Genomic DNA, 56,620 nt, shown 5'->3' with positions numbered 1-56,620 from the left:
CACAGGCCCCTGGGCCCAGAGTGTTCCAGGGGCCCCATTCCACAACATAACCTGGAAAAATTGTGAATCTACGATGTGAAATGACATTTCGAGCATCTCTCAGCCAGTGGTACCAGTAGCAATACACTAGACACTGTGGTGTAACTATCTGGCTTTGATGTAGATTTTATTTCATGTCCAAACTGTTGGTGTTTTCCCTACATGGGCCCCACATGGGTCCCCAAGGGGTGTGGGCCCATGCCCATAATGCCTATTGGATAATCCAGCCTTGTTCCACAGGCCTGAGAGGAGAGTGGGGAAAGTGGGACTGAGCATCATACAGCATAACATGCAGAAGATGTGATAACCAGCCTGCCAATCCAGTACAGGGAGCCAGATTCAGATAACAGCTTTGTTTTGGGTCAGGCTGAGTGTCATTTGGCTCAGCCTTAAGTCCGTAGAGGTCTCAGTCGGACTCCAAAACAGCCGGATCGGAGGTCAGTTTCCACCAAGCAGAGCACCAGCTTCTCCGTGATGTTTCCCACCTTCGGATAAGCTCCAGAACTGCATCCACCCTACCAATTCGGACCAGACTGGCATCCAGTTCACAGTCCAGCTCGATCACAGCATGAGTTCGAGTGCTGCTAGTTGGTCGGCAAAGTCCATTACAGATCTTCCAAAATTTGTGACATACCAGGAAACCGCACTCACCAAACAGCAGAAACCCAGTTATCATAAATTCAATTGTGTAGAAATCCTCCACAGATAGAAGTGACAGACACATGACCATCACGTATCCAGCAGCATGCATTCTGTCAGGACCTGCAGGCTCCACTTTGCCTGTTTCTCAGGAAGAAAAAGATTTGGTTAACTGAATTGAGAGACCAGCTGAGCAGATCCATGATTTAAATTCGGATGGAAATGGAGAAAGAGGATTGGATTACATCAATGTCATATGTAAAAGTAATAAAATCACCACATGGGATAACAATGTGAAATTAAATGATCCCTCATGATAAACATGTAAAAAGTATATTGTGATATTGGTTATTTAATTATGAGATAATTGGCACAATAAATATTTCTCAGTTTTCTACTCATTTTTAACACATGCACGTTTATCACATGTACTTAGCTATTTTACATCTTTGCATGTGCAAAAATTTTTTAAAGGGAATGAAAAGTGAAGAAGACACAATGTGAATAGACATTAGATGTTTGCTATTTGTTTATTTTATTTTTATTTCAGTCACAACTGTCCGTATAAAGGATAAAAACAAGACCAACCATTGTTTTCTGTTTATGGAGTATGAACAAAGGACAGCAGCAACAGCAGCAGAAATACAGCCTATTTTGCAGACCTATTAGCTTCCCCATGACGACAGCATTTCCAGCAATGGACAGTTTAATTATCACACCCTGGACAACTCTCTAGTCCAGAGGTGTCCAGCTCCGGTCCTCGAGGGCCAGAATCCTGCAGGTTTTCTATGTATCCCTGCTCAGACACACCTGATTCAAATTAATTAGTAGTAGAGCTTAATCAGTTGTGCACATTATTGGCTGTTCCATTTAGTGGAAGCTAGATGTGTTGGAACAGGAATACATGGGAAACCTGCAGGACAGCGGCCCTCGAGGACCGACTTTTGACACCCCTGCTCTAGTCCATCACAGGGCCACACAGAGACAAACAACCCCTCACACCATAGACTGTATATAAAGAGAGATTAAGACTCACATTCACTCCTAGGGGCAATTTAGAGTACCCAATCAACCTAACATGCGTGTCTTTGGACAGTGTGAGGAAGCCAGAGTACCTGCAGAACCCATGCATACATGGGGAGAACATGCAAACCTTGCCCCAGCCAAGGATTGAACCACCAACTTTCTTGCTATGAGGCCACAGTGCTAAACACCATCCCACCGTGCAGCCCTATTTTCCCAAATTCACCCTTGAAAATGAAAAGAAAACAAAACAAAAAAGAAAACAACAACAACAACAAAACAAACAAACAAAACCAATAAATAGAAAAATAAATAAGTAAATAAACAAATCAATACAAACAAACAACATTTTTATGTAAGAACAACTGTGCCATTTTTCCTTTTTAAGTAGAAAGTATATATATATATATATATATATATATATATATATATATATATATATATATATATATATATATAAACATGGCTAGCACCTTTATTCTCATAGGTAAACCGGAAGTGCTGTGTGTAATTAGTGTATGAGGTTTCCTGAGGCTTTTCAGACACAGCGGTCAGTCCGCCTCATCTCTCCGCTATCAGACATCTTAAAGACGCTCTGTTTTAACACAGAACTCTTCCCGACATTATGTCAGATTTCGAGGAGTTTGAGAAGCAGCTGAGCGAGAACCGACAAGGTGGGTGTCCGCTGTCTGTCTGTCTGTCTGTCTGTGTCCCGGTTTGGACCGCAAGCTAGCAGCGTAACGGCGCTCTTAGCTCGTTAGTGGGATTTTTATGAATGAATCACGAGACGTGACGGCAACTTTAGCGTGCGTTTTCCCCCGCTATGATTCAGCTGCGTCTGCCTGTTTGTGTTGACATAATCTGTAGTTGCAGTTCAGTACATCCAAAACGAGGCAGCAGTCTGGAAGCAGGTGTGTAAATTTACCTGGAGGACATGTCTGGAGAAATTTCTCCAGAACCGTCCCAGCCTTTCATGATGCTGTCCTGCTTTATCAATCATAGATCAAAATGATATTATTCATCTTCTCATCAGCATCATGCCCTTTGCAGCAGCAAAGAAAACAGTAATTAACACCACTTATGGTTAACAATCATAATTCAGTGGAAAAACTCTTCAATCAACCATTTTTATCTATTTATTTTAAATTATTTAGCTTCCAAGGACCAAAATTTCTGAATGGACTTCCGTTTCTTTTAATGCATCTCTAGAAGATACCACAGTTTGCCATAAAATAGTATTTCTGGCTGATAAGTTGATGTCAGGGCATAAACAGGATCTGCAGGTGATGCTGTGATAAAACAGGGACAGATCCAGCAAAGACCTGAACCAGGACCTGAGAGATGCATCTGGACCTTCGCTTGATCCATCAAAGCCTCATCAGAAAAATCTGACTCAAAACGGTGGCTGTCAAGAAGCCATTCTTTATATTTTCATTAGTTTTTTTCCAAATAACAAACATAGAAAACCGAATAAAATCCATTTAAAGGAGAGAATAAATCAACTGAACACGAAAACAACACAGCTCAGGCAAAGCATGGGTTAAAGACACAAATAAAGGAGTTAAACAAGCAAAATGATAACGTGTCCCATCGGCAACCAAAAGAAAAAGTCAAGCTGAGACAACAAACAAGAGCAGATGAGTCAGGTTTGGGAAACTTGCAGAGAGGAGAGTAGGCCCAGGAGTTGAGCATGCATGTTGTGTTTCCCCATTGTAACGTTTCACCAGGATTTTTTTTTTTTTTAAGTTGGGACTGCTGGCCGGCTCCAGGACATCAGAATATACCTCCTAGCAGCAAAACACAGCAGTTGCAACGTCTTGTGTTTGCTTTTACTTGCGTCACTGTCCATCAATGTAAGACACACAGGCCCTCGGTTACCAAACGAGCTGATCAGATCTGAAACTGGATCCACGTGTGATTCATAAAACATTCGTATCTGACCAATCTCAGACGACCGTAAATATCCAGCAGGTCCATTTGTCAGGTCTGATGGAGGGATGGATCCCAGATCCAGGACTTTGAATCATCTGGACAGTCAGAGGATGGAACAAAAGGCAGAAACAACCAAAGGAAAGTCCTTTAGGAAGCGCAGAGAAGTATTCTTCAGGACTGAAGATGTTTTAGGTCTTAAAGTTTCCTCAGAGCTGACGAAGCCTTTCGGATTAGAGCTTTTATTTCAGGATTATTTCTCTGTATTTTTGCCAATTTTTTAATAAATCTTTCATTTTTCTGACTGAATATGAAGGGATAATTAGTGAAAACCAGTTCTGGGATGAAAGCCAGATGTTTGGATCCTAAAACACAACAACAGCATCTTTTAATCCCATACAAAGGTTTTTATTGTTATCTTATCATTTAAGAGTCAAGTTGCTTTTTATGGGCCGACTTTTAGAACATGATTTAATGAAATAATAACTGATTGGAGTCTTTTGTTGAACGTTCTACTGATTTTCATCATCATCAGCTGATTATTTGTGAAACTCTCCTCTTCCTCACCTGTTTGGCTTTAATAGCTTCCAGTCTTTCATTTGCTCTTCATCTTCTCTCTTCCACCTGTTCTCCTCCTCCTCTCCAGTTCACAACCAGAATTAGACAAATCATTGTGCGGATCTGATGATTAAATAAAGTAAAACATATTGTTTATAATAACAAATTGTATTTATAAAATGCTTTTTGTGGACTCAAAGACGCTTTACAAGATCAAAGATATGCAACAAGTTAAAAACGCAAAGTTTAAATAGAAAGTTGTTTCTGTGATAAAACAGGTGGGATTTTAGCTGAGAATTGAAATGATTGCTGGGTCTGTGGCTTCTCCAAATAGCAACTTCCTGCAGAAGAAAACCTGCAGTTCCCCCTTCACCCACTAGGGGCTCCAAAACAGAGCAAATCCCCATAGACTAGCTGTAATTGATGCTCAAGGGCACATGACGAGATATTGAGACGTTCAAATTTTTTGTTGTGGTGTAACTACCATTGTTGTTACCTTTTGTGTTGAATGAATTTTTTGAGATGAGGAAATCAGTAGTGCATCCTTCTACTTAAATGTCTTACTTTTATGATATTATATCACTGTAGCATGAACATATTGCATTTTCCATAAATTTCACCTGAAAGCCAAATATCCCTAACTTTTTGTGAGTAGTGTGTGTGTGTATATATATATATATATATATATATATATATATATATATATATATATATATATATATACATGGCTACAAACACATAATGAGCCTTAACGATAAAATATATAATAATAATGACAATAATGATCATGATAATAATAATTTGTCTCTATTAAAAAAACAACAATTACTTTATTTATTTTATTTTATTTTAAGGCTTTAGTGTGAAACAGCTAAGTAGTCCAGTATTGAATTATTGAATTCAAATAATAATACAAAATAATGTTTTAATGTAATTTTCTTTCTTCACTCATCTCTTGTGATTAATAAAACCCTTTCATTTAGAAAATGATAAATAAAAAGGAAGAATGACGACTTCCGGACTGATCTGGAAATGCTCCATTACACCCATCCAGTTGCATCAGTCTCCCAGTAGAAATGTGAAAAGTCCAGTTTACATTTGCTGCTGCTTGGTTCTGCCTTTACAGAGCGAGAAAGAGAGAGGCATAAAAAGCGGAGTCGCAGCGGATCTCCAGGCCGAGGCGACAAACATCGCAGCTGGAGCAAAGACCGGGGCAGTCGCAGCCGAGAGAAGAGGAGCCGGAGCCGAGACAGGAAGAGCCGGGACCGCCGGAGCTCCTCACGGGACCACAAGAAGCACAGGTCAGCTGCACCCGGCAGGACCGGCATCTCAGTGGGGGTCTGACCATGGACATGCAGTCCGCTCACCGTGTGCTACATTTAAAGTAAAATAAACAAGATAGTAACGTCTCCTCAGCAGTTTATGACAGTGCAAGCTGGATAAATATGGCATTTGTAAAGCAGCTCCACATCAGTCTGATGATTTAACCAGGATAAGATCTGAAACGCAGGGCCTTAAAGTTTCCTGAGTGATGCCCGCTGCTTGCGTCTACACATCTGAAAGTTCCCTTCACAGTTTACTGATTTCAGTTCATTAAAAATCACCAAAACAGCTCATGTAGGAGTGCAGCTGACTGTTTCATGTCGGTCCAGGTTTAAGCTTGTTGATCGTACTCCTGTTGTTAAATGAACAAATTTTCCCTTTGTGGTGACACCTGCAGCTAATTCCTGGAGACGGTAATTACATGTTACTGACACGTTAGTAACATGTAGTCTTATTCTGGAGCTAAATGAAAAAAAATACAAGTTTTTTTATTGTTTTGGGTTCATTTTAGTTTCTGGTAATGTGTCTTGTTGGTCTAACATTTCATTCATAATGATCTTTAAAGGTCTTAAATTTGACGTAGGGTTACCTGTAAGATCCCAGGTATTGGCGTTTGTGTTGCAGAAGAGCTTTTCGTACACATGTGCTCCCAAAAAGGTGCCTGGTCTGCTTGAACATCCTAGAAAACTGTGGGAAGAAAAAAAAAAAAAAGTCCTAGCTTGTCTGCTTTTTCACTCACTTTGCTTCATAAATGAGCGAAGAGGTGTTCATCTTCCTCATTTTTAGCATCTCAGACAGCCATGTGTCTAGATACAGACACATGTACCATTACACCATTAACCGATATCCAATGTTACAGTATCGCTAAGCTTGTTATAGCTCACGCATGAATGCGGCACATTCAGGTGCCACCAGAGCAATGGAGAACTCTGTGATTGTATTAATTATGGTCAGACCAGACTGTATATAAAAGAAGGGCGGAGCCTCTGTGACGTCACCCTGATGAGCTGAATTGAAGCTCATTGGGCGGTTCCTGCCGTTGCCATCTTGGCAGCGTCACGCGTGTAGTCTCTCCTGTAAAATACAAAAATGGGCAAAGAGGTGGAGCTGAGAGAGGGGGCTGTGAGCGTGGGACAAGATGATTGACGTCTATCAAATGCTGACCTGTCTGTAGCTAAGAGGTCACCAAGCTAACAGGAGCTAACCAGCTAATGAAGGTAAGTGGGCTAAAGCTAAGTCAAGCTGTTAACCGGCTTAAAACTGTGGTGGTTCTACATTCATCCTTCTGTAAGCGGGAGATCGGGTACCTGTCAATCAAAAGGACACGCCCCTAAATATGCCAAATTTTGATATAACATTACTACTAAATGGAGGAGTTACAAAAAAATTCACTCCCCACACAGTTGTCATGAAGGTAAACCTGACCTATTAAAGCGAAAATTGATTTTTTAACCAGGCTGTAAACATGTTTATTTCTGCTGTGAAGTTGGTCTTTTTAATATGGTAGTCAGTAGAGATTTACTCTGTTTTGGAGCGCCTAGTGCAGGGGTCGGCAACCCGCAGCTCTAGAGCCGCATGCGGCTCTTTAGCGTTGCCCTAGTGGTTCCCTGGAGCTTTTTCAAAAATGTTTTTTTAAAAAAAAATGGAAAAAGATCTATATTTTTGTTTTGATCTGGTTCTGTAGGAGGACAAACATGACACAAACATTCTTAACGTTTTCCAATGCTGTAAAAATGTGTAAATAAATATTAAATTTCAACATTTCTGTCAAGGAAGATTTGCGTCATAGCCTGCGATACACGTAGCCTATCAGCAGGGCGGGATGCCAGGCAGGTGGCGTTGTAAACAAACCGGGGCTGTGTGATGCACCATGGATCCCAGAGGGAAAAAGAGAAAAATAACCGAGGAGAACAGAGGATTCAACGTTTCTTGGACCGAATCATTTGCATTCATTGCCAATGCGGAAGGATTGCCTGAATGTTTGCTCTGTAGCGAGAAGTTGTCAAATAACAAAAAGAGTAATGTGGAAAGACATTTCCAGGAAAAGCATGCTACATTTGCCAGTTGGGAGTGACACAAAAAGTGCGATTGCATTACTTCTGGAGAAATTAGAGAAGCGCAAAAATAGATTTAAGTGGATTGCATCCCCAAACTCCACTACTGCTGCAAGTTTAGTTCCAACCCGGGAGATAATAAAGCGTAGAAAACCGTTCACAGATGGTGACTACATGAAGGAGTCAGTCATATCAGGACACGTATTTGCTAATTTCAAAAACAAAACCGAGATCATACAGAAAATCAAAGACATGCCCCTCTCCGCTAAGACAGTGAAGGAAAGGACCATTAAAATGGCGGCAACATCACCGATCAGCAAATCAAGGACATTAATTCAGCACAAGTTACATCTTACATGTTGAGAAGCTGACCAGTGATGTCCAACAACAGAAGTCACATTAAACAGGTAAGAACATAATCCTTCATAGACACATATTGAGTAACAAAGTGGATGTTTTTATAAAATTATTTCTGATTTTTGTCAGGATATATTTGGAATGACACTTGGTAATGGTGGTCGGAGGATAGCTGCGTTGGTTGCGTGTCTGAAGAGAAGAGGATGTTGCTGCGTTTTACCCTTGCACCAACTTGCTTGGCATTTGCACAGTAATCAAACTGTATTAATTTGATTTATTGGTTTATTTTTTGTAAATGCAGGCTGCATTTTATTGCGCTTTGTTTGTTGATAAGGGGCGCGTTATGCACATTCCATTTTGTTGTTTTTTTTCGAATCCTCAAAATAAAAATGACATACAAAAATCGGATTTCTATTGCATTTTTTTAAATTTCATCAAAGCAACGAAACATAACTCATCAATATAGTAATGAAGTTAAACATGAGACGGCATTGTACAACAGAGTAGTCACGTGGTGCGTCATTCTCTACAGGATGCGCAGCGGGGGAAATAAACATTTTATCGTTAAGGCTCATTATGTGTTTGTAGCCAACTTAGTCATTTTGATAGTAGGCTAATATAGCTAATATAGATACATAAAGCATGTGTTGCCTTCATGATAAGGCTCATATTAGGCTTTTATTTGTTTGCGGCTCCAGACATATTTGTTTTTTGTTTTTTTTGGTCCAATATGGCTCTTTCAACATTTTGGGTTGCCGACCCCTGGCCTAGTGGTTTCTCAACTTAATAAACAGATGTTGCCCACAAAGTAGCTTGACAGAAAAAAATGACTTGAGAAAAGAAAACACGATTGTCATCGCTGATAAATCTTCTGATATTGATTTTGATATAAATAATATTTGATTAATTTAATCAATCTCAGAGAGTCCAAAATGTTTTGTACAAAAACACTGAAATCTTGACAAAGAGAAATGTCAAACTTGTTGGTGTTTTCACGCATCTTCAATATCTTGCAATTCCAGATGGGTTCATATCATCATGTAGTCATGGCAACATTAAAAGGTTGGAGGAAGGATGTGTCTCTGAACCTTTATTGCTCTTTTTCTTGCATCCAGCCACTCTCCAAGGAGGACAAGGAAGAAAAGGACTTGTAAATACTGGGATGTGCCGCCTCCTGGCTTTGAACACATCACTCCAATGCAGTATAAAGCTATGCAAGGTACCTCACACGTCTCTTTCAAGCTGTGTTGCACATTTTCCCAAACTTTGCAGTTAAATTTGCTTCACTTTTTCTTTTAGATAAACTAAAATATGTCTCCTCTACTTTTTCTTTTATCCTTAATGTCCCCCCAGCGGCCGGACAGATCCCCACAATAGCTCTGCTGGCGACATCCACCACCACCGGAGTGGCGGCAGCACCGACACAAGTGCCCATAGTCGGCAGTCAGATGACGAGACAAGCCAGACGGCTCTATGTTGGAAACATCCCCTTTGGAGTAACAGAGGTAAAGGCTTCTCCAGCCAGCAGGCCGGGCTCTATCGGCGCAGCGTTCCAGCTCACGTGTTCTGATTTCCATCTTCGCAGGAGTCCATGGCTGAGTTCTTTAACGCCCAGATGCGTCTCGCAGGCCTCTCACAAGCCCCGAGTAATCCGGTTCTTGCTGTGCAAATTAATCAGGACAAAAACTTTGCTTTTCTGGAGGTGGGTGTTGAGAAATTTCCCACTGGGTTACAGTTGAAACCGGGAAGATATGATGGGGGACAGAGTTCTTTATGCTTTCTGCTGCTAATTTTCGTCAAATAAAATTGTTCTTGTTTTGGCAAATAGCTTTAATATTTAATGGAGAAAAACGTGAAAAATGTATTCAGATACAACAAAAGCAGCTGAAACTCAGTGAAAAACAGCAAATAAATAAACAAGAACAAAGATTATTTATGAATAACTACATCAAGCGTGATAAAGTCCAAAAAAGGAGCAGGATGAAGTCATCTGTAGTAATTCTAGCCAAACCTTTTGGTTCACTCAATCAGTGATGTTGTGTCTGATTGTTTTCATTGCGTCTCAACATAACCTTCTGTCCAGTTTCGATCTGTAGATGAGACGACACAGGCCATGGCGTTCGACGGGATCATTTTCCAGGGTCAGTCGCTGAAGATCAGACGACCTCACGACTATCGGCCTTTACCTGGAATCTCGGAGCAGCCGGCTTTCCACGTTCCAGGTTTGTTTTCCCAAAATAATCGAAGAACGAAATAATTTTTATTCTTCAGAACTTATTTCAGCGCTGAGATTTGTCCTCCGTCCGTCCATCTGTCCGTTCATCCATCCGTCCATTTATCCATCCATCTGTTCATCCATCCATTTGTCCATCAATCCCTCCATCTGTCCATCCGTCCATCAATCCCTCCATCTGTCCATCCGTCCAACCATCTGTCTGTCCATCAATTCCTCCGTCTGTCAATCCATCCATCCATCCATCTTTCCATCCATTCGTCCATCCATCTGTCCGTCCATCTGTCCATCCGTCCATCAATCCGTCCATCTGTCCATCCGTCCATCCATTCGTCCATCCATCGGTCCGTCCATCAATCCCTCCATCTGTCAATCCATCCATCCATCTGTCCATCCATTCGTCCACCCATCTGTCCGTCCATCCATTTGTCCATCCATCCGTCCGTCCATTAATTCGTCTATCCATCTGTCCGTCCGTCCATCAGTCCATCAGTCCGTCCATTTATTCATAAATTTAGAAAATGGATGGAAGCAAATGCAGCCGGGTGGTAAATGACGTTGACCCACTTCCTGCTTCCTTGGTCTGCAGTCGGCTCTCTCTTGTTTAGCTACGTTTTGTTTTACACACGTGAAGATTTTTTTTTCACGTCATGAATATGAAACATGTTTAATCCTTGCAGTTGTTGAGACAAACTCCCTCTTCTCACTCCTCAGAACTCAGGATGATCTAATGAGCCTTGGTACAAGCTGACTTTTTCTGCCATTTGTCGAGGAGACAGAAAATCAGCTCAAATTTATTTATGTGTTTACCCAGCTTAAGGACCTAAACCTGGGTCTTCCAGCCTCAATTGTGCCTCTCTAACTGCCTTTTATTTTGCCTTCTTCTCTTTTCTTGTTGATCCTCAGGTGTCGTGTCCACAGTAGTCCCTGATTCCCCCCATAAACTCTTCATCGGAGGCCTGCCGAACTACCTTAATGACGACCAGGTATTGAACTGACAGCTGACTGCAAAGCTGCACCCATGTTAATTCACCTTTCTCTCACTCTGAGGTTTTTTGACACAGTGAAACATTCCCCAAATAATGATTTAGTTCTGTTTCATGACATAAAATAATCAAACCTGCAGTAGAAGAAAGCTAAATGAAACACATGATGGACAGAAAACGGACTCCATGGTGTTTTTACACAAACAAAGCAAAATAATAACTTGGTCAAAGTTACGCTAGAATGCTTTTAAATGTTTTGATATATTGAGATTAATCGGGTAAATAAAACATTTGTTTTTAAACCACTGATGTTAAACAATCAGTGCCTCATTCAGAGTGATAATAACTTTCTCATGCTAAGCATACTGAGTAAAAAGGTAAGCAAAGTCCAGAATATTTACATGACAAGCAAATAATGTGACTCATTCTTTCTGTTTCAAAGAAAAAGTCCACTTTAAAAAGCATTTAAATCATCAAATATTTGCCTTTCTGGGATTGTTTTTTTTTTTTTTTTTTTTTTTTTGTGAATTTTTATTAGTTTTGGCAATTTGCCCTAAAAAACACATCACCTGCCACTTTAATCAATATCCACCATATTGCTCATAAACTGTCCCCAAGTTTTTAAGCAATATAGATGAAAAATTAAGCCCAAATGTTAATTATGTCCTAATTTATGGTTGGAGATTTGTTGATTTTTGTCTTTTTTTTTTCTTGACCTTTTTATGCTTCTATGAATGGAATATTTTTGTGCACTAATAATTAAACTTAAATGCTTAGACGTGGTACTGTAACCCGCTCACAAAAAGTAGTGAAAAGTGACTTTAATGAACCAAAACACTCGAAAGGTTCAGTGAAACATGATTATTTTACATGCAGATGTCCTGCTCCAGTAGATTGTGAAAAAGGGAAATTTCAGTGAGAAAAAATGTCAGCATGTTGACGCACCACTGCAAAGAATAACTAGATATAAGGAGCTCGGTCATCCGGGAGGGACTCAGAGTAGAGCCGCTGCTCCTCCACATCGAGAGGAACCAGTTGAGGTGGTTCGGGCATCTGGTCAGGATGCCTCCTGGATGTCTCTCTGGTGAGGTGTTTCAGGCACGTCCCTCTGGGAGGAGACCCCGGGGAAGACCCAGGACACGCTGGAGGGATTATATCTCTCGGCTGGCCTGGGAACGTCTTGGAATCCCATCCGCAGAGTTGGCAAATGTGGCTGGGGAGAGGGAAGTCTGCGCTTCCCTGCTTAGGCTGCTGCCCCACCGACCCGACCCCGGATAAGTGGCAGAAAATGGATGGATGTCCATCCCTTCATGAGTACAATGTAGCATCTTCTGATGGAAACTTCCAGCAGGATGATGCCACAAAGCTCACATCATTTCCACCATGACAATGTGTTCACTGTTCTCCAACGGCCTCCACTGTCACCAGATCTACATCCAGCAACCACATCAAATCAAATTTGGCACACACACGAGCTCTAATCCCTCGTTACTGACATTAATGACTGACTTTATGAAAATATCAACAGACATAAAAATCTGGCTTGATGCTGTGAGGAAACAATATCGTTGGGATCCATTCAAACCGGAAGCCAGCCCAATCATGGCCACAGAGGACGTCACAGCAGGAATATCATAGATCAGGGTATGTCGGAGTCCACACCGCCGCTGTAGTGCAGAACCCCCAGACATGCAGACATCAGCGGTCACCATGGCAACAACCCTGCAAATCAAGCAGGCAGAGCTTCTGGTGTGGAGGATCCCTCGGAGGAAAATAATAATAAAGCAGCTTTGGGATGTGGTGAAATGGGAGATTCTCATCGTGGATGTTCAGCAACTGTCATGCCAAATCTGAGGAATGTTTCCAACACTTAATGAACCCATGCCACCAAAATCTAAGGCAGCTCTGAAGTTAAAAGAAGGTCAACCCCATGACTTGCCAAGTGGATGAGATTAAAGTGGTATGTGTGTAACCTGAAGCCAAAATATCAACAAAAGTTCAGATTGAAATACCAAAAACAAAAAAACAACATCACTTAACAACTCCAGAAATGCTTTCCATGGTTGAAACGATTGGTGGACTTTATCTTTGAATGAGGTGATGAGTTTCTCCTGAGTTAGTCTCCTCTCAGGTGTGACTAAATGTTTGAATATCAGATAAGTTAATTCTAACTGTCCATTCTGTCTCAGTAGCTCTTAGTTAGCAGAGCTCATGCAGCCTGATGTCTATTATTCACTGACTCATTTTGATGAATACTTTCAGTCACTTCCACTACGTTGATACTCACAGCTCTTTCATTTTTGTCCCCCCACTTTGTCCCCAGCTAGGGGCCCATAAGATCGTTAAGTCTGCGCTCATAATTTGTTCAGTAGTACTCATCTACTGCTGCCATGCCAACATGTAAAACAAGGCAAGTAAGACATTCTGGTCCACACACGGATACACTGCAAGCCAGCAGGCTCCCTTACTGGCTACTTTCTCTCTCCCATCATGCTTTTGGAGCGCGCTTAGGACGCGGGTTTCCTGGGGTGAAGGACAGCTGATCTTTTAAGATTTGGAAATGTTTGTTAGAGGTTGAGGCTATGGGTGTGTTGCTGTTTTAATGTGACGGTAAGAATAAGATGTTGTGATGCTTTTAAATGAACCACAACTGCAGCTCAAAAGCGCCAAATATGATCAGTTTTAACATCATTTACTGATCAGCTCGATGTTTTTCTTTTCATACTTATACAGTCGTGTTAAAGAAAGTAACTTATTTTACCTTGAAGCTTGGCAGGACGCACGGAAAACCCAAGACAAAGCATATCAGTCAAAATACCTCACACCAGCTGTCAAGCACGGGGGTGGAGGGATGTTAATTTGGATAATATTCTGCTCAATACTTGAGAGTTCATGTCAGTAAACATACCCAGAAGTACATACACACCACTAACTCACACAGGACATATCTAAATGTTTGTCAAAACATTAGTAACAAGACGTAGCTTCTGTAATGAGACTAGCTCCTCGAGTTTCAGGCTATTTCCCAGCTGATTCCAAGCACATGGAGCATCTTATTTAAATCCTGGTTTTTCCTCAATTCATTTTGGACATTGATATAAACAAATGTCAGCAAACCTCAACCAGCTGAAGATATTCTCCCTCTACAACGTGCAACGTTTTTGTTCATTTGAGGTTGTATTTACTTCTATTTAAGACATTTTCTCTTAAATCTTGATGCATTAAACCTAAAAATAGAGTGAGCGTAGTTTTGTTTTTATTTTATTCACATGCATTCATTTTTTAATGTTTATGTCTCAACATCTCTTCTATTGAGAGCTGAGACTGTTCATTTATTGGCAGCAAGTCCAACAGTTGAATAATACTGTTTCAATAAAGGCAAAAATAGCTTAAAAAAAAAAAAAATCCAGATTCTAAATTTTGACTCTGTTTTTGGAAAGTTTAGTGAGTTGAATTGATTGTGTCTGGATACAGACTCACTAAGTAGTCAGGGTTTCACCCAACTTTGCAGAGTGAAATATTCGTTCAGGATGTGTTAATTCTACACATTGTGTATGGGTTCGCATGTGGATCAATGGGGTAAAGTGGTTTTTAGGGTCAAATGGACATTTAGAATTCAGTCAATAGAAAAACTCTTTGATGTTTACGGTGGTTCCCGTCTCAGATCTGGCCTTCCGGCTCTTTGTTTGCAGGTTAAGGAGCTCTTGATGTCATTCGGGCCTCTTAAAGCCTTCAATCTGGTGAAGGACAGTGCCACATCACTGTCAAAAGGTTACGCCTTTTGTGAATATGTGGACATCAGCGCCACGGATCAGGTAACAGTGCCTCAGTGTTTCCCCCGTGTGATTAAATCACGTGCATTTTGCTCTGGTGTTCGGAGGTCAGTGTTTGCTCTTCACCAGGCGGTCGCGGGGCTCAATGGGATGCAGCTGGGAGACAAGAAGCTGATCGTTCAGAGGGCGAGCGTGGGAGCAAAAAATGCCAATCCTGTGAGTGGAAGTCAAGTTAAAGAGCAAACATTCATGCGACCGGCAGCTTTCCTGTCTGTTCTGGTACTCAGACTTGAAAATAAAATTAAATTGAAATTAACATTGTTCGAGACAAAATAAGACCGAAAATAGACAAAAACAATTTCTTTTTTTTCTTTTTTTAAAAATTGAAGTTAAATTATTATTTTTCTGTGATAAATATGGGCCTCGTTCACCAGTCATGATTACAAACAACTTTGTCCTAAGTCCGACTTAGAAACGAGGGTTGAAGCCATAAGTGGGAGGAACCTTGATAATATGTTTTTTGTTTATTTCTTATTTTTCATATGAATATTTGAAAAGTTGTTTTAAAAAAAAAAAACCCAAAAAAACCCAAAAAACTCAAGTTTGAGTGTTAAGGTTTATCTCAGTCTTGGTGTGGGTGCTCCTGCTGATTGTCTGCTTGCTTAAATGCTATAATTCAGCAATAAATAAATAAGAAATAAAGAATGGTTTAGTATCAAGAGAAGCATTAGAACCAGAGAACTTTTATCTCAAAACGTGGCAGCCAGACCGTCAGTCTGCTGCTATAGAGTTCAAAACAAGTTTCAGTCCATCCACATGGCACCGACCATCCACTTTCTTTTTGATATTGATGCATAAAGTCATGTACTCCATTTCCCCTCACCTGCAGACCTCCATCATAGAGACCCCAGTCACGCTACAGGTGCCTGGGCTTCAGAGGCTGCACAACTCTGGCGTGCCCACAGAGGTGCTGTGCCTTCTCAACATGGTGATGCCAGAGGAGCTGGTGGACGACGAGGACTACGAGGAAATCCTAGAGGACATCCGAGAGGAGTGCTGCAAGTACGGCAACGTCCGCTCCATCGAGATCCCCCGACCCGTCGACGGCGTGGAGGTTCCCGGTTGTGGAAAGGTAGTTCTGCTGCCGGTTCACATTTGATCTTCCACTCAGAGATCTGTTGGTTTCCATTTGCTGGAGGAGAAAATCTGAAGCCAGTCTTTACAAAGCTGCAGCAAAAGAAATTAGACATGTTTTCTTGGCGCTGTTGAATGTGGGCGCATCCACCAGAAGGTGGAGGTTAGACCTCTTCAAATTTGATCTTTTTCATCAAACCTATGCAAACTGATATTTTTCCCATTGTCCAAGATCAAAATAACTGGTATATTTATTTAAGTTAGACCTTGGAGAATGGGGAAAAATATCAGTTTGCATAGGTTTGATGAAAAAGGTCAAATTTGAAGAGGTCTAGTGGAGGTATAGATTATGCTGTTTAAAAAAAAGCCTTAGCAAAGTTCTGTGGAATAATCTGCAAATACGAACCATTTAGGTAAAATCGGGCAGAGGTTCATTCTCCATCTCAATTTATTTAGTAAAAATCAAACAGCAGTGGTGGGGAAACTACATACTGTATCATACTGTCGTCTTGGTCTGATGATCTATTTAGATAAGTTGCTGTTGCCCTTGTGATGTGGTGTAAGGGTCATATACCAAGCGGCAACCTGCGGCAGTTAAAAGAAAAGCAGAAGTGCAAAAAAATGCAGTTCCCCCCTCATCCACTAGGGCATAAAAACACAGCAAATCCCCATAGACTCCGATGTTTAAAAGACCAACTTCACAGCAGAAATAACCATGTTTACAGCCTGGTACAAAAATCCATTTTAGGTTTAATATGTCAGGTCTACCTTCATGACAACTGTGGGGGGGGGGGATTTTTTCTAACTCACCCGTTTAGAAGTAATTTCATATCAAAATTTGGCATATTTAGGGGCGTGTCCTTTTGATTGACAGGTACCCGATCTTCCGCTTCCACTAAGAACAACGTAGAACAACCGCGGCTTTTAGCTGGTTAATTACCTGACTTATCTTTAGCCTGCTTCCCTCCGTTAGCTGGTTAGTACCTGTTAGCTCTTGGCTACAGGCAGCTCGGAGTTAACTCGATGTCAATCATCCACCATGACGCTCACAGCCCCCCTCTCAGCTCCACCTCTTTGCCCATATTTGTATTTTCCGGGTGAGACGACACCCATGCCCCTGCCAAGATAGCGATGATAGGAACTGCCCAACTAGCTTCAATTCAGCTCTTCAGACACCTGTGTGTGGCACTCCGTCCATCTTTTTATATGCAGTCTATGTATTATACATTGTATGCTCAGGCTGTGATTAAATTGTTGCTTTAAAATGGTGAAAATTGACACTTTTGTCTCAATATTTTAAAATTAGCAGTTAGCTTAGCATCCCATCAGAATCCCTCCCTGATCCTCCAACATGAATGTAAACAGAAGCCTAACTTTCTCCTCTCTGTGTGTTTTTCATGTCAGATCTTCGTGGAGTACGTTTCCGCTGCAGACTGTCAGAAAGCCATGCAGGCCCTCACAGGCCGCAAGTTTGCCAACAGAGTTGTGGTTACCAAATACTACGATCCCGACATGTATCACAGACATGAGTTCTGACTGCCTTTCCGTTTGCCAGCTGGGTCCTGGTCCGTTTCGTTCCTCCTCTGAATGTTGTCATCCTGCCATTTTAGAGACCTAGACCTGAGAAGACTGCAGTGTGTTTCTTTAGTACTGGATAGCTCAGCTTAGTCTAATCCCACTAAACGCTGAGCTTAAGACATCCTGAAGTAAAATAAAAAACAAAAAAAATCCTGTAGTATACTTTACATTCGCTGTAGAATGAATGTGACATGTATCTTACCTGAACTAATACTGCCTGACAAACGCCAGAGTAGCTGTCTATGGAGAATGCACTACGTAAAAAAAAAAAAAAAACAACAAAAAAACAAAAAACAGTCAAATGTTTAGATTTTTCTTCCTGAGCACAAACATTTATGTCTGGTTTAGATCTAGATTTCAAAAGCCATGTCGACAACATCTTGTTTGGCTGCGAGAAAAATCAGTATATTTATTTATTTATCTATTTATTTTCCTAAAGTCCTGCTGAATGCTTCACATATTCACATTTCTTAAACAAACAGTGCTGTTACCTGTACTGCTTCTTTAGACCAAATGTTGACTTGCTTTGACAGAAGTGAGGTGGGTTTTCTGGATTCGCCGTCAGACAGAACTTCCACTGTAAATATAAAAATTGTGTTTATATAAAAAAAAAAGATATTTGAATAGCTCTTAGGCTGTTTTAAATAAGCAAAGAGAAAGATTCTGGTTAAAGCAGCTAGCTGAGCTGATCGGGACGCTGACATTTGTTCAATCCCTGACATAGGGGCGTTGCTTAGCAACAGTGAGAGTTATGTATGGGTGCTTCTTCAAGTAAAGACCCATATTTTATTCTACAGTCATTTAGCAGATGGTTTCATCCAAAGCGACTTACATATGACTTCTCCGTTAGCAGCAGCTGCAGAGAATCTACTTTATGTTTACTTTATTTTTTTCATGTTGTGATATGTTTTTGTTTCTATTGGGGCCTTTTAACTTCAATATTACATAACAATGTCATACTCTCATTAAAAAAAAAAAAGAAAATTAATTTTTCCTTCACCAATTCTGAGTGAAAAGTATGTCACTAACTTATTAAAACCCTGTTAGCTGTTTTTTTTTTTTTTCTTTCTGACGGTGTGTAGCCATGACATAAAGATGCTCATTTGCAGCATCGGGTCAACATGGAGGCTAGTGGGGGAAAGGATAAAATATTTTGACAAAACTTATGTGTTACATATCAGACATAATCAAAATGATAATCTCACTTATTAATCAGATGGGACGATGAAGTTGGTGTGAAGAAGGGCAAATCTGTTTGTGCAATGTTAAATTAATGGTATAAAGTCAAAACCAGTATATAAATGATTAATTTTTTTTTATTGTGATTACTTAAATTATATGAATTTAAAATGAATTTCATGACAAAGTGCAATAAAAATGTTTGATTGTTGTTTAAAGTTCAAAATGCGGATTTTGTATTCAGTCGTGCCAATGTAGTTTTTATTTTTAGGACATGAGAGTTGAGCTTCCTGCTTTGAGAACTAACAGCCAATCAAAGTGATAGATCACTGTCAGACCCATTTACAGGATCTCTGCCTTGTTCCACATAAAAAAAAAACAAAAAAACAACCCATAAACAGGATTAATTTCATCATCTGGTGTGTAAAACCTTTTCTGGTTTTCATTCATGACATTTCAGGACGTTTCTGCATGTTTACTGGCTTGACCTGACGAGTCTTTGTAATGATGTCAGCATCAAATTTCTTTCATTTTTTTAGCTGCTGCATGTCGCAGGGTTTATTCAAAGTTGGACTGCTTTTTTGTTTATTTTCCAAACAGCAGGATACAAACTGGAAGCATCTCCAAAGTCCCTCGACTTTGAGAAGCACCTCATGACTTTACCTGTTCACAGAGTAGACCATAGCAACCACAAGCAGGGCGCTTAGCAACAAGATTATCCACTAATTCAGATGTGTTCGATCATTTTTGGTTTCTTTTCTTAGACATGTAATCTGTCTCACATATCCTTCAGTCTTCCTTTAGTGACACTGCTAATGAAAATGGAAGAGTTGCCATTAAAACATGTCAGATCTGCTTGATCGAAACCCAAAATTATCTAAGATTCTCTTCCACAGAAACTGGAAATGAAAACCGAACTTTATTTAATTCTAGCCGACAGATCTGATGGTGTGATCTGTCTACTGACTCAGCCACCTGTGGTGTTCTACATGAAATGACATAACAATGTTTGGGGCAGGGAGGGCTGCAGCTCTGTTCGTTGTGGTTGAACCAAACAAGTCTGCAGAGCCTCATTATGAGAAACACAAAGCTGATCTTGCACTTGTTGAGAAAAGCACCTGTAAGTTGCACAGAAGGCTTAGTAATATGTCTTTCCTTGAGGCTTTTTATTCACTTTGTGCTGTTTTGCATCCTTTAAAGAAAATATATGAAATGAAAGAGCTGATTTATTGTTAAATCTTTTTATTCTGCTGGAAAAGTGCAGGCATAAGAACGTGCTGTCTGAGCAAACATGTCAGAAATTGGAGATGGTTTATATCCTTTCAGAAACGTTTTGGCGTGAGCGGGTAGTATCAATTAGTAATAAACTACTGTGTTTTATACTATTTTTGGACACCCAAATATGTACAATTATTTTCAGTTTGTACAGCTTCCTGCCACTGCCATTGCCTTGAATAAATGCTTGCCTCCTCATCATGTGACTTATTTCTGTAGATGTATTTATTAAATCTGTCAAATGAGAGATAAAATATGATTGTTAAAGCATCTTTTAACATACATACATTAAGGCTGCAGGTAGATTTTACAGGATGTGATCATTACAAAAAACATGGAAAATAACTGCTTATACACAAATATGGAAAGGGAAGAACAAGAAGATCCCTGGCAGTCTTCATCTTCAAGCAACACAACAGCTTGACATCCTCCCTTACATATAAGGTTCATCTGAAGAAACGAATGAAATTTTATTTGTCTGCACCTAATCCTTTATCTAAATCCATACATAAAATACAACACTGAGAGGTATTTAAAATGTCAATTTAGTTTAAATACCACAAATTTCCCTGCAAAAGTAATGTCAGTGAATTATATACAGAAAAGGTAAACAACTTTTAATTCTATCTAAATTACAAAGTTCAGTTTATTCCATTTCAGTCACATCTCAGCCCAGTTAATTAATTATATTCATGTGTGAACAGTATAAGACAGTTTGGGGTCATATTTTGTTTCTATTGTTTATTTTTATTTATCTTGGATTATGTTTTCATTAAATTTGTCACTAAGAAAATGTATTTTGACTTGGCAGGCTGCATTTTAATCCATTTTAATCTAATCTTATTTCATACCTCTTATTACATTTAAATAATTTGATTTTTTTTAATTTCTCTGTATTTTAAACGTGTTTCCAAAGTACAAAGACAAACAAACAAAAATGAATGGAAAACTGGATTGATGGGTTTTATTTTGTAGGTTTAGAACCGGATATCGTACCCTGGCACGTTCATGTAAAAACATTTCAGACATTTATTTCGGTGTTAATTTAACTAACACTATGAAAAAAAAAACTCGTGCTTAATTTAATTTAATAATTGTATTTTTTCTTAAAAGGAAAATACTCAAAATAAAGAGCTATTAACAATATTTATTTTAAAATCATAACCGGATGTACACGTTTTCTTAGCGGTGACATGACCAAAACGATGACACTTTAAAATTCACACGCTTTATTTTTTAGTCATATCACACATATCTTTATGAATTTTCTGTCTCTGTTATGTTATGTTCTTCATTCTATTTTAAAATAAATAACGTTTATATAAAGTCTGTGGTTTTGTTTCGGAAAGTTGTTTTGTATTAAAATTTTATTGGTTTTATTCTGGTAGGTTGTAGCCGGAAATGGAGCAGCGACGTATTTGACGCAAGTCGACGCGACCATGACGACAGCCGTCAACAGATCCACATTTGACAGATGTTCGATTACTTGAAGCCCGCTTCATTCAACGCGGAGCGGCGGACGGAGCGGAGCGGGTCGTGTTTGGGGTTTTTCCCCGCGGAGGAGAACCACACCGACGGAAAACATGTCCGGAGAAAAGCCCACGAACCCTTGCAGCAAGTTCCAGGCCAACGTGTTTAATAAAAGTAAATGTCAAAACTGCTTCAAGTCGCGAGAAGTGCATCTGTTCAGCGACCACAGCGCGGAGCAGGTAAGCCTCTGAAGCCAAAGCTGTTTTAATCATCACTAATTCATTTATATAAACATGTTCAAGAAATACTTTTCCCTCTTTCATTTCATGAGACGCCGTTATCCTTTTATGATCATGAGCATCCTCTGGGATCAATTCAATGCTATTTTTATTTTATTTCTCTTTGGTTTGGTTGGAATTTATCTTTAAATTAATGTATAAAAGTATTGGAATGTAAAAACAAACCTAAAGTGTTACATTATTGCTGTGCAAATAATCTTTTTAGACACTTTTTTAAAAATTAATTTAGGGACTGTCCACAAATTATTTGCTAAAACATTTTGTTTTTATTTTTCACTTTTATAGAATTATGTATAATGTTGAATTAATATGCAGTATGTAGATTGCCTAATTTTAGTAACAAAAAAAAAAAAAAAAAAATTGTAAACAAGTATCTAATCAGTATATATTTTTAAAGGATATTTAGGTAGATTTCTTTATTTTTTTTATTTTCTTTCTTTATTTAAAAGCATGACTTTACCGGGATTGGACACTATAAACAAGTTAATACTGTTATTGACTTCCTATTTTTTCCTGTTGCGGGAGGTTTACATATTCAAATAAAATCTAACAATTTCTTAAAAGGGGATTCCTGCTTCTTTTTGTTAAATTGACATCAACGTTAACGTTTCATTGTTGTAAAAATCCTCATATTCATGGCATATTTCGAAGTGGAGTTCACCTAACATTCAAGTCATCTGATCGGAGTTACAGTTTCATCATGAAACTTTTACCAGCCAGCTATGAATATATCGATTCTGTGCCTCATTTTGTTGCTTTTCTTTGTGTGTTTAAGCTGAAAACCCAAAAAAGGGAAGTAAAACAAGTCTTCACAGTTTTTTATGTAAGAGACGGAGAAAAGAGAGCTCCCAGGAGACCGACAGCCGTGCGCTCGCCACATCTTCCTTCATCCTTTTATAACCTTTTCCAGCTAATGCAGAAGAGCTCATAAGTCCCACTGAGCATTTTCTGGTCTAAACAGATTTTAATGCATACATATAGATAAATACAAGTGTCAGAAATGAGATAAGTCGTGGACTAAACATTTGCATTTAACCCTGTTTCACCAGTAATGGGAATATGAAGGTTACCCACTTGGGAACTGAACCTTGTGAGGACTTCCTGACACTTGCTGTGAAACAGATGATGTCTTATTTAACCATGCTGTTTGCAAAGCTCCATATTTTCTTTGAATTTCTCAAACTCAAAAGAACAACAACATGTGTGTGCGTTTGACAGGATGAAATGTATGTTCAGTAACTAAAAAGAAACTAAAGTGTCTTTTTGACCTTTTCAGGAACTAAAAATGCCTCTTTGACCTCCAGACCACTAAAATAAGAGACCTTAATTTGTATAATTTGTTGACTATTAATTGAACGATAAGGATATTTTGGTGAAGTCTAGATTGAACCTTAAATCTTCACAGCAAAATGAGGAATACATCCTCAGTTTCACATCCTTTACTCGGTAAAAGACCTGAAATGCAGGCTTGTTAAAATATTCAGATGTAAGTTAAAAAAAAATCTTCTATTGAACATCTTAGTGAAGCAGAAATATTATCAACTAAACATACCTAAAGTGTGAAGTGAATAAAGCCGTCCTTGATACAAAAGAGCCTTTCAACTCCATTACATAATTAGATTAATATGGACATGCCATAAGTTGACTCAGTTGATGGTGGAGGATGGGGTAACTCCAGTTAGGTAGAAATTATATGTTTTTATATTTTATGATCATGATGACGAGCAGAAAGTTTTATTTCCAAGTAAGAAGTATGAAGTTGTTAAAATAGAAACACCACAGCGGTACTTTTGAGGTACTTGGATCTATTAAATTATCACAAAATTGTGTTTAAATGCAACTATAGTTATTTTATTTTATGCAGAGAATCAGTGACATTTTTTTATTTATTTATTTTTTTTAATTCTTGAGTGAAAGACTCGATCTGTGTTTTAAATGTGATCTAAAAAGACAAAACCCGTCCAGCAGCAACATTTCCATGCAGCACCCTCATTTTTACGTCGTCGTGCTTGCCCTGCGCTCACGCTGTTCTTGTTTCTGCCTGTGTAAACACATTTCCTGCAGAAGCATCGTGTGGAGGGGATGCAAAGAGACGATGCTGGCAATTTCCAACATGCCTTGCATTGTTACAGCGTGCTGTCATGCTCCGTCCCCGTGCCTTGTTTCACTGTGCCCTGTAATTTCTGCACAGTTGCTCAACATGCAAACATTACTGCAAACACGGAGCCTTAACGTCATCTCTGGAAAGCTGGATGTGGCAACCTGCTGGGTTTTTACTGTTTCAGGTAAAACTGACCAGTCAGGTTTGGCTGCAAGTCATGTGGAGATCAAATAATGTGCAGTACATTTGTCAAACTGTAACTCAGGAATATAGACTGTTTCAGATTGATCTGCACTGAAACGACGACCTGCTCTCAACGTTTGGCTGCAGCAGAACTCCTGAAATGACTCCGTTGTTGCTGATGGTGGAGCCCATATGATCGGCGCTAACGTGTCACCATCAAGATGCTTTGTTTGGCTGCCCTGCAAGTTGTATTTCAGACTGTAGTTTAGTCTGATGAGAGTTCAGCTTTCAGGATCTTGCATATAAAACTCATCTTACCAGGTTTGTCCAGTCAACAAATAAGCTTCAGCATTAAAACTCAGATGTATGAGATGTGTTTACGGCGACCTCCAGTTTGGTTGTTTGATGTCAAACGCACAATATTAAGAGTGCATCGCTACGACCAGGGCCGGATTAGAAGTGCAGAGGCCCCTGGGCCCAGAATGTTTCAGGGGCCCCCTTCACCGCAACATTGTAAAAATTGTGAATGATACACTGTGAAACAACATTTGCTCTACGTGGTCTACGCATGGGCTCCTCGGCCATAATGCCCATTGGATAATCCAGCCTTGGCTATGACAACATTTTACAATAAAAAGGAACTTCAGCTGCATTTCAAGCCAAGATTATTTGTACAGCACATTTCCTGCATGAGACAATTTAAAGTGCCTGACATAAAAACACTAAAAACATTACAGCAGGATGCAGGAAGCATAAAAACAAACTTTAACAAGGAAGAACTAAAAGTATATAAACATCATGAAATACAAGTTCTGGTCTGAAGGATTAACGTTGTTTTGATAAAAGGCAGTAAATAAAACAGTTTTTTAGCTTGATTTAAAGCAGCTGAGAGTTTCAGCAGACCTGCAGGATTCTGGCAGTTTGTTCCACATGTGAGGAGCAGAAAACCTGAACGCTGCCTCCATGTTTAGTTCTGACTCTGGGAACAGAAAGTAGACCTGATCCTGATGGATCTGGTTGGTTCAGAACAAACCTGAAGATCCTGAATGGATTTTCATCCTGCAGAGTCATAAATTCTTTCATCCTTGATGTGTTCTTTAAGTGATAAAAGGCGACTTCACATCTGTCGTAATGTGTTAAAGTTCAGGTCTGAGTCCAGGACTACAGCGTTTCTGGTTTTGTCATTAGTTTTTAATGTAGATGATTTTTGACCTTTAATCTTTCAATCTTTTCTTCTTTACTTAAAAAGCAATCTCTGGATCCAGAGGTGATAGCAAATTATAGACCTATATCTAACCTCCTGTTTATGTCCAAAATTCTGGAGAAAATAGTTTTAGCTCAGCTACATGCCCACCTGAGCAGAAATAATTTATGCGAGGAGTTTCAGTCAGGATTTAGAGCTCATCATAGCACTGAGACAGCATTGGTGAAAGTTACTAATGACCTTCTTATGGCCTCAGACAAAGGACTTCTGTCCATACTTATCTTGCTTGATCTTAGTGCTGCATTTGATACAGTCGATCATAACATTCTGTTACAAAGACTAGAACAGGTGATTGGAATTACAGGTACAGCGTTAAGCTGGTTTAAATCATATTTATCTGATAGACTTCAGTTCGTTCATGTAAATGACAAGTCCTCCTCACAAACTACAGTAAGTCATGGAGTTCCCCAAGGTTCTGTACTTGGACCAATACTCTTCACGCTATATATGCTCCCTTTAGGCAAAATTATTAGACAGCATGGAATAAACTTTCATTGTTATGCAGATGATACTCAAATATACTTATCCTTTAAACCAGATGAAACAAATCAGCCCAATAGGCTATAAAATTGTCTCATAGACATAAAGACTTGGATGTCTAGAAATTTTCTCCTCTTAAACTCAGATAAGACTGAAGTAATTCTCGTTGGATCTGAAAGAGCTAAATTTTCTGGTTTTGTAATGAACCTGGATGGCATTACTTTAGCTTCCAGTGCTACAGTGAGAAACCTTGGAGTAATATTTGACCCTGACCTGTCCTTTGGCCCACATATTAAGCAGGTTACTAAAACAGCCTTCTTTCATTTACGTAATATAGCCAAAATTAGGGACATTCTGTCTCAGAGTGATGCAGAAAAACTGGTTCACGCTTTTGTTACTTCGAGACTAGATTACTGTAACTCTCTATTACTGGGCTGTCCTAAATATGCCCTGAAAAGTCTTCAGCTGATCCAGAATTCTGCAGCCAGAGTCCTGACCAGAACCAGCAGGAGAGATCATATTTCTCCAGTTTTAGCCTCTCTTCATTGGCTGCCTGTTGAATCTAGAATAGAATTTAAAATCCTTCTCCTTACATATAAAGCCCTCCACAACCAGGCACCACTATATATCAAAGACCTCATTGTTCCTTATATACCAAGCAGAGTACTTCGTTCGCAGACTGCAGGCTTACTTGTGGTTCCTAGAGTCTCAAAGAGCCGAGCAGGAGGCAGAGCCTTTGGTTATCAGGCCCCTCTCTTATGGAATAAGCTCCCAGTTAGTGTTAGGGAAGCAGACACCCTCCCCACCTTTAAGACTAGGCTGAAGACTTATCTTTTTGATAAGTCCTATAGCTAGGGATGGTTAGCATCCCTTAGTTATGCTGCTATAGGTTTAGACTGCTGAGGGACATTTCCTGATACACTGAGCTTCTTTCTTTTTCTCTTTATCTCTTTCTTTTACCCCCCCATAACAGTGTTGCATCATTAACATGTATGTCTCCTGTCTCAGCAGGTCTCCCTGGCCAGGAGTAGCAGTTCCTGTTGTCTGTTGTCTTTCTGTCCTCTTCCCCCCACACAGCAGAGGCAGATGGCTGCCTGTCCTGAGCCGGGTTCTGCCGGAGGTTTCCTTCCTGTTAAAAGGGAGTTTTTTCCTTCCCACTGTCGCCAGTGTGCTTGCTCAGGATGGGAGATTGAGTTGGACTCAACTCAATCTGTTGGTTTCCTTATATAGGCTGTTATGAATTGGCCTTCATTATGTTTTCCCCTCTGTCTGTAAAGCGTCTTGAGATGGCATTGCTGTGATTTGACGCTATATAAATAAAGTTGAATTGAATTGAATTGAATTCTTTGGTCCAAGAAGCTGCTGTTTTTGCATTTAACTAAACAAAGTTCAGGCTTATCCAGTCTTTAATTTGATCAATACATCTGATCAGAGCTGGATCGGACTATGGTCTCCTGGTGAGGCAGTTATGTAGATTTGTGTCATCAGCGTAACTATGGTAACATATATGTTTTTCCATCATTTAAGTGAGTGGGAGCATGCAGATGTTGAACAGCAGTGGACCCAGAATGGAGCCTTGTGAAACTCCACAGGTTATTTTAATTTGCTTAGATTTACAGTTACCCATAGACGCAAAGTAATCTCTGTCTTTTAACTGGTTTAGGACTCAGACCAGTTCATTTCAGTGTCAGGAAGTCCATTACACTGAGAAGAAGCTGGATACACCTTAGATTTGTGATATATATTGAAGTATTTGGTCGTATATAATTGCAACAGATGTTATTGAATTATTGTGTTGCTTGTTTTGCTAATGTCGTGTAGCCTTCATGTCAGGACTCACTCACACAGGAATGGATGGATTTAGGTAAAGACCTGATCAGTGATGGAGCACAGCTCGGCTTAGACGTGATTATTTTCTGATCCACGAACCTTTTTTCTTATGTACATACAGCATTTACAGATATATGCAAGCTGGTTTATTTTCATTATTGATGAAAAATTTCAGATATATTCTTGTAAAGTTGATGCTTTTAGCGAGCTTCAGAAAAATCTATCAAGCAAAGTTTTTATTTCATCAAACATGTAACATGTTAGCCCTGCGATGGACTGGCGAGCTGTCCACGGTGTACCCCGCCTTTTGCCCAATGACTGCTGGGATAGGCTCCAGCTTCCCTGCAACCCTTCACCAGACTAAGCAGTTAGGATGATGAATGAATGAATGAATGAGTGTAGCATGATAAAAAAAGTAGTAAAAATGACATGATTGTTTTTAATGACTGAAATTGGGCTGTGGGTGGTTTGTTTGATCTCACGCTGAACCTGATGTGTCTGCTGGATGTCCTCCCAGGTGAAACCCATCTACAGCGGCTGGCTGTGTTTGGCTCCAGAGGGGACAGACTTTGACAACCGGCTGCAGAAATCCAGAGTAAGCCTTATGAACTTCAGCTTTGTGAAGTTTTCTTTCTGAAATGGTGAGCATGCAGTGATTTTCTTTCCTGTGTCTTGTCAGAAATGGCAGCGACGCTACTTCATCCTGGATGAACAGGGCAGTCTGAGCTACGCCCTGGACAAGCTGGTACGAAGTTATAACCAAACACTAGCAGCACGTTGTAACAAAGACATCAGGCCCAGTGTACAGTAATCCTTGCTTCTTATACGCATCTGCCGCGTGTTTTGGAGCAAGCAGGCAGCTTTAGGCCAGATGTTGTGTGCAGATTTAGGCTTAGCCTGTCCTTTAATGCTACCCCCCACCACCGCTTTGTGATCCCTTCAAATCTAATTCCCTCATCCCTTTCATTCCACAACAAAACCCACCAGCTGCCCTCTGTTCAGCTGTCATTCATCTGATTCCCGCTCTTAGCGTAAACAGAATTTCCTTAACGCGACCTCCAGCGGCGTCATGTCGTTTCTGTTCCTCCTGCAGCCCAGCACGTTGCCACAGGGGACGGTGAATATGAATCTGTGCACAGACATCTCCGATGCCGAAGGCAGGACGGGCCAGAAAAACGCCCTCTGCATCGCCACCCCGACAAAGGAGATATTTATCCGCAATGACCACAAGGAGATCATGAACGGGTCGGTTCCCCACCGGTGACACCGTCCAGGAGCCATTCTGGATCTGGACTCCAGCCTCTCACCTGGGCCATGTTTTGTCTCTGTGTGTCTCCATCAGGTGGAGCGAGCACCTCGCCGTCTATCTGCGAACCAACAAACAGAACCAGAAGAAAAAACGTAAAGTTGAAAATGTCGCCAGTCAGGTAACGAAGAAAAGCCTTTTTCTGCTTTTTCAAACTGTGAGATGAAAGTTTTTCAGATTAGCTGCAGAGTGAGGAGACAACAGGAAGGAGTTACTACATCTGGTAGGATAGTCGCAGGCTGAACCAGTAGCTTTCCTGCTCTCTAGGTGTAGTAAACATCCACAGACCAGCAGCCAAATCTGGACCAGTTGCCATGGAGACCTCCAGTTTCTGCACGTCCAGCAGCCTCTACTTCTCTATCCTGTTGCTGTAATTAGTTTCTAATTTTGCGCTCGTGGCTAAATTAGATTGTTTTCCCGCTACGAGCAGCAGCCTGACGTTAAAGCGCAGGATAAGAGCGCATGCTGGACTTGTGTAATACGGTCTGGTGGGAATAAACAGCAGGTTGAAATGTTGGCCGATGTTCCGAAGTTTTGCTTTGTGACGAAACAACAAACCCTCTTTTATGTACACGCAAACCGGGTTTCACAGGTTTCTGTGTTAAAGATGGAAAACATGGACAATAAAATAAAAATGAATCAACAGAAAATAAAAATGTGTTGCGATGAACGTCTCGTCCTGCAGGAGCCCAGTCCGGCCAAGATGGCAGCTACTGATCCCAGTTTGCCCTCCTTGGAGGAAGATGCAGATTCAGCTCAGCGGCAGGAAGATCCGTCTCCTGGAGGACCAGATGTGACTTCGGTCTGGACTGGCACCAAAACAGATCCCCCGTGTCCTGAGTGGAGCCGTGCAGGTGCAGCTCAGGCACAACACACACACACACACACACACACACACTCCCAGCTTTCATGTCCATCATTTCCTGTCCTGCTGCCCCGGCCTAACGTCCCGCAGATGTTCACACACTTTGAGCCTTTTTATTTGTACTTTTGAGTTAGCTCTGGTGTAACCTGGCATGTTGACAGAGCGCTGACTCGCCGTCGTCGTGGGAACTGGCTAGAGGAGTTTGTGTTGTACCAGGAAGTAGACTTACATAAACCGAGACAGAAACACAGTGAGAGATGTGCAGGAAATTGGAAGTCTCTGACCTTCAGGCATCATTAAAGCCAAACTGCAATCCATAAAAAAGCTCTTAAACAAGTTCTGAAAGGCTCGCTGATTGGCAGAGATCACGTAGTCCTTTCTGTTGGAGATGTGTGCTGGGACAAAGTGGTCACCAGCGCCTATCTGGCGTCAGACTCGCGACCAGTCTGCATAAATCCTGTAATAACGGTGTGGATTATCTCCTGCAGCCAGAGACTGTCGGCTGCTTCATTAGTGAGATGGAGGTTTAAGACAAAGATCCCTCGGTTCAGGCAGAGGCACTCCGTTACGATTTCTTTCAGGGGGATATGATCAAAAACTGTGAGAAGATATGATATTTCCATAGTTTACATCCATTTCTTTGCAAGAACCTTCATTTGTCTCATATATTTGCTGTTTGTGAGATTTTTCAGCTGAATTCAGGATCAGAAAACACAGTTTTTAATGTTGCCATGAATGCTGCATAACAAGTACAACGTTAAAGGGAGTCACTTCCTACAGCAGTAATAGCCAGATGTCCATTTGCATCTTTTATTTGCCTTTAGGAACGATGAATTAATGAAGGTTTAGGATGGGTTTTGATCGACCGGAGGTTAAAAAGATTCAACTCATCAGCAAACAGTTACTTCATGTGACCGACAGGCTGTGTGGACGTGCATTGCAGTGGATTTATGCTTGGTTAGAACATTTTCTTTTGAACGAGAACCACATGTAGCATGTACCACCTCCTTCTGGCAGCACAGCGCAGCTCCATTTAAACTAGTTAATAAATGTTGCACAATACAAACTAAGCTGGTGTAAACACTGCTTAAATATCCAGAACAACTACAGGTTTAAACAAGGGAAATTAGCAGCAGAAGGCAGAGGAATACAGATATTCTGCTTATTCTGCTCACATTCACTTAGATTGTGTTCCTGGTTGTACGCAGAGAGGTTAAAGTATCACTATGTAACTTTCTGGTCATAGAAATGTGTCTTTCTGACAAGTTTTGATGGCATGGTGACATTTATTGTGCAGTCCTGAGCTGTCATCATCCTGCAGTGTCCGAAGACTGAGAACACCTCATGATGTTATGTCTTTTTAACAGGACGTTACGCCGCTTTACAGCAATGTTTCACTTTATGGCACCGTGTTGTCATCAAAAAGATCAAATATCTGTGTTATATACATGTTATGCAACATGTTGTACATCACATCAACTGGACACCAGCACACTGGCTGTTTTAAACACACATGTTGCACAAGAAGACAATAGAGATAGCGGCAACATGGGACGGACTTTTACTGGCTGGAGAGAGCTCAGAGAAGAGCCAGGATGCTGAATTAGCCTTCATTTAGCAGTTAAAAAGTTAGCTGCTAATTTAGACTTTTTACTGCAAATGCTGGAAGTTTTACGTGCTTGTTATTAATTTTCTTTTATTAAGTTTCTTTTAGACTGATAATTCTGTCAAGTTGTTCGGGAAACCCTCAGAGTTAAAGCCCTTTCATAACTCATGACCAGCTCTGGTGACACCGTCAGAATGTCTTCTCTGATTGGTCGATTATGTCTCTTGGATGCAAATTTTAAGAAAAATGGAACTCAGTTTGGAAAAAATATAACGTGTAAAATCGCTGCACAGAAATTTCACGTTGTGAAAGTTTCTGTTGACTTGTCATCAATTTTTATACGAAATATTGCTGTGCAAATTATTCTGATGAAATACTCTGAAAACCACACAAACAACGTTTGCGTTTCAGAGCTATTGGTTTTTGATTTTTTTTTTTTTACATTCTTTAGGTTTTATTGTGTTAAATCTGATACACCCGGCTAGTTTTACTCAGATTGGAATATGTTTCTTCTGACGGTGTTGTATCAGAACCTCTGCATATTCTCTACATGCTAATCTAATTGAGACCTGATGCAACACAGATACACCATTTCCGATGTCTTTGTGGATGAAATAAGCTTTTTTCTAACTGCTGTTACTATTGCACAAACATCCTAAATGTCAAAGACAAGTTTAGACGTGTTTCAGTCAGATTTACTTTAAAGCAGATGTTTTGTTTTCCTCCTTTGCTGATTCATGATGATGTCACCGCTCTTCGTCTTTGTGTTAGTTCGCTCCGTCTAAACAAAATGATTAATTTGCTGTCATGCAGTTTAACGCAGACACTGGTTCTGTTGATATTCCCATAGCAACACAGCATGTTAACACTGTATGTGGGATCGTTCTCATCACAATGAAGACAAGCGGGGATGTACTTTCATGGCCTTTCATGTGTGTTTTCCTGAAGGGAAACTCCACTTTTATGGACTGAAATCTCAGATGTTGAAGGAGCCAGAATCCTGACCCTAGCAAGGACGCAGCTTTGCATAACCTGTTTCTGATTTATGGGAAAATACGTGATGTAAACATGTTAGAGGCTCAGCTAACGGGGTTGTAAAAATGTTTATTGTCCCAAGACGGAAATTTGCATTGGAGCATAGGAACCATGTAAAACAGAGAGAACATCCTCCCTCACACCCATAGTTTAATGTTTCAGTGGGATAATAAAAACAAAATGGTAATAATCTAGTACTTACCATGTCTTAGAATTACATGGATACAACCTGGGAAAAAAAGTTATAATTTACACTTATTATTATTGTTTACTTTTATAGAAGCTGTTTGAGAAACAAACTTAAGGTTAAGCTCATAAACCCTCTTTATCAATAATAACTTAGTTATGGTTTTCTGTGTGATGGTTTTTTTCATCGCTTTGGGACTCCTGCTCCACTCTGCAGCACTCTGAGGGTCCCACCACAGTATTTAAACCAGGTTTAGTATTTTTTATTTTTTTTGTTTTATTTATTATAAGGAGCAGAAGGAATTCCAAGGCTTATTTCAATACAACTCCTTATTTACAGTATTTAACTTACACAGTTATATGGCAACCTTTACATACTGAAAGTCATCAGTCAGAAGGCAAATTTAAAGCAGCAAAATAAATAATGAATTTCTTCTTTTTTTATATTTATCCAAAAACAATTTTTTGTACATTTTTTTTAAACTGGATAATATTATTACATAGTTTTAAATCATCACTTTGTCCATTCCATAAAGTTACTCCATAAATGGAAACACAGCTGCTTTTTCGGGCCGTGCGTGCGTATGGTTTCTGTAACATAACTATAAATAAGAATAAATCGAAGGACAACTTGTGACAAGCAGGTAGAGAAGTGAAGCAATTAGGCCGGTAGTAGTTTCTATATGAAAACTAACCATTGCTGCTTTTCATTCTGACTAAACGTGTCCACGCTGGTCCGTCTGAAGGACTTCATTCCAGAAGTCTCATGATCTGTTCAGATGCAGCTTTGCAAACCTAAGCCGTGCTGCCATGTTCTTGTTAGAGAGGAGAGACCGTGCTCGTTCCATCTTTTTCCAACTAGACTGTTGTGAAATTAACATTTAACCTGCTAACAGAGGCCTGGAGAGTCTGAGATGTAGCTCTGGGACTGCAGCTGGCATCTGTATTATTGGTCTTTTTCATGGAAATACTCTTACAGCCTTTTATAGATGAATGCAATCATACTGAGGTTTTAAACACACTGCCTCTGCTTTTTGGCTGAAAACATATAAGTAAATAACCACACAACGTGTCAGGTGCTACTGTTCATCAAATGTTCAAGTCACCTGATCATAAGGTCTGATAAAGAATAGATGCTTATTTACTTTGCTGTCTAACACATTCACAGAGATTCAGTAAAAACAAGCAGATAATAGGGTAGAAATGAGACTACAGTTTACACAGACATGCAAAATAAAGCTCAAGCCAAAGGAAGGAGTCCTCATCATGTTGCTGATGGGACTGAAAATCAGCATGAAATAAGAAAATGTTGTGGAACAGAAGATCTAAGAGTCTTATCTACAGTCTGCTATATAAAGCTCCAGTGGGGCTGCTTTCCCATTAAAGGGTCTTTGGTTAATATAAAAAAAAAAAAAAAAAAATTTCATCAGTGGTTTTGTTTTGGTGGCTGAGACTCGTAACTAAACTGTGTTTGCCTCAAAAACAGACTCATGCTGTGGTTTCATCTCTTTGTCCTCACATTCTGCATTACTTCCTGTCTCCAGGCGACACATCTTCCTACCTGGTCCGGGTCTCCCGGGACTCTCTGACCTCGGATGGAGCTGGACGTTTGGCCAACTGCGTCAGCTCTGGCAGCTCCCAGGACATGGCTGCTGCCAGCATCAACGGCCAGCTGGCCGAGTCAAACATCATCCAAACATCAGCAAACGACCAGAACAAGAGTCAGGACAGGTTAGGAATGAATCAAGGGAGGGGTCGCTGATTCCTGCCAGTTTTCACATCATCCATGTGAAGAACTCCTCTGTGTTTGAGAGCAATCTGGTTTTTATTTTCTGGTGTATGTTTGCATGTAATCTGTGGCTAACGCTAGCAGCCATTTAAAGTGCATCGGCAGTGGGAAAAATGGGGGGGGGGGAAATGTGCAAGCAATTAGCACAAAGGATATCCACTGCATCTCTTTTTCCCCTGCCAGTATGAAGCTGAACAACCATCACACACCGCTGAACACCAGATGAAAGGCTGGTGCTCTACCCCTCCATTAGAGATCTGACTGCTGCGTTTTCATATTTAGCAGAGAGAAACCCTCCCAGTTTGAGCCCCAGCAGCTTGTAAACTGGTCACGTGAGGAGACATGTTTTCACTCGTTTCCTTTTTCGGTAACAAAAACATTAAAAAAAAACTTTCTTCCCCCAAATCAGGCCAGAAATTCCAAAACACTGGTGTAATTAGATATCTGCAGCATTGTTTCTCATGACCTCCAGCGCTAACAGTCTGCTGGTCTGTCAGACTGAAAACACCTCGGTTTTAAAGCCCAGAGCTGCCTGGACCCACCTAAACCCAGTTACAGTGGCAGCTTGTTGCCAAACCTGCCTTCATCAAGGTCTGATAGTATTGATCTGAAAATAACAAAAGGGTTCTCTGTTAGTAGGGGGTTGTGTCCAAGTTCACTTCAGTTCAGTGAGCTTTATTCATACAGCATCAATCCACGACAAAGTCATCTCTATACTAGAGATGTCCTTAGGGCTGGGCGATATGATGATGTATATCATCTGGACGATAGAAAATGTATTGTTTCATATGAGGCTCTATTGTTTACACCAGGATAAGCTGCTTTACTGCAGTATTTTACGTCAAGATGCGCTTTACGTTGCAATACATAAACAAACATGGAGAAGACTGTAGCAGACGTGTTCCAGAGCAGGATAATTCACTAAAAGGTGACCAGCCAACCCAAACTGATGAACTTGTTTATAAAAGAGGGGAAATATCTGTCACATGGATGCGGTTTGGATATAAAAAGACAGACATGGAACCAACAACAGACTAGCTCACAGTCCCAACAACGGACTCCGACACAACTAACTCATTTTATCACCTGCGCAGGAATCAGGATAAAGAATACAGAATAAAGAATAGAGTCAACGAGCAAAAGCAGCGTCAAGTGGAGGCGAAAGCTCATAATAAACTCCAGACGTAAACACTGCAGCTGTGGAACGTCATACGGCCATAGTTCCCTCAGATGGAAGGAGATCACTGCTGCTGTTGCCGAGACAACATCTGACACATAACTGATGACTGACACGTTATACAAACTATTTTATATCGTTACATATATCGTTATGGGGATATAAAATTAGATGTAATGGGATATAAGATTTTGGTCATATCGCCCAGCCCTAGATGTCCGACATTATCGGCATACCGATATTATGAGCTGATATCGACATTGAAATGAAGTATCGAAGATCATTTCAGATGTTACTTTTACACAACATGTACATGTTCTATATGAAACCCTTCAGCTATGTTCCTCTTACTCTAAATGACCAAATATAACAGATGCCATTAAGAGTTTTCCTGAAATTTTTCTTTATTTGGCACAAAGCACTCCTAAAATATCGGTATCAGAAATCAAGAGTTGGAAAAAACCGGTATCACATGTCAGTAAAAAGCAAATATCAAACATCCCTTTGCTTTACAGTCTAATTCATTGCAATCCACTGTGGTCCAACTATAATCCAGTTAAATCCACATCAGTTCCATTTTAATATCTGTTTATATAACATTCATTAAATAATGTTCTAACTAAAAGAAAAGTCCAATGTTCATCTTTACTTTGAGCGACATTTTCCAGTTTACAAAGACAAACCTTTTTTGCCTGGCAGCAGAGAGGTGCATTTAATGCACAGGATAATTCAAAGTAATTTAGATAATTTAGAGCAAGATGCAGGAAGCATTGAAACCAAAGCTTAAGAAAAATAAGAAATTAAATTAAAAGAAGTGAAATATATGATTAAAAAAAGTGTGAACAGTGTGAAGAATTTTGATAAAAAGCGGCAAATACAACAGATTCTACCTTGACTTAAAGCAGCTGAGAGTTTCAGCAGACCTGCAGGTTTCTGGCTGTTCGTTCCACATGTGAGGAGAATGAAACCTGAACGCTGCCTCCTCTAGGAACAGAAAGTAGACCTGACCCCGATGACCTGAGGGTTCAGAACAAACCAGAAGATCCTGAATGTTTTGGTCCTGAAACATTCAGTGGTTTATAAACTAACAGCTGGATTTAAAAGCTCTGTCAGAGAAAACCAGATTGTTTTTCTGCTTTCAGATCTTCCACTGAAGGAAATACATGAAACAAATCACTGTGTGACAATTTGTGAATGTTTCAAGTGTCTTTAGTTAGACCCGACACCGTGACTGTTCTCTGAGGAAAACACGATTCAAATAAAGAAAAACTCTTAAATGTTTCTTAAAGTACTATTCAGTTTGCATTTTACTTTCACTTGTAAGTAAATTATGCAACTACAAGCAACAACAACAGAACCAGTCTGATGATGTTGACAGAAAATAAGTGTATCCACGGCTACAGGTTACTAATACACACCATAGTTGTGCATGGAAAGTGATAATGAAAGTCTGACCTCTAGATGATGATGATGGAGGTGGTGGGTTAGTTCCTTTATGGCTGGAGTGCAAAAGAAACATGAATTATTTAGATTCCATTTAATTTTATGTTAATCTTGGGATAAAGTCTGATGATATCCAGCAGTCTCTTGTTGTTATTAACAACATTATAATTAGTAAGAAGCTTTGACTTCTGGTGCTTTTAGTTTGAAACTCAAGCAGTATGAAGACACTGAGCCTGTGGCCACAAGTTAATGAGCACATTACCACACGTTAATAATTCAGTGGCTGCAACATAGTCGCAGGATGGCATCTTAAGTAAAGTCATTTTATAATATTTTAATCTTTTAAGCATCTTGGGTTAGACACAATACAGTCATGTTGTCTGAAACTAACGTGAATAAATGACCGACTTGCTTAAAATAGAGAAGAGAGAAGTCTTTAAATGTTTCTTAAATTTCCTTTTTACTTTTAGTTTCACAAGAACTGGAAGTAAAACAAGCATTCACAGCAACTGCTTCAAGGTTCAGATGGCAGATTACATCAGATTTCACAGCAACTGTGTTTATCTGTTCCACTGCTCCCAGTTCGATACTAAAAATCCAACTTGAGGTTAAAAACATGTAAACAAGTTCACTGTAACACGCAGCAGCATTTACTGTTTTTGCCGTTTTCATCCTGAGCTTAAATGTAGTTTATTTCTCTTAACAGTCTGAGATTGATCTGAAATGATAAGAACCTGATAATCACTGATTCAAACAGGAAGTTTATGAGAATAAATGTCTTTAAATGAGGATGCAGGAAGTTGGTTTTTTAAGGTAAAAAGAATAGAGAATATCTAAATAATGAAATTCCAATGTTCTGTTTTTTATTTTATTTTATTTTATTTCATTTAATTTCATGTGCCTTGATTAAAAGTTCTGTTAAGTTAAATCAAATACAACTTTTTTTTTTTTTTGTATGCCACCAATTTTAATATAAAGTTTTTACTTGTTTCTTTAACAAAATTAATAAAAACATTTTAGGGATTTCTACCTTTTATTACCATCTTCTGCTTCCTGATGTTCATTCCTGATGTCCTGTGTAATTTGACCAGTAGGAGCACTAAATCTTTAACTTCCCACAGGTCACATGACACTGTCGCACAAGTAAACCATCATGACTGTCACAAAAACACTCAAACAAAGCAAAACCTGCCCCAAAAATTACTATAAAATCTACTTTTCAGTTTCAAATGAGGCTGTAACTTTTCTTCTGAAAATGTCAGCATTAGCTGCATGCAAGAAAGGTGCTTTATAAATAAAATGTGATTGATTGAATTCTATTATTTTCAATTGGTTTCAGTTTGCTAGAACAGTGGTCGATGAGGGAGATACAGGTGAATTTTGTGCTCTGGATAAAAATCAGCTTTTCCTGATTTGCAGCGTGGACATCTCAGCTGGGTGGCTGCTGGGAGTGGAAACCCCCAGGAAGGAGCTCAGAGGGGGGGCAGCCGTCTCCAGGAAGGGCAGGACGGAGGATCGCGTTAGCTACCGAGAGGTAAGTTCACCATGAAAGAAGAAGTTTTATTTTGTTTTTTCTGTCTAAAGCAGCAAGACGCTACAAATAAGCTTTGAGCAAAACATTACTGCATCCATTTCTCATTTTATTTGTACGAATGCAAATAAAAATGCTTAAGATGGATCACTTAAAGATGCACTACAGAACTTCTGCCATTTTCCCGTCACGCGCCCCCTAGCGACGGCTGATTTAGCCTCCATCCTGCATCCTACCTGACCTGCTCGCTCTCTCCAGCCAGCAGAAGACTCTTGCTTTGTCTCTTTCTCTCTTTTAATCTTCTTGTGTTTCTTTGCTAAATCAGCTACATTGTGTGTTCAAAACAGCCAGTTCCTTATTATACCGCGAAGTAAAACGTCACGTTGTGCCCTAGGTGTAAAAGTTGTATCGTGTCGGTTTCTCAGCCTCAGGACGCTGTTGGGCAGCAGCGGCTCAGAAATGCACATGATAGATGTTGCTGTGTCATCAAACACGTCCGGGAGGCGGAGTTTTACGGTCAAAAAGTTACATAACGCGTCTTTCACCTCAAAGATAAAGAATGTGTGATGACCAGGTCTTTGGTCCTCATCTGAGAACAACTTCAGACCCGTTTGACATCTTTCCATCACAGCAACTAGTTTTGTTTACTCTTCCTGGAGTGGGTCGTGTTTTTCAGGTTCTGGGTCACTGAGGAGGCATGCTGTGTTGTTTTTTTCACGGTTCTTCATTTATGATATCTGTCAGCAGGTTGATGTTAAAGAACTGGTTCAGCCCCATATCAGCTGCACTTGTTTCCTCGAGTCACATGAGAGGGTTGATGCCACTCTCATGTCACGCTGTAGCGCTTCAGCCGGTTAGCTTAGCATAGCTTAGCTTAGCTTGGCATAAAAAAATGCTGATTGATGATGGGATTATTTGCTGTAATAGGATGTAAACTAACACTCTGAAAAACATTTTTTATTGGAAAAGCAACTCCTACCAGCGTCACATGATCATAATCATCATTGTGCTTATTTAATCCACGATGAGTTCACCAGTGACTGTATGCAGCTGATCCCAGCTTGTACTGGGCACTGTGTGGGCTTATCTGGTTTCTTTATGACACATGCAGACAGATGTTCTGGATAAACACGTCATTTTAGATGAGCTAACCAGATCAAGCACTGCAGAGGATGATACAGAAGTTCCACTCTGAGGCAGGCTGTGAGCGAAAACCACAACATTCCTGTTTCATTCAGACAATTTAGCATGAAGCGCGTTAAAAAGCAATCTCACCATGTCGAGGCACGTATGAGCGGGTGTCGACACGTGCGCTGAATCATTCAGCATGCCGTTTTGTTTGGGAACAAAACCGGTTTTGATGCCCTGAAGGAGTTCAGCTCGCCGGACGCAATCAGCAGCGAAGGATTCCTCCTTTTTCCAGGGATTCCTCAGAAATGATACAGCAGAGTTTCTCAAGACGCCGAGAGCCGTGCCAACAGGTGTACTGATAAACTTTAAGTACATTTGTTTATGGATCATAGTCGGTCTTGTCACGCTGCAGCCCAGTGATTAAAGAGGTGAGTGTGTGTCTGTGTGTGTGACAGCAACAGCTAAACATAGACATGAATCACAAACGGCTCACACAGGCAACGCGTGACCCAACAGCACTGGCTAAATGATTGTTTTTAAGTAAATCAGATGGTTTTCTTCTCAACGTTCTTAAAGACATTTAAGTAAACATAGGTCACCATGGCAACAGATCATCTCAGATGAGGATGATCCTGGAAAAGGATATAGAAATGAAACTACAAGAAGCTGTTATGCAGCATGCTGTACGTGGAAAAGGACATTTCTCCAGTTAAACGGCCCCGTTGAGGTGGAACCATCATGAGACGGAGACAAACTGGGAGAGAAGAACCCTCAGGAGGAAGATGTGTCCTCCCTAAAAACCGGTTGAGACTGTCAACAACCTGAAATCTGCATCTCGTTAAGCTTTCCTGAGTCTGGATCAGATCTGACAGGATGTGTTGTCCTGTGAAATGATGTGGAGATTAAACGCTGTTTCATGCAGCTTTACCTCCAACACGCCTGCAGGAACGCCCCCAGAAAGCTGAACTCACTTACCGACAGGAGTTTTGCGCTCTCCTGGCCGCGAGCCATGATTGGCTCCGGTCAGAGGTCACAAACATCCCAGTCCTTGTTCTCCACTGTGGAAAATGATTTGTGCTTGTTGTGAAGTTATGACAGAAGCCAGAACAGGAACGGTTGTTCAGAGCCACCTTGATGAAATGCTCCTCTGCCGTAGAGTCGTCTATAAGAGTCATTGCAGCAGCGATGGTCGTCAGAGCAGCAGCTGTTCAGCGTTGATTAAACTCTGACTCATTCCAGAGAACGAACCTTTTCCAGACAGCAACAGCACTTTGGAGGTTTATGTGTCTCTGGGTGCATTTGCTTTAATCGCAAGGAGAAGGTCAGAGAAGCCTGTCCGGAGGCTTCAGAGCTGAGATTCCCGGAACAGCCTCTTCCTCTCCTCCTCCTCCTCCTCCTATTCCTCTTCCTCCTGCTCCAGCTTCTCCACTGCAGTCAGTGTTGTGTTTCTCTGTATGTTGTGTCCTTGGATAGTTTTCAACGTAAATGCCAGCAAAAAGCACAATGGAGGTTCTGTGGTGATTGAAGTGGTCCTTTTTTCTCATTAAAGTGCTTATGTAAGATAGAAGAAAGAATCTTTTGAATAGCAAAGGCTCAAGTAAACAAGGAAATGCATCCCTGCTTTATTTAAAACTCTGCAATCTGGCATGAAACGCGCTGATACGTGCCGTTAGAGCTGAGCCGAGTCCTCCTCATATGAAGCTTTCAGGACATGTCAGACAGCAGGCTGTCAGGAGTTCTACACCCTCGCAAACCTTTTCATGCATTCCACGGCTAAATCAAACCATCTCTGCGAGTAAGAGTTGAACAGGCATTGGAGAAAAGCCTGATGGGCTCCCCGTGGTGAAATCCAGCGGGTCTAATCCTCACAGCTGACATCTCTGCCAAACTGCTGCCTGCTCTGGCTGATTGGTATGCAGGCCGCACTTTTAAACCGTCCAGACTCAGAAAACACCTCACAGAAACCTCCTGACAGGATTCGTCTCCGTTAGTCGTCTAATCTTGATGTTTGTTTGGTTTCTTCTCTGCAGAAACTTCAGTCATGTGGCGATGCGGTGCAGCTCGGTGCTTTGCCTCCGCAGAGAAGAGCCAAGTCTCTGGACCGCAGGACGTCCGACACGGTCATGACGGTGAGCACAAAGAACAAAAAACTATCCGTTAATCTCAGCTCATCTCTTAATCAGTCCAGATGTTAAAGGTCTTATTCCGAAACAGAAACTATTTAATCTGTAGAAAAGCAGGAAAACTTAACATTTAACACAATCACTCCTCTGAGGAAACTATTCCCAGCTGTTTTCATCCTCTTCACAGCCGGATTTATTAAACTTCAAGAAAGGCTGGATGATCAAACTGGATGAAAACGATCAGGTAAGATAAAAGTTACGGTTTGAGTCGTGATGAATCTTTCAGAGTTTCCATACAAATCAGTACGTCTGATGTGCTTTGCTTCCATCTAGTGGAAGAAATATTGGTTTGTTCTCTCGGCTGACAGTCTGAGATACTACAAAGACGGCATCGCTGAAGAGGTATGCTCGTTTTGTTTCCATAACGTAAAAAAGCAGGAAATGTTCCAGCGTGTCTTCTCTGTTTCCTCCGTAAGACCTCAGATCTCGACGGAGAAATCGACCTGGCAAAGTGTTACAACGTGTCCAATTACGACGTGCCGAGGAACTACGGCTTCCAGATCCACGTAAGTCTGCGCACCAGCAGTTTGGACACGGTCGCACTTTAAATCATAATCACAATGCTGAAATGTGGCAGACCCCAGAAGGCGTCTTCACGCTGTCGGCCATGACGGCAGGAATCCGTAAAAACTGGATCCAGGCGCTGATGAAGAACGTGCGTCCGGTCAGCGCCCCTGACGTTGCCAGGTAAGATGTTTATCTCATCAGGATTTTCATTGCTTTTAGTTTTGTGCCTTAAACGCTTATTTAAATGTCTTATATGGAACGGAACGATGACGAGGAACGATGACGAGACCGTTTATGCGGAAAGAAACTTATTTAACAGAATTAAATTTAATTAGAAGTAAATAAAATCTGCTTTTCTAACCTCTAAAATGTTCTCAGTTTACCTGGCCACCACGTTTCCTGCAGCCCGCCTGAGGTCCTCCCCAGACCAGATGTGACGCAGGACTCTGCTTCATCTGACGTTGCCACGGAGACAGACCCCCATCTCCACACCAGTGTGATGGAAAGACGTAAAAAAGGTCGGTACAAAACCATCGACTGGAGCGAGTTCGGGCCTCGGAGTAAGTCGACGGCCGATGCAGAACCTCGGGAAAGCAAACCGCTGTGCTCGCTGGAGCCGAGTGATCAGGACGGACAGAGGAGGCGCGAGGAGAGGAGGCGCAAGTATGAGAACATGCTGGGCATCTCTCTGATCTCTGGAGACAAGGGAGAGGACATGACGGACAGCCGCGTGCGAGCGTTGAGTCTGAAGCCACAGCAAAAGGCGGAGGAGACGATGGAGGAGATCTGGAGGCAGGTGGAGAAGGCGGCGTTCAGAGCGGAGAAGATGCTGCCGCTCTTCACCGAGAGCAGAAACTCTGAGGAGGTGGAGGAGCTGCTGCAGAGCTACAGGCAGCAGGTGACAGATGAAGCTTTACTTTCTTCCTTCCTTCTGGTCCAGCAGCTTCGCTTCCCTCAAACTTTTCTCTGCTTTTACTTCCATGTTTATGAGATGAGATACTTTGGTTTATTATTCTGACTCGACATCAGAGCCTCGTTTTCTTTGTCTTATTGGAGGTTGAAGACCTGAAGGTCCAGCTGGCCGAGTCAGAGCGTCACCGAGTCAAACTGGAGGCTCAGCTGAGCGCAGATGGACTCTGTCAGCAGCAGGTCTGAACACGTATTTATACTTTAATCAATTTGTCTTTACGAGACAGTGACAGTTAGAGAAGGAACTGATAAAGATTAAGGCGAAATGCAGGTGAATCTATAAATCAGTCAATCACTTTATTTCTGCAGCACATTTAAACATTTTCATAGTGCTGCACACAAGATTGACAGAGGAAGAGAATGTTATACTTTTGCTTCCTTGCGATGTCAGTGTGTTATAAATTAGAAAAACTAATTTACAGACTTTTTTGATCTCAAAAAGAAAAACAAGTGTTCTTTAGTGTATAAACTGATGAATTGAGGTACGTAAAAACCAAAACATTTCTAGCCAGTGTTTAAGTTTCATTTTTAACTTTTACTGACAATAATAAATAAATTTTATACATATACATATATATATATATATATATATATATATATATATATATATATATATATATATATTCTTTCTGACTGGTTTTGATGGCACACTGACATTCATTTAATTTTCGAGCTGATGTTACCTCGCAGCATCCTGAAACTGAGAAACCAGACTTTGTTAAAGCCTGGAGCAGCACGTTACAGCTTCATTTTGCTTTACGGCTCTGTGTCGGGACATCATCAGAGGAGAAACAGAAGAAGAGAAACAGACAGAGCAAGAGCTAAGACAAGAGTCAACATCAGACTGACTTTTGCTGGTTAGAGAGAGCTCAGAGAAGAGACAGGATGAAGACACATCCTGAATTAATTTTTTTTGTTGTAAAAGTTAAAAATGAAACTCAAACACTGGCTAGAAATGTTTTGGTGTTTATGTACCTCAGCTCATCAGTTTATACATTAAAGAACACTTGTTTTTCTTTTTGAGATAAAAAAAAAAGTCTGTAAATTAGTTTTTTTTTCACATTTATCACACACACACTGACATCACTGTCCTTTTTCGTCTGAAAGAAAACATGTTGAGGAAGCGAAATAAGTTCAGATATAAAATTCTATTCCATTACTTGACGCGTTTCACCATAAGATGCTGAAAAAGTTCATTTTTCTGTTCATCCGTGCGAAACATAAACAACATTGTGTTTTCCTCTCCAGTTGGACGCTCCGCTTTGTTCAGAAGCAGATTTCTGCTCAGTAGACGTGATTGAAAAGGATTCGTACGAAATGACTTCTGAGTGCCGTTGGACGCAGCTCCGCCTCCAGGCATCTTCATCAGCTCCACCTCCAGCCAGCATCTGGATGCACGATGCACCGAGTCCTTTACAACAACTGGAGGATTTTCCTCCTGAGACGGAAGCTGCACTTTTACCCCCGCCTGCATCGGACGGCCGACATGACCTTTGTCAGACTGACGGCACGGCGTCCCACCACTGGAACCAGCCGTTCCCCACCGCAGAAACAAGAAACAACGGTGACTTTGCGGTTTTAAAGGCAGCATGGAGAGACGACGATGCTCCAGACCAGACGGTGCTGAAGAGACTCTCCGACGAGGTGGAGCTGCTCTCCGACCAGAACGAAGCTCTCAACCAGCGCAACCAGGAGATGCTGAACCAGCTGACAGAGGCCGACCGTGAGATAGAGAGGCTGAAAGCGGAGCTCAGCAGGAGGTACGCCCAGGAAGATCTGGGAAAGATGAGGCTGGAAGATCTGCAGAAGGAGCTGAGCTCCAGGACCGAGGAGCTCCAGCAGGCCCAGACGCTGATCAGCTCTCTGACGGGAAGCCTGAGCGAGGCGGAGGCGGAGCTGCAGCTCAACAGTCTGGCAGAAACCCAAGCAATAAACCATGACCAAAACAAAGCCACGGCCGGGATAGCAGAAGGATACCTGCTTCGGTGTTTTGAGACAACTGAGGCCACGCTGATGGAGCTGGAGAGGCAGCTGCGTCAGTCAGAGCTGACCTGCCGAGAGCTCCAGCATCAGAACGAAGAGCTGAAGGAAGCGGGAGAGTGTTACTCTGGAAGAGCTGCAGAACAGCTGGAGAAGGAGCCACTGGGAGAAGGAGAAGGGAACTGGAGTGTCTCTGGGGAAGAAAAGATCCAGAAAGTCATAGAAGGAATGCTCCAGAGGCTGGGAGCTTTGGAGAAACTGCTGGACATCATCAGCGGGTCGAGTTTTATCGAAGAAACGGAGGAAGAGGAACTGAAGGAGGATCTGTCTGAAATGAACCCTGCGGAGGTGGCGCTCAGGGAGATGATGGAGCGGATCAAGCTGGAGAAACAGATGCTGCTCGCCGGTCATGATCTGCTTCTGCACACAGACGAGGCGAGGGACGGCGCAGCAGGCATGCAGGACTCAGACTGCATGTGGGACGGCGTGGAAGCAGCAGAAACAGAAGCGATGTCTGAAAACAGCCAGTTGGGACGGGATGAACAGCAGGTGGAGCGTCTGAAAGCTGGCACGCAGGCCAAGATGTCTTTGCTGAAGCAGATCTCCATCAGTGCCTCCACGCTCCACCAACTGCAGCCCACTGCAGACACGCTGCATGACTTTCACCTCTCAGACCCTCGATCTGCGTCCCTCGTCTTCTCTGCAGCTACGGAAACGCTCTGCCGCCGCCATGCAAGCAGGACTCGCTGCACACGCCAGACAGAGCTCTGCCAAAGCTGCAGCGGCCTGGCGGAGCAGAACACGGAGCTCAAAGCAAGACTGTCGAACCTGGAGGAGAAACGGGCAAAGTCGCCGGCTGCCACGACGAACACAAGCTGTCAGACAGACGAGAGTTTCCATCAGAGCGCAGGAGGAAACCCTGCAGACGTGGCTGAAGACAAACACAACGGGATGGAAAGGCCTCGTTTGAGCTTGCAGAGGATGGAAAGCGACGAGGAAGATCCAGATGTGGTGGCAGAGCAACTTTTAGAGTTGAGAGGGAAAGTGAAGGAGCTGGAGGAGCAAGTGGATGAGCTGTCTGTCCAAGCGGAGCGGATGAACCAGGAGTTTCACCTGCAGAGGAATTCAGAGAAGGAGCAGCATGAGAAGGAGATGGAGAGGCTGAAGGTAGGTGAAGATGATGATGATGATGAGTCCTGAAGCATCAAATGCAAACACTAAGTTTAAGGAGGGACCTCCGTTCAGGATGTAATGGTGTTATTGTCTGATGGAAAAACCTGAAATGTGTGCAAGTGGTTCATATAATATATCTGTTTATCAAGCCTTGAATCTGGCCTGGCTCAGGTCTTTGTAGACGTCACCATGACAACAGTTAGTCTGGATTTCTCTCCCACTGGTTTCAGGAAACGCCTGATTCTCTGTTAGAAGAATCTGGTACAGGAAGTTTTACTGGAAGTTAGCTGAAAGAAAACAACAGAGGGAACACTGACTCTGTAGGATAAATCATTTAAATAAATAACAATTATATATTTTGGAGGGTTTTGGTTTTGTTTTTTTTTTGGGTTTTTTTTTTTTACTGTTTGAGTTTTAGATGTAAAATTGTGTCAAAACAATTAAGATTTATAAACTACAGTTTATGATAAAAGATTAAAACATAAGGAAGTGTTTCTCCATATCCAAACAAGCTGTATTTAGGGAAAAAAAGGCAATAATATGAGAAATATTTCTGTACAAGTAGCACCATGCAGCGGTGCAGCCACCCAGCTCACACAGCTAAGTAAAACATTTCTCCCGGCCATCCAGGGAATCGTAGCAGGACTCTGTCCTAACAAAATGAAAGAATAAACTCCAAATTTCCACAAATTTATTGGAGAAACCACTAAATGATGACTAATTTTATCCAATTTATAAGATAAAGATCCTCTCTAATGCAGACAATGTGACAGGATGAAGCTGCTGACTGCATGTCTGCATGAGGTTCAGCTCTCTCTCAGCACCTCGGACAGGATTCAATCATCTCTGACCTGTGGATAATCAGGGTTACATTCAGGCAGATCCAGAACAAATGCACGAGGTTTGCAGGAGACGTCTGATGTCTGTCAAGCTGCAGACATCAGCCGTGTGTCTGACCCAGCCGAGGCGAAGTGGGACTAACACCGCGCACCACTTCACTCCGGATAACAGCATTTATTAGCATTTTGGAAGCTAAACGTTAAAATATTTAGATAAAAAACAGTCTGTCAGGGTAACAGAAGTAGAAAAATGTCCTTATCTGCAGCTTCAAATTGTGGACAAAAGCATTGTGGGTAAAATCCTCCGACATGCAGCCAATGCTGAGCAAAACTCTGCTGTTTAGGTTTGTTTATTTCTCTTTAAATGGGTGAAAACATAAAGACAAAGCAGGACTTTTTCTTTCTGCAGAAGGTTTTTTATCTGATAAAAAGATCAACTTTAACCATTCACATTGTTTCCCATTATAATCTGAGACAATCATCATCATCATCATCGTCGTCTTCATCATGCGCTGCTCCATGTACAGTAATGTAAAGCTCAGACCTGGTCAGTGAGCATCTCCTGTGCTTTCAGGCCACATATGAGTGTGGACTCGTCTCCATGAAAGAGTGTCACCTGAAGGAGATGGAGGAGCATCAGCATCTCCACCAGGAGGAGCTGGAACACCTGCTGGTGGAGAGAGACAGGCTGCTGGAGGAGGAGACTGTCGCCACGGTGACCGGTGAGAAGAGATGGGAAACCGATCTAAGCAGCAAAATACTCAACAGGCTTCTTACAAGATTTAGTCTTCTTCCTCCTCTGCTTCTTTTTCCTCCTCTTCTTCTGCTTCCTCCTCTTCTGCTTCCTCTTCTGCTTCTTTTTCCTCCTCTTCTTCTGCTTCCTCCTCTTCTGCTTCTTCCTCCTCTTATTCTGCTTCTTCCTCCTCTTATTCTGCTTCTTCTTCCTCCTCTTCTGCTTCTGCTGCTTCTTCCTCCTCTCCTTCGCAGCTATCGAAGCCATCAGGAGGACGCACCAAGAGGAGCTGCAGAGGGAGGTCCAGAGGAGGCGTCAGCCTGAGAGCAGCCATGGAAACACACAGCTGGAGGACATTTACAGGCAGCACAGGTACAGAAGCAAAATGCAGCTGAAAAGTTTCACAGAGAGCGCTTTCAGGCAGACCTGGTCTAAATTTTTTGAGTCATTTGAGCATCTAAACATCTTCAGGAAGTCTCAAGTCCACAGACACTCCATCATCATCATCAGATGGTTTCAGATGGTTTTCTGTTTTTATCTGACATCTGTACTTGTTCAAACTTGTGCAGATTGAGTCAGAAACACACCATCTGTTTCCTTTTCTGTCCCGGGACATCTGTTTCAGTCAGATTACTGAGTTTAATATCATCAAGCTGAAATCGTTGCATCGCTGCTTGTTGTCCGTGGATACCAGCGTGATGTCACTTCCCTCCTGCATGGTGGACGGTTTCTCATTTATCATATTCCCATCAAGAAAAGGAGATTTTTCTCCTGCGGACAGTTAAAGCTGTTTGGGTTTAATCTCTTGACGCGACGTGCGACGTAGCTGAAGATGTGTGTGTGTGTGTTTGCAGGGAGGAGCTGGAATCCTCCCAGCGGGAGCTCCATGTTTTGTCCCAGCAGTTTGCTCTGAAGTGTCTGGAAAACAGACATCTGGTCCAGGCTCTGGACGCTGAGAGGAAGGCTTTGTGTCAGTGTCAGCTGGAGAACCAGGACCTGAGGACCAGCAACCAGGTGGTACACACACACACACACACACTTTGACAAAAGTGAAAATCACCTGTTTTGTCAATAACATGCTATGTATCGATTTATTGGAGGACGATTAAATGTTTGCCAAAACGTCAAACTGAGTCAGGATCCAATTTCGATTAGATTCACTTTGATCTCACCGATCGATATGAAACGATATCACAGGTAACTGAATACACTTATTTTTATTCTTATCAATATCACAAAAAGCCAATAGATTATCATTTAATATCTTTATTCCTGAAATTAATTCATTTAAATGAAACAAAATCTGTTCTTATAACCAAGACGGACTGCTGGTGAGAGGAAACCGGCGTGTCTGGAGAGCTTAAAATAATGCTATTTTCATAATAAAACTGTGTTTGTTTGATAAATGGTTGTTGTATCGATTTTGAAACGATATTTGCATTTTGGATTAGTCATTGGCTCATTGACATGATTGATATATTGATTCAACTAAACTTTATTTAAAAAGCCCTTTAAAACAACCAGATTCAAAACAAGGTGCTGTACACAATCGGCCAAAATAAAAACAGAATAAAACACTTCAAATGCAAATAAATAACACAATAAAACAACAGGTCATATGAGAAATACGGAATTAAAACAATCAAACAAACTGAAGAAATAGGAAGTATTGATGTAGATTAATGTATCGTTACCCCCCCCATACACTTCAGTCCTCAGTCATCAGTTTGATTTACTTTCCCTCCTGAGTCGTTACAGACAAAAATGTCCTTTTCAGAAAATATAAAAACTTTACCTTTTTCTTTTTTACAGTCAAAAGGTTCAACATCGTAATTAATCAATATTCTGTATTTTGGGATGAATAGATTTAACCCCAATAGTAGGTAAGAAATATGAATCTGTTGTTTGTTTTTGAGCAGTTTTTATCAGTGGACATTTTAGTCCTTGATGACAAAATAAATAATAAACAAAAACTAATGATGCATCAAAACTAATACTTGGGTTCATTTTTGACCAATCAATAAAGGATTTTAAGAAAATCCCAGATGCAGTTATGTTTAATTAAAAATATTTACATTTTCTTTAATAACCACAACAGTGAAATCAAACAAGCGCTTCGGTGTTGAAAGGGTTAAAATCCTTAAAATGTTTGGATGTTTTGTTGTTTTGACTTTTTGCTAAAGTTCTTTTAGATATTTAGCAATTATTTTTTGTAGCAATTATTTTGGAAGTGGACGTTTTTGTCCTGAATGCCTCAGGAAGGTAATGTGGACAGTGCTGTTAGTCGATTAGAAAAATAAAAAGTTGAACTTCTCAAGGGAGACTTTCTTCCAAAAATGGTGCCAGATGCACTAAATCTGCTGAAATGCTTCCAGATGAAGAGGAACATTTTCTCCACAGTGATGCAGAGCAGTTAGGTCATCATTTATCGGGATATTAAAAGAAATCAGATTGCTCTTGAATAAATTCACTATTTTTCCTGATATTTCCTGCTTTCATTTCCAAACTGGCTAGCACTAGAAAATCTAGTCTTATCAGGATTTCTCCTTGGATTATTGAGGTAATTCTCTGTGGATCAGGCATCAAGGACGTAAAATCACTTCCACACACACAGATTCAGAAGGCCAGGCTGGGTTTTAGGCTTGTTTTGCATCTACAGAAGAAAGTTAATCAAATTTCAGCCCAGAATCTAAAACCAGACTGAAGAGATCGGGTTCATGTATTTGGAAATGGGACCTGAGAGTTCAAACGGAAATGAACTAAGAGTAGAAATATGTTTGTACCTCAGCTGGTTCATGAAGTGTAGTTTATTATACAGCGATGAAGGTTAAAGATAATCATCCTGATTGTTGTTGTTAATTTGTCCAGGAGCTGAGTGGTCACCTGGCTGCAGAGATCACCAGACTGTGTTCGCTGCCGCTCAGTCAGAAGGCGGATGTGTACGAGATGGAGGCGAGTTTCTCTTCTGCTGCATTTTATTTTCCACCTTCTTCATGTTTATTCCATTTACAGGAGTTAGAAACAGTCAGTTGTTTCTGCATCTCCACCACAGAAATGTTTCCCCAGAGGAATTTATTTAAACACTGCTTTAAAACAAATCATGTTCAGTCAACATCTGACTTGTTGTCATCTCAGATCACGCTGCGAGTGAAGGAGTCTGAGGTCCAGAGTCTGAAGCAGAAGATTAAGTCTCTGAAGGATGAGCTTCAGTCGGCTCTAAAGGTGAGCAGCCTGCGAACGGCTCGGCAGCTGCTGCATGATAATGGTGACCTAACACCTGAATCCTTTATCGCTGCAGGACAAGAGAGATGCAGCGAAGGAATACAAGGACGTGTTCGCTGAGCTGAGGATGTTCAGAGCGAAAGCAGAGCAAGAGGCCGACGAGCTGAGAGAGAACCTGAGGCTGGCTCATCAGGCTCTGGTCCAAACGTCTCCCTGAGCTTCAGCCGGAGTATTCATCAGTGTTATTTCAATCCAGTAAACGGAGAAACACGTCTGTCTCCTAAAATAAAGATAAAATACAATAATATAATTTCACATATTGTTATAAGTTGTTTTAAAAAAGGTTTTAGATGTTTTTTCTTTTTGTGATGTCTGTATGAATGTTTTCTAAGGATTTACACAATTTAAATTAAACTTGTTTACTTGTTAACTTATTTTGATACTGATTTTATTAAATTAAACTTGTTCAAAAAGGCACCTGTATTCATTTTCTCTGAAGCAGCAGCAAGCAGCTTCATGTTTAATATTTTGTCCTTAAATTATTTTTACAACCAGTATTTTTAGTCACCTTACACCAGGGATGCCCAAGTCCGGTCCTGGAGATCTACCATCCTGCTGTTTTTAGAAGCAACCCTTCTCCAACACACCTGAATCAAATAAGTGTCTCGTTAGCAGGCCTCTGCAGAGCTGAATGACATGCAGAAGAGGAGTTCAGCTATTTGACTCAGCTGTGCTGGACAGGGGTTGCATCTAAACACAGCAGGATGGTAGATCTCCAGGACCGGACTTGGGCAACCCTGCCTTACACGCTGTTTTGAATTTTATTCTAAATTTAAAAATTTTCATTATTAACACTAAAGTAACACGTTGTAGATCTGAACGAATTAAATATTTTTATGAAATACTTTGTTCTTTCCATAGTTGCATGTGCTGACAACAAAATCACACAAAAATGATCAATAAATCAAACTTATCAACCCATGGAGGTCTGGATTTGGAGTTATACTCTAAGTGAAAGTGGAAAAACACACTACAGGCCGATCCAACTTTGATGTAGTGTCCTTTAAACAAGTCAAGATGAGGCTCAGTAGTGTGTGTGGCCTTAACGTGCCTGTATGACCTCCCTACAGCGCCTGGGCATGCTCCTGATGAGGCAGCGGATGTTCTGAGGGATCTCCTCCCAGACCTGGACTACAGCATCCACCAACTCCTGGACAGTCTGTGGTGCAACTTGGCGTTGGTGGATGGAGCGAGACATGATGTCCCAGATGTGCTCAGTTGGATTCAGGTCTGGGGAACGGGCGGGCCAGTCCATAACATCAATGCCTTTGTGTTGCAGGAACTGCTGACACACTCCAGGCACATGAGGTCTGGCATTGTCTTGCATTAGGAGGAACACAGGGCCAACCGCACCAGCATATGGTCTCACAAGGGGTCTGAGGATCTCATCTTGCTACCTAATGGAAGTCAGGCTCCTGGTAGTGCCTCCATGCTCTGGACACTACGCTGACAGACACAGCAAACCTTCTTACCACAGCTCGCATTGATGTGCCATCCTGGATGAGCTGCACTACCTGAGCCACTTGTTCAATTCAATTCAACTTTATTTATATAGCGTCAAATCACGGCAATGCCATCTCAAGACGCTTTACAGACAGAGGGGAAAACATAATGAAGGCCAATTCATAACAGCCTATATAAGGAAACCAACAGATTGAGTTGAGTCCAACTCAATCTCCCATCCTGAGCAAGCACACTGGCAACAGTGGGAAGGAAAAAACTCCCTTTTAACAGGAAGGAAACCTCCGGCAGAACCCGGCTCAGGACAGGCAGCCATCTGCCTCTGCTGTGTGGGGGGGAAGAGGACAGAAAGACAACAGACAACAGGAACTGCTACTCCCGGCCAGGGAGACCTGCTGAGACAGGAGACATACATGTTAATGATGCAACACTGTTATGGGGGGGTAAAAGAAAGAGATAAAGAGAAAAAGAAAGAAGCTCAGTGTATCAGGAAATGTCCCTCAGCAGTCTAAACCTATAGCAGCATAACTAAGGGATGCTAACCATCCCTAGCTATAGGACTTATCAAAAAGATAAGTCTTCAGCCTAGTCTTAAAGGTGGGGAGGGTGTCTGCTTCCCTAACACTAACTGGGAGCTTATTCCATAAGAGAGGGGCCTGATAACCAAAGGCTCTGCCTCCTGCTCGGCTCTTTGAGACTCTAGGAACCACAAGTAAGCCTGCAGTCTGCGAACGAAGTACTCTGCTTGGTATATAAGGAACAATGAGGTCTTTGATATATAGTGGTGCCTGGTTGTGGAGGGCTTTATATGTAAGGAGAAGGATTTTAAATTCTATTCTAGATTCAACAGGCAGCCAATGAAGAGAGGCTAAAACTGGAGAAATATGATCTCTCCTGCTGGTTCTGGTCAGGACTCTGGCTGCAGAATTCTGGATCAGCTGAAGGGTTTTCAGGGCATATTTAGGACAGCCCAATAATAGAGAGTTACAGTAATCTAGTCTCGAAGTAACAAAAGCGTGAACCAGTTTTTCTGCATCACTCTGAGACAGAATGTCCCTAATTTTGGCTATATTACGTAAATGAAAAGGCTGTTTTAGTAACCTGCTTAATATGTGGACCAAAGGACAGGTCAGGGTCAAATATTACTCCAAGGTTTCTCACTGTAGCACTGGAAGCTAAAGTAATGCCATCCAGGTTCATTACAAAACCAGAAAATTTAGCTCTGAGTTTTTCAGATCCAACGAGAATTACTTCAGTCTTATCTGAGTTTAAGAGGAGAAAATTTCTAGACATCCAAGTCTTTATGTCTATGAGACAATTTTGTAGCCTATTGGGCTGATTTGTTTCATCTGGTTTAAAGGATAAGTATAGTTGAGTATCATCTGCATAACAATGAAAGTTTATTCCATGCTGTCTAATAATTTTGCCTAAGGGGAGCATATATAGCGTGAAGAGTATTGGTCCAAGTACAGAACCTTGGGGAACTCCATGACTTACTGTAGTTTGGGAGGAGGACTTGTCATTTACATGAACGAACTGAAGTCTATCAGATAAATATGATTTAAACCAGCTTAACGCTGTACCTGTAATTCCAATCACCTGTTCTAGTCTTTGTAACAGAATGTTATGATCGACTGTATCAAATGCAGCACTAAGATCAAGCAAGATAAGTATGGACAGAAGTCCTTTGTCTGAGGCCATAAGAAGGTCATTAGTAACTTTCACCAATGCCGTCTCAGTGCTATGATGAGCTCTAAATCCTGACTGAAACTCCTTGCATAAATTATTACTGCTCAGGTGGGCATGTAGCTGAGCGGAAACTATTTTCTCCAGAATTTTGGACATAAACGGGAGGTTAGATATAGGTCTATAATTTGCTATCACCTCTGGATCCAGAGATTGCTTTTTAAGTAAAGGCTTGATTACAGCAGTTTTAAATGATTGTGGTACATATCCTGTCACTAAAGACATATTGATAAGACTTAGTAGTGATGTATTAATTAAAGGGAAAATGTCCTTAAAGAGGCTCGTTGGGAGAGGGTCTAAGATACAGGTGGATGGTTTAGATGAAGCTATTATTTTAGTTAATTCAGAGGGTTGGACAGGACAGAAACTATTTAGACAAGTCAGATCCTGGTTCTAAGGATGCTTCGGAGACCACAACAGGCTCAACATTATAGGTAGAAGGAAGAGTATTGTGAATTTGATCTCTAATAGTATCAATTTTATTCCTGAAAAAATACATGAAATCATCACAGCTAAGTGAGAAAGGAATACATGGCTCCACAGCACTCCGGCTCCTAGTAAGCCTAGCTACAGTGCTGAAAAGAAACCGAGGGTTGTTTTTGTTTTCCTCTATCAATGATGAATAATAAGCTGTTCTTGCCGTACGTAAGGCTTTTTTGTATACGCTTAAACTTTCTTTCCAGGTTAAGTGAGACTCCTCTAGTCCTGATGAACGGCATCTGTTTTCCAAACACCTTGACGCCTGTTTTAGAGCTCGAAGCTGGGAATTAAAGGGAGCCTTCATAATTTTACCTAATTTCTTCTTCTTTAGGGGAGCAACATTATCCAAGGTTGTACGCATTGAAGCTGTTATAGTATCAGCATGTTGATCAATCTGAGCAGGAGTAAGGCTTAAAGGGGGACTCTCAGTCATGCTAACACATGGTAAATGTGAAAAAATTGATTCAATTGATTGTTTAAATTTTGTAATATTATTGTCTGATAAACATCTACTATAGTAGAATTTATTTTTGGTCAGTGAGTAATCAAATAAAGTGAATTCAAAGGTTAATAAGAAGTGATCGGACAAGACAGGGTTTTGAGGAAATACTTTGAGCTTATCAGTCTCAATACCATATGTTAGAACAGATCAAGAGTATGGCCATGAGTGTGAGTGGCTCCATTGACATTTTGTGAAAACCCAATTGAGTTTAGAATAGAGCTAAAGGAAAAGTTTAAACTATCATTTTCATCGTCAACATGAATATTAAAATCACCTAGTACAATGACCTTATCAGTAGTCAGCACTAACTCAGACAAGAGATCAGAGAATTCGGTCAGAAACTCGGAGTAAGGTCCAGGTGGGCGATACACTAATGCTAAAAGGAGCGGTTTCTCTGAATTCCATTTTGGATGAGATAAATTTAATGTCAGGAATTCAAAGGATTTATAGTTAGTTTTGTGCTTAGGATTAATTAAAAATTCTGACTTAAAGATAGCTGCAACACCTCCTCCTCTGCCTGTAGTTCTAGGAATGTGAAAGTTTAAATAGTTAGCTGGCGTAGCTTCATTAATACTAACATAATCCTCTTGCTGTAACCAGGTTTCCGTAAGACAGAATAAATCAATGTGGTGATCACCTATCAAGTCATTGACTAATAAAGACTTATTTGGGAGGGATCTGATATTCAGTAGGCCACACTTTGTCTTATTTTCAGATTTTATTAGATCCATTGTTTTTATTTTTATGAGGTTTTCACGATTAACCCCAGAAGTGTTTTTGTGTTGTTTAATTCTTACTGCTGGGAAGTTGTATAAGGTCGGAATGGGGTTTTGGGTGGGCGGCGGCAGGTGGGAAGCTGCAGAAAAGTGTGTAGGACTACAATTCTGCCTCCTGGTCCCAACCCTGAGTTGTCAATTTAGCTGACTAATAAAAGAGTCCATATTGCTAGATAAGAGAGCGGCTCCATCCAACGTGGGATGGATGCCATC

At 41.0% G+C, this 56,620-nt stretch overlaps 2 protein-coding genes across 2 annotated transcripts; both read left to right on the top strand.

Moving 5' to 3' along the window:
* The first annotated feature begins 2,233 nt into the window (after positions 1 to 2,233).
* On the top strand, positions 2,234 to 20,197 carry LOC306765019 (splicing factor U2AF 65 kDa subunit-like). The gene is given in 14 exon segments (XM_079252347.1): positions 2,234 to 2,375; positions 5,315 to 5,489; positions 9,038 to 9,141; positions 9,276 to 9,427; positions 9,508 to 9,624; positions 10,006 to 10,144; positions 11,062 to 11,141; positions 13,465 to 13,486; positions 13,489 to 13,530; positions 13,533 to 13,555; positions 14,834 to 14,956; positions 15,044 to 15,130; positions 15,804 to 16,046; positions 17,453 to 20,197. Coding segments are annotated over 14 exon segments (1,488 nt in total). The 5' UTR covers positions 2,234 to 2,326; the 3' UTR covers positions 17,585 to 20,197.
* A 1,431-nt stretch (positions 20,198 to 21,628) lies between these two features.
* On the top strand, positions 21,629 to 51,311 carry LOC306765653 (uncharacterized protein; the record flags this gene model as incomplete). The annotated part of the gene is made up of 21 exons (XM_079253137.1): positions 21,629 to 21,789; positions 28,225 to 28,302; positions 28,387 to 28,452; positions 28,801 to 28,952; positions 29,050 to 29,134; positions 29,699 to 29,867; positions 34,250 to 34,436; positions 38,534 to 38,648; positions 41,807 to 41,905; positions 42,087 to 42,143; positions 42,233 to 42,301; positions 42,376 to 42,465; positions 42,537 to 42,646; positions 42,845 to 43,364; positions 43,523 to 43,615; positions 44,684 to 46,582; positions 48,002 to 48,149; positions 48,415 to 48,532; positions 49,015 to 49,174; positions 51,029 to 51,174; positions 51,296 to 51,311. Exons 1-21 carry the CDS (start codon positions 21,664 to 21,666, stop codon positions 51,309 to 51,311), a joined length of 4,503 nt encoding a protein of 1,500 aa, XP_079109263.1. The 5' UTR covers positions 21,629 to 21,663.
* Between the last annotated feature and the right edge of the window lie 5,309 nt (positions 51,312 to 56,620).

Source organism: Telmatherina bonti (genome assembly GCF_933228915.1).
Source record: "Telmatherina bonti genome assembly, chromosome: 14".
Lineage (NCBI taxonomy): Eukaryota > Metazoa > Chordata > Actinopteri > Atheriniformes > Telmatherinidae > Telmatherina > Telmatherina bonti.
Note: the sequence above shows the minus strand (reverse complement) of the source record. Positions and strands in the feature narration are given on the sequence as shown.